We start from the raw sequence: 66,350 nt of genomic DNA on the forward strand, positions 1-66,350 counted from the left end.
AAGAAAGTTATGACATTTTAAAGTTTCGCTTATTTCCACAAAACAGTTAAATGCACATCCCGGTCGGTATGCAAATGAGGGGACTGATGATGTCACACACTCACTATTTCTTTTATTCTACTCTAAATATGAAATATTCTGATTTTCTCCCCCTTGTCATGTGAAATCGAGTTTTATTCCTCCCTGAACATTTGGAATTAACATTGTTTAACATTATGTGATTCAGTCAAATTTTACATTATTGTCAATTCTGTAAAATTTGAAATATTGTATAATTCAAAATAAACAAAAGAAACAGTGAGTGATGGACATCATCAACTCTCATTTGCATATTACTGAGTTGTGCATATAACTGTTTTGTGAAAAATAAGCGAAACTTTAAAATGTCATAACTTTCTCACTTTACATCCGATTTTGATGAAATTTTCAGCGTTGTGTTTCTTTGATTTTTCTCTATTGATTCCAATCAACATTTTTCTGGGGTGGACTTGACCTTTGATAATATAATTTGTATTGTGAGTAGCATAAATCCTATTGTGCTCACTGATAGTTGTTTTCACTCACATGAGATCAGATACATTAAATAGTTGCACTTTGTAATATTAGAATTATTATTTGATAAGATAAGATGATTTCTGAAGTTTCTAATTTGAGGGGAGTTGAACCATAACCTCTTCATGGAAATGATAACATGCTATTCAAATATAGACCAGAATATATTTTAATGGTTACAAATAGATAAAACTAAATATGGTGTACACTTACATAATTCTGTGAATTTGAAGAATTGTGATTACTGTGAAACAGAAGTGCCTGTTTGATGAATAAAATAATATTAATAATCATATTCTTCTCGCTTTACAAAAATTTAAAGGGTCGCTCAAAACTCTGTGTGCTCAGACACCAATTATGTGTCTGCAATTGAATTTAAAGGGCAAGTCTGCCCCATTATCAAGTTGGTGTAAAAGAAATGAAAAATAACAGAAAATGGTACGAATTCAATTTTTATGAAGTTCTGGTAACATAGTTTGAAGTGACTCACATATATCAGTATCAATATCTTTTTCTTGCAATAACTGAAGCTGTTGGGAGTTGTAACCATCTGTAGTGTATTCTAGATCTAGCAATGGCAGCAGTCAAGAAACTGTTTAATTTTTGGTAGGGAAGGATCACCAAACACCAATATGGTTGATTTTTTTGTGTAAACCAATAGTGAGTGAAGCTTAGTAGTTAATAAGAAAAGGCGTTGTGGCTCAGTGGATAAGTCTCCAGACTTTGAAACACAAGGTCTGGGGTACAAATCTCACCATGACACCCGCGTCCTTTGGCAAGATGTCTATCTATATTTGCCACTCTGCACCCAGGTTTAGTAATTGGGTACCCAGTAGAAAGAAATTCCTTGAATGCCCCAGCACCTGATCAGGGTAACCAGGGTACTAGTATGCAGCGCTTAAAAACATTTTATTTAGCGCTATATTAATGTTGCATGAACATTACGAAGAAAGCTCAAATCACTTAAAGTTTTTTATTTTGTGTCATTACATTTACAGATAACTGCTGTTACATGGTCCCCGCCATTTGAAGGACCCCTCTTTGTACCCGAGGTAAATGAAACTGACATTTTGAATTAAGATGGGGGAATATGAGTTTGTAACTTTTTTTTTTATTCTGTTGTAGACATAAAGTCTTATGGTATAATCACTGGTCTGGAGAAAACATATAATCATGGAAAAATATATTTTAGAATATAATAATAAGGATCTGCACTCTTATTGCCATGCATAAAATGATAAAACAAGCCTATATAATCTTTCATATAATATTGTAAGGATTTTGCCTTTGTAACCATTGTATTAGGATTATCGTTGTTATTTCCACCAACATTTTTAAGTTTACATTGCTTTTGGTTGACACAAAATCAAGCTTATGTTATATTATCTCTGTTCATTCAACCTACATGAGTCTTTCCTGTGCGTGAACAGTCTTCCACTACTCATGGAATATTGATCTTGTACTTTATCTAAATTTAATCATGTGTTGGAAAGGATTTAGCATTCATTATTTGCAGTGTTTCTGCCCCATTGCTTTAGATGTGATTATGTATTGAGCCACTAAGTGCACTTTCAGAGTATATTTCTTTTAACACCTTTATATGTTGTAATTTGTTTCAAATAAGTAGGCTGTCATAGATCCGCTGTCATTTTTATAATGAAAGCCTACATCTATTGCTATATGATAGGCTGTTCATATTTCAAAATTGTTAAATTTAAGTATTTTAACAAACATAGCAAAATTTAATTCTGAAAACACCCAAAAGGTTAACTTCAAGAAAATGAATTTACATCAGACCAATAATGATGTTATGATGTTTGTCTCATTGACAGAAGTCTTTAATGGCACATATATCGTCAATGACCAACACTCATGGCTTACGTTTTGCCTCTACACTGGGTATTGATAATTTCATATTCACAGGCTATTAGGATGAATATTTAAATCAAATCTTTTCAAAATACTTAATTTTTCTCCTCACATATTTCTTCGACTTTGTACATGATTATAGAGCTTAATTGTAGATCTATGCCATATAATTCATTGACCATAGATTTGCAAATTACATGCAAAGACAACTCAGATTCTGTGCACAATCTGCAAATTCCTGTGAAGATTTCTTTTATAACTTACAGGAAGATGTAGAGCCATACTATGAGGCATATCGAGAATTTAGTACTCAATTAGAGACTTCAGATAAAGTGGTAAGTTTGCCTGTGCTATTTTTGTGTCCTCATTATACAATGGAGATTGTCAGAGTGTGCTTCTTCTAAAACAGAATTAGGTTATGCAAGACCCGTTTTATCAAATATGCTGGGTTCTCTGTTGCCATGACAAATAATGGCAGTAAATCAAGTTAAAAATTTGCAGAGCAAACTACTTCCTCAGTTTTCACCCATTGTTGACAAGACTTGGTATACACACTGGTGTTGAAATGCATATGTGCAGTACGCATATTTTAATGTGTCAGATGATCATTAGTTTTTAATTTTGGAAAGCCTTTTATTTGACTCATATCAAGATATGTAAGAAAAGATTTTTCAGAAATCGACTTTGAATGTTAAAGTTATTTTATTGAGTGAAGGTTAATGTTTGTGTCTATATCAGTGAATAAACAGGGTCAATAATTGTATCTCTTCATTGATACCATACACACTCATAGTTATCAAAAGGAAATAGATTTGTACCCATTTTCAGTATACTTTCTTGAACTGGTTTCCCTTAAACCAGTTTAGGAAACCAGGTAAGAAGATTGCTTTGCTAGCCTTCTCATCACCATTTCCTGAACTGATTTTCAGAACCACTTCACGTTAAGCGTTCTTGTTGCTATGGGAACACTCTAAGTGGGTTACATGTTTCAGGCAAAATTGGAAACCACAGTGTAGGCTTAGTGTGTAGAGTAGCGCGCACAACAGAACAGTTGTGTCCTCACCTACGCATAAACTAGATTAAAGGAGAATGAAATCCTTGAAACCAGCTGAATCCATATCAAAGAGAAAAATCTAAGAAACATATTGTTGAAAATTTGAGGAAGATTGAATGAATAATAAGAAAGTTATGAGCATTTGAATATTGAGATCACTAATGCCATGTAGATCCTCCCATTGGCAATGCGACCAAGATCTGTGATGTCACACACGTACAACTCCCTCATTACTTTAGTACTTATTTCACTTATATTCACACTTTTATAGAGTCTATCACAAGGTGAGGTGTTCTCTTTATGAGAGGACAAGTACAGAGGTTTCACAACATTATATCATTGATGAATCATTTTGTCATATGATTAGAATGAGCAAAAAGAGATGTTTTGGGGTATATTTTCAGTGTCCAAAAGGGGAGAGTTGTTCATCTGTGACATCATAGATCTTGGTCGCATTGCCAAAAGGAGGATCTCCATAGCATTAGTGATCTCGACATTCAAATGCTCATAACTCTTCTATTGCTAGTCCTATTTTACTCAAAACTTTTGTTGATCTTATTCTTTGATTTTTCTGCTTTCACAAAAGCTAACTTGCTCCAAGAGTTTCATTCTCCTTTAATGAGGAAAGCAGTCTTGAAAACCACATCACCAGATGGTTTTCCAAACTTGTTTGGAAGATCGCCTCCAAGACTGCTCCAAGCATTCCCATTACATGTTAAACTAGTTTCCACTATTCACTAAACTAGTTTAGGACTGTAATGAGAACAGTGGCTTGGTATGAATAGAAGGGGGAATACCCATGTGTCTGTACAGACAGGTATCTTTGTTTACCTGGGATATTATCCCTTTTCCTGTGAAAGGAGATTATATAATTATTGCAGAAGAGCAGAATCAATAAATTTGGGTTTCCTCATTCAGTTTTCATAATATTAATGTAAAAGATGAGAATGTCGTTGGTAAGGATATATTTATTAGTGTTTGGTATTATAAACCCTCATTTCAGAAGTCTACTCTATGCATACGTCTTGTTACCCAAACATGATTTGGATTGTTTGGCATGACCTTGATACATACATATGCACTCACATCAAAGCCAAAGCTAAAGTTTAGAGCTAAATAACCAGTGATATATATTTGACCAAACTACAATTTGTTGAGTGGAATAGATGAGTAAAATAGAATTGATATATTTTTGTAATTTCACAAAACTATCCCAGGGGCCTAAATCGGAGGTAGTTAGCTACTACTTGCATTTCATGAATTCATCTTTGCCAAGTTCAGGGTCAACAACCTGACTGCATATTTATCATGACGAAAAACTTCCATTTGAGAACACTATACCCCAGTTTCCCTTCTCATCAATTCTCTCCTCCAAGTACGACAAACCCTAACTGCCCCAAGCAAGCAATTTAAGTATCAAAACACCTGTTTCTTGACGTCGGTCCGAAGATAACACAACAGCCCGGCATATACAGTCACAGCAGGGGGCCACACACGATGGGATGCATGCGCAGCGCTGAGCGCGGTCCCTGCAAAACATGCCGTCATTTTTATTCGCTTACTTTCCTTATTTCGAGGTCGATTTTCTTCGTTCGAAATTGAAAATGGACTAACATTGGATTACTGAATACAATATGCCTTTGAAAACGTGATTAAATATCGAATACAATAATTTCATTCCGAAGGTCCTACTACAGGCAGAGAAGTCTTACGTAATAGCACAGCTGTTGTTTATCTTTTCGTCCTTTGCTCAACGCTCATATACTGGCCTGTGGAGGTGAAATTGAGACAGCGGGGATTACCCCTGGATTACCTGGCCAAGCGCGGTTGATAAGGGCTTGGAAATGATTTTTGGGAGATCCAAATGGAAAATGGGGTATTACACCGCAGTTTGCAATCTGAACTGCGGTCTTTCTCCAAACGGGGGTTTGACGTAATGTGACATCTCCAACCATATTTTTTTTTCATAATGACCACCAAATTGTTTGTAGACTCTGACATGCAAGGGGGGCTTGAATTATTGAAAAATCTAATATTATGTAATCAATCATCAAAGTCAAAATTAACATTACAAATTAAGGGGAATGAAACTTATCAATACTGCTATGCACAAAACCTTTAAAGAGTTTGGTACAAATTTGTTTAAAAATTCCTTTGAAAACAATATACAGTGCGTCCCACAAAAAACGAAACCGAGATTTATCGATGATTTATCATAACTTAATCACAAATACAATAGACAAATGACCTACCATTTTAAAGCTTAGAATCTCCTCTTTCATCTGGTATTACTTAGATAATTCCTCATTCACGCATGAGTGAGCAAAAACAATTTGAAGAAAGGATACCAAAAACTCATTTGGCGGGCCGTATCTGGGTTTTAAAAAGAAAACCACATGACTAAAAAGTTCAATATCTGCTCTTTAATTTGATACCTCAATTACAGAAAGTGGTCAAGAAATAACATATCTGGTTATTTGAAATAAGGCTTGAATTTCAATAATTTCATAAAATGAAGAGGTTTTACAGGCTAGCGTTCAAACTCTCTCGACATTCCGTTTTGTTGACGATCAGCCATGCATTAAGTCTTTTGTTACCGTGCGATAGCTTCTGTGGGAAGCCAGTGAAAACACGTTTATTTAATGAAATTATGGAAATACAAGCATTGTTTCGAGGGATCATAACTTTTTTACTTCTTGACCATTTTCTGTGATTAAGGTATCAAATAAAAGAGCAGATATTGAACTTTTCAGTCATGTGATTTTCTCTTTGAAATTCAGATACACCCCGCCAAATGAGTTTTTGGTATCCTTTCTTCAAATTGTTTTTGCTCACTCATGCGTGAATGAGGAATTATCTAAGTAATATCAGATGAAAGAAGAGATTCTAAGCTTTACATTGGTAGGTCATTTGTCTATTTTATTTATGATTAAGTTATGATAAATCATCGCTAAATCTCGGTTTCGTTTTTTCTGGGACGCACTGTATAGAATGATTGAATCAACAAGAAATCTGTCACTTCAGGCCATCCATGAGCAGATACATATTCTTGAGTTTTAGACCCTTGTCAATATTACAAAATTCTATCTCCACTTTTGTACATGCATACATAATTTGTTAAATCATATGTTTTGATGTTTAAATGGTTAAATCATTTTCATTTTCATAATTTGATAATGTTAGGATTGCTTATCAGAGCTTACATAAGTTATTATTTTATTTTGAAAAACCGCTTTAGTTTTACTTTTGTGAACTATGAAACTACTCCAGTCTTCATGATTTGGGTAGGTATGATGCACGCTTTGTCTCTGCAATTAAAAGACAAGTCCACCCCAACAAAAAGTTGATTTGAATAAAAAGTGAAAAATCCAGCAAGCATAACGCTAAAAATTTCATCAAATTCAGATGTAAAATAAGAAAGTTATGACAGTTTAAAATTTTGATTAATTTCACAAAACAGTTATATGCACATCCTGGTCGGTATGCAAATGAGACTAATGACACCATCCACTCACTATTTCTTTTGTTTTGTATTATAAGAAATATGAAATATTCTAATTTTCTCCTCATTGTCAAGTGAAACAATGATCAATACCTCCATGAACATGTGAAATTACAATTGTTTAATACTATATGGTTCAGTCAAGTTGGTCCTTATTGTCAAATATGTTAGAAATGAAATATTGTATAAAAAACAATAAAATTAAAAAACAAAAGAAATAGTGAGTGAAGGACATCATCAACTGTCTCATTTGCTTGTCACTGAATTGTGCATATCACTGTTTTGTGAAAAATAAGCAAAACTTGAAAATGTCATAACTTTCTTATTTTCAGCATCATGCTAGTTTAATTTTTCTCTATTTATTCAAATTAAAAATTTTCTGGGGTGGGCTTGACCTTTAAAGACAAATCTTTAAAATAATTGTAGTTTATCATGTTTTTCTTTATTTGCTGTATAAAGCAAAAAAAGAAGAAGACAGGTTTTATTGGTTTTGTAATTGGATTGCAGGTGTCATATAGGTTACAGGAAGGTGACTGTGTTATATTCAACAACAGAAGAATCCTCCATGGAAGAACACAGTTTCAGCAAAATGGTGGAGTTCGACACTTACGGGTAAGGGACATGAAAAAAATGAATCTTTAAAGATGGGGTTCATGAGTAACCCAAGTACAGCAAACTCTATCAAGTTGAGTATCATTACACAACTTTCAAATCATAATGTACTTTATATAGGTAGCAGTTTATTTTGGGAAATCGCCACTTACCGGTATCTTTTATGACATCTTTCAGTAAATAAAAAGTGCCTTTTTTATCGTATTGGGATGGTAAATTTTGTATATTTTTATTCATCAAAGTCATCATTTTTGTCTCACCTGCATAGCAGAGTGAGACTATAGGCGCCGCTTTTCCGACAGCGGCGGCGTCAACACCAAATCTTAAACCGAAGGTTAAGTTTTTGAAATGACAGCATAACTTAGAAAGTATATGGACCTAGTTAATGAAACTTGGCCATAAGGTTAATCAAGTATTACTGAACATCCTGCCTGAGTTTTAGGTCACATGACCAAGGTCAAAGGTCATTTAGGGTCAATGAACTTTGGCCAAATTGGGGGTATCTGTTGAATTACCATCATAACTTTGAAAGTTTATGGATCTGATTCATGAAACTTAGACATAAGAGTAATTAAGTATCACTGAACATCCTGTGCAAGTTTCAGGTCACATGATTAAGGTCAAAGGTCATTTAGGGCCAATGAACTTTGGCCAAATTTGGGGTATTTGTTGAATTACCATCATAACTTTGAAAGTTTTTTGGTCTAGTTCATAAAACTGGGACATAAGAGTAATCAAGTATCACTGAACATCCTGTGCGCATTTCAGGTCACATGACCAAGGTCAGAGGTCAATGAACTTTGACCATAATGGGGGTATTTGTTGAATTACCATCATAACTTTGAAAGTTTATGGATCGGATTCATGAAACTTAAACATAAGAATAATCAAGTATCTTTTAACATCCCGTCCGAGTTTCAGGTCACATGACCAAGGTCAAAGGTTATTTAAGGTCAACGAACTTTGGCCATGTTGGGGGTAATTGTTGAATTACCATCATATCTCTGTAAGTGTATTGGTCTAGTACATACAACGTAGACATAAGAGGAACCAAGTATCACTTAACATCTTGTGCGAGTTTCAGGTCACATGACCAAGGTCAAAGGTCAATGAACTTTGGCCGTGTTGGGGGTATTTGTTGAATTACCATCATAACTCTGTAAGTACATTTGTCTAGTTCATAAAACTTGGACATAAGATTCATCAAGTATCACTGAACATCTCATGCGAGTTTCAGGTCACATGACCGAAGTCAAAGGTCATTTAAGGTCATTGAACTTCGGCCATTTTAGAGGTAATTATTAGATTGCTGTCATAACTTTCAAAGTTTAAAGATATAGTGTATGAAATGTGGATATAGGGGTAATCAAGTATCACTGACAAGTTTTAGGTCACATGATCTGATGATCAAGGTCAAATGTCAATGAACGTAGTATTGTATCATATGAATGGTGTTTTTTGTGAATAATTATTAGGTGATCTGTCAATCGACAGATCAACTCTTGATTTCGTACGAATTTTCTTTTTTATTTATTTATTATTTCTTATTTATTTTTATTTTCCGCCCTTTTCTTGTTAGCACAGAATCTCCAAATCTACACCATCAATTATCTTCAAAATATCATCAGATATGAGGACTTATCATGTGATGTGTATAAAACAAGTTCAAGGTCAAAAGGTCATCATGACGTCATCTAGACGCCATTTTGTAAAATCATGTTATCAATCATATCTTCATTATCAATTATCAAAAGTTAACAATATTTACATCACATTAACTTCAGGTCAAGGGTCAACTGTCTATGTCATCAAAGGTCATGTAAAGGTCACGAAGTGCGCGTACGCGCGCGTCAAAATTTTAAAATGCTCAAAATCACTTTTTGACCAAAGTAGAGTACGAATCAGGTCATTTTAAGCATTTCAAAAAATTGCGCACGTTCTCGCGCGTAACGGCACTATGCAACATAGGATCGCCATTTTTTTTCATATCAATGCACCGATAATATAATTCTGAACAATTTGATACCTTGATCAACCTTCTACGACAAGTAATAACGGAATTAGCCTCCATCAAAGTTTACAGCACGCGCGCGCGCGCACACTAACCATTGACAATATATGTGCAAAAACATGCCTATACAAAACTCATTATAGCTCTTCAGATTGTCCGTTGACCCCCAATTTTTTTTTCATATTCGAATAGAGTATGGATGGGAGATATGATTTCATGTCACATTTGACCCGAAATTTTATCATGACGTCATATAAATGGCGTCGGAACTCAAAATTCCCATTTTGCTACTTATGACGTCATCATAAATATGCAAATTTGACTCTTAACTCAATAAATATTGGTCAATTTTCGCTCATTTTTTCTTTATGTTGTAGCTGAGGACATACTCTTTCTAATGTCATGGCTATATTCACATTTAAAGGAATGGATCATCCTGAAAAATGGCAAGTTATAGAGGCATGCTCATTTTGTGTGCAATCTCTATGGGAAATGACTTTTTCTCAAAACTGGATTTTACATTCTTCTATTTCGCGAGCTATATCTCCATTTCTTTGTGTTGGTTTTCTTTGAGCTTGGAGTATGTTATAGCTGAGATTGTAAGCTATCGGAAGTGTGGTCTCTATTTTCCGATCAGATGCCGGGATCATGCCCGTATTTCACTTGCAAAATTGGATTTGAGATCCTCTCAATTTGCTATGTGTAAAGTCTATGGGAAATAGTGCTTATGTGTATTAGTCTATGGGAAATAGTGTAGCTCAATGGGTAAGGCATGAGACTTGCAATCCTATGGTCGAGGGTTGGAACCTCGGGGTGAACATTTTTTTTTTTTTTTTTTTTTTCTTTTCAACATTTCACAAATGGTCCTTCATGACCATTACAAGGTATATAAGTTAAAACATTGCACAATAAAATAGTTAAAAAAATCCTTTTAATATAACATGTACATGTACCATGTGTATCATTTACACCTATTTTCCAAAGTTTCTAATTTCTTTCTTTTCAAGAGTATTCAACACGTTCTTTTTGTAATAGAAGTTCAGTTTTCAATATGATGATCATATTGATGTCAATAAACATGCTGATTGTCTTCCTGATCATGAAATCAGAGACAGATCACCTAATTCGTCCTCATGACGAATTAAAATTCTAGTTTTATAGTAGTTTTCAAAATCAGCACTGCTGCTATATTGAATTGCGTGATGCAGGTGAGACCGCCAGAGGCATTCCACTTGTATAATATGATTGCTGTTATTTTGGCAATGAAATTTAACTTGATAAGTTTTATTTTATATTAATCTCTAAATTGGAACCATAAATCTGTAGTAGTGAGTGGTAATGATATGAGATTAAGAGCCTTTGCCTTTTAAACATTCTTTCATTAAAAAAAAAGAAATACCCATGACTAAAGCATCAGTGAAATAGCAAAATCATTTATATTGTTGCATTTTGCATGAATGATCAGAAGCCACTCGACAAGAAAGGGCTATTGTGAAATTGACACTTAAAATTTGCTTTGTGGTTTTTGAGGCTTAGCTTTTTTTGCACATCAATGTCAGGTCATTTTAAAGGGGAAATTCACCCTGGTTTCGAATTATTTTTTGAAAAAGCAGAAAAAGACAAGAAAAGTATGTGAAGATTTGGTGAAAGTCCATCAAAGATCAATAAAGTTTTGATTTTTGTGATTTCAAAATTTTCCTTTTGAAGCCCTCCATCAATTTTTCTAGTCGTATAATACCCACTTTCAAAAATGGGAATGATTTGATTTTTTACGCAATCATTATGTCATCATCCACAGACCCACTTCTATAGATATTTATACATTTATCTAGAATATTTTAAATCTTTGTCAATAATTGAACACTGGGAATTTACAGCCGTTATATTACAAAAGCTGTGAGCACCAGAATAGGTATACTAGCTGAGCCGGGGTAATATAGGGGTGCCTTTTGCACCTAACAAGGGAGATACATGTGATGTATAAATGTTCTTTGTTATTTGAGTTAAACTGCTTTTCATTATAAACTTTGGCATGGGGAAACCCCTTTGCAAACCATGCAGTCTCCCACCTGTCCATTGAGCATTGATCTATAGAATAATATTTACCTTTCTACATCTCATGATCTGAAGTCCTTTAAAAGTGTATGAATGGCATTTGCGTTAGGTGTTAGAAATGAAAACGTATTTTTAAGATCATTTGTGTTACAACTTGCAACTTTATGCTTTTCCTGTTGCACCTATTACAGTAAATCAGCAAAAATAAATCAATGGCTCAATCAAACAGGTCTTTATATATATGTATATATATATATATATATATATATATAAACATAATAGATAAGCACCCAACCAGAAGCTAGCTTAGATCAAGAAGCATGATTTCTCTTCACACTGGCTTCAACTTTAACTTCCAAATAAATTATTGAGTAAATTATCTAAGTTTGGTCATGATGAAGAAAATGCATGAAAATAAGTTACCTATCTGAAATTCTTTATTACATTTGTTTTCTTGGCCCCATGATATATTGTAAGAGATGAATGATGTGCTGAGCTCATTGCAGCTGCCATAGGTCGTGGTCTTTACCTCTAGATGAACCCGAACAATAGATTAGACTATTTCAAAATACCAGTCTATAATAAAAAGCAGTCAATTTCAGGATATCAATGATGGGGTATTATTCTTAGGCTGCTCAGCCCCTCCAAGATATTTATTTTACTTTTGTACTTTAAATTCAGTATTTTCTCCAGAGATTGTTCCTCCCTCCTCTCCTCCTCCTCCTCTTTCTCCTTCTATTTCTCTTCTTTCTTCTCCTCCTCCTCTCCTCCTCCTCTTTCTCCTTCTATTTCTATTCTTTCTTCTCCTCCTTCCCTCTTCCTTGTTTTCCTTTTTTTCCTTCTCTTCTTTCCCCATTTCCTTCTCCTTCTCCATTACCTTGCCCTTCTCTTTTTTTATTATGATTTCATGCCATCCATCTTAGGAGTCTGTGATGAGGGTGGCCCCAAGAGCCCAGGTTCCCACCTAGATCTACCACTGCTTTGAAATATGAACCCAATTTTGTATTCATTATTCATTCTAATTCATATACTTACATCTATATATTATTTTAGTTTCCATTCACTCCTCTATCAAATGAAATAAACATTATATATATTTGTGTTTCATGTATTCTTTTGATGATTCAGTTTCTAAAGATGAGGGATTATATATTGATAACTTTCCTTTCATCAGAAATCTTGGGTTTTTACTCACACCACATTTTCTTTCCTCCGATCCAGGGATGTTACGTGAACATCGATGACTTCCGATGCAAAGTTCAGTATCTACACGAGAAGCAAGGCCTTGGACAACTTGCCAAGCGGGTTGGAAACCAGTGTATGTTCTAAACTTGAGCTAATTATATAAGAGGAAAACAGCTAAAGCCTTTAACCGTCAGCTTGATGCTGAGATTCAGAGAGATGATATATTTTCTTGGCAAGACCGACAGGAAAGTGATGAAATTGCTTGCGATGTGATATATGATAATGGGCTGTTTGTATTTTTTGGATAAGATTTTTTTTTGCAGTACTATTTTACATAAATCTTTGCCAAGAATTTGCTGAGTGATTGTTATTTTTTCTATATATAAATCTTTATAATATAAAAAAAAAATCATATATTTTTAACAATATTGTAGTCATATTTCAAATAGCTTCCAGTGGGATTGTATCATCTTGCCCCTCCCCCCCCCCCCCCCTCTCTGTGCCAAGAAAGAAATCTCTTTGCTAGCATGCCATATATGTAGATTCTCTTTCTCTTTGTATTTGATGAACAGTTTCAGATATGGTTAGTATGGGTCAGCAGATGGAAAGTCATAAATGCATTCTTCAAGAAACAAAAACTGGTGGCATTTTTTCAGTATTTATTCAGAGAACTTTTAAACTAATAAAACAATATATTTACATTTGCTTATATGTTAGGTAATAATAATATCAGACATTAGAAATTGAGATTCTTTTCGTGCTCTGAAAAGTGTTGGAAGTCTGATTATTTAGCCGACCTGTAGTAAATTCTTACATTGTTGAAGCAAGCGAAAAGTTATGAAATCACGGACGCTTGCTGAAATTACAGCATGCTGAAAATTGTCAGTGCAAATACAACCTGTCTACTGTTTATTATTGAGCATTTCCTCATTTTCTGCTAGAATCAATTGGCACATGATACTTATTCATTAAAACAAAAACAAAAAAAAATTTGTGGGATTATACATTCGAGATTCTAGTTCAAATATTGAAAAGAATACATATTTTGCAGGTCAATTTTGACCACTTTAGGGGTTTTCCTTAAACTGATGACGAATTGCAGTACCAGTAATAGTAAAAAATAAATAAATAAAAAATTTGTTGGTAAAGATCAGTTGACAGGACCGATGAAGGATCTGAACTTATACTTCATTTGATGTCATTGATATTCATTTTTATGTCATCATATCATAAGAGGTATGAATACTTATCACTTATTATTTTGAATTTGATGATTTGACACTTGCACGCGTTGTGGTGCCCGCATTGCCCTACATTGCCAGTGTGGAACATTTTATGACACGACTTGCCTGTATGAGGGCATACATTGTCCCAACACATTCACGGCATTGTTGCGACATGTTTCTGCATTGCTTGCGCATAGTTCACACAACATTCGAGGATTGTCCCAAGATGCTTTCAGCAAAAATTCCTGTCACCCTATTCTGTCGTGCCCAAGTTTTCAATGTGTTGACAAATTTGCACCCATTTCATGCACTGCCACGCCCCTCCCATTCCTTTCAACATGCGTGATCCCTGCATCTGCACGAAATAAGTTTGTACCCCTGCGCAAACTATGTGGGAACGATAATGCTTGCAAGTATTAATGGGGCTTTGGATGATTCATAAGAGAAAAATTAAACACCCTTTTAAGAAGCTTTTTCCTTGTTTGGTCACTTTGAATGCAAATGAAATCACATAATAGAGCCTATACTTATAGTGTACACCCGTAGATTAGTGTTTATATTGTTTTTTATGTTGCTGTTATTTTTGATAAAAGAAAGTGTAGCTAAAATAAATAAGTAAATCTTAGAAATCAAATATTATTTCATGCCAACAGTATGTCAAAGGAAAGGGGAAACTGGATTTCATTTTTAAAAATTATATCCTTGTAATATGTTTGGGAAGTTCATGCAAACTTTTTATGCATTATGTGTAATATGGAAATAAGTTTACTTTGCAATATATTCTATGATTATAAGTATTCTTTTGTTAAATGTCCGTTAACCTTCAGTTGAAAAACTCTAATATTTACATTTTTATCTTCATTTGCTTATCCTGTATTTTCTTTTCTCTTTTGTAATATATGATATAATTTGGTGTATAAGTCCTAGCCAGAATAAAATGTATAAAATTGTGTGAGATTTTTTTTTTAGCTACAGGAACTCCTGTTACTGAAATATATTATGTTCACAAAAGCACTTTTATCGGGATTCCCAGCCCATCAGGGAGATCAGGGAAAATTATTTTTTCCATTCAAGGAAAAAATCAGGGAATTTGATTTTTTTTTTAATACCTCAAATCAGGGAAAAATACCTCAAATCAGGGAAAATGCCTCAAATGAGGGAATAATCAGGGAATTTTGATCAGTGCAATATATTCTATGATTATAAGTATTCTTTTGTTAAATGTCCATTAACCTTCAGTTGAAAAACTCTAATATTTACATTTTTATCTTCATTTGCTTATCCTGTATTTTCTTTTCTCTTTTGTAATATATGATATAATTTGGTGTATAAGTCCTAGCCAGAATAAAATGTATAAAATTGTGTGAGTTTTTTTTTAGCTACAGGAACTCTTGTTACTGAAATATATTATGTTCACAAAAGCACTTTTATCGGGATTCCCAGCCCATCAGGGAGATCAGGGAAAATTATTTTTTCCATTCAAGGAAAAAATCAGGGAATTTGATTTTTTTTTTTAATACCTCAAATCAGGGAAAAATACCTCAAATCAGGGAAAATGCCTCAAATGAGGGAAAAATCAGGGAATTTTGATCAGCGCAAAAGTCGAAAGCACGGAGGTCAGTCAGACTCTGTTTTGTTTGTTGCATATCAAAACATCATCCATTGAACGACTGGTTATGGTGGTACTAATTAGTTTTACATTATCGTTTTTATCATGAAAATACATCTTATTCAATGCAATAACTTAGAAAACATGCAAAACTGGGAATGAGTTTGAATAATTATCAGCGAACTTTTAAACTTCATCATGAGAGTAATCAAGTATCACTGAACATCTTTTGTGAGTTTCAGGGCACATGACCAGGGTCAATGAACTTAGATCATGTTGGGGAATCAAAACGAATTCTTGACCAAGGTTAAGTTTTTGAAATGTCATAACTTTGAAAGGATATGGATCCAGTTAATGAAACTTGGACATAAGAGTAATCAAACATCAGTGAACATCCTGTGTGAGTTTGAGGTCACATGACCAAGGTCAATGAACTTTGGCTGTGTTGGGGGTATTTGTTGAATTGCCATCATAACTTTGACAGTTTATGCGTCTAATTCATGAAATGTGGACATAAGGGTTATCAAGTATCACTGATTGTCTTGCATAAGTCTTCGGTCACATGATCAAGGTCAAATGTCATTTAGGGTCAATAAACATAGTACTTGTATTTTATCATATGTTTTTTTTTGTGAATAATTATTCTGTAGCCGTTTCAAAGTCAGTACTGCTGCTATATTGAATCACATAATTCTGGCAAGACTGCCATAGGCGCTCCACTTGTTACGATATGTTAATGAATTATTAAACAACTTAATTATTATAAAACAACGGCCTTCAAATGGAGTTTGAGGGGGTATATAGGAATTAGTGTATGGTCAGTTGATCAGGTAGGTGCTTCAAACTACTTCCTCAGTTTGCCCAAATGCTCTTGAGACTTGGTACACATTGGTTGAGGAGTGAAGACATGCAAGACACATTTTTCTAGTGTGTCCGGTATTGAATCACCCATACATATGTTTTACACATTGGTCATTGTATAGTGCAGGAGTATTGATCAGATTCGGTGATATTAGATATGATTTAGAAAATGTTTGACTAAGTAAATGTGGATACTGTAAATAATAGAATTTTATGATACTATAAAATGGTGATATAACATTTCAGTTTATAGATTACTCATTATGAAATGTGGGTTATTGATATCAAATGTAATCCTGATGAATGTTGGTTAATACTGCTTGGTGATATGAAATTATGTCATTTATAGACAAAGCATTTATATGATTTCTAAGAAATAAATCATGTTTATTGACGATTCAGTTAAATTATTGTCATTTTCATTGTGAAAATGTGGGGCTCAGTTTGTCTTGTGTATATGATATGGCTATATCACCCGTGGGGGGGGGGGGGGCCACTTCCATTGACGAGTGGATACCATGCGTGACCAAAAAAAAACACGTAAAAAGTATCTGCTTTTCAAGATAGGGTACGTAACGTAATAAGGGTGTCAAAAAAAATAATGAAAAAAGGGTATATATTTCGCTAGGAAAATTACGTGTTTATGGTCCAATTTGCGAGGGTATAAAAATACCAAAATATCATTTTGCCCCAACAGACGTGTTTAGGGTCCGATTTGAGCGAGGTATGTGGGGTGGTTCTATATAAACCAATGAAAGTTAAGGTAAAGCCGACGTTCGTGATGTAACAATTAAGATGTCTGTTTGTGGGGTCAATTCAGGGAATACTTGTCAAGGGATGCATTTTCAGAACACGGAAAATGATTGTAGTGTGCTTTTCGAAACTCCATGGTCACGCATGGTATCCACTCATCAATGGAAGTGCCCCCCCCCCGGGCTATATCACCCATTCTCTGTAATGTGTATACTAGAGAGAGAGAGTCTGAAAAGACAACTGTTGAACAGTTATCCTTTCAGACTCTCTCTCTTCCCTTATCTTGACAATTCCCCTCCCTCTCACTCTCTTTGTGTCCTTATATCTTATCAGCCCCACAGGGGAGGGGAGTAAGGGTGACAACCCCTATTTCTTCTGAAGAAAAAAATGAGAGGGGAGGAAGAAAAAAAAGTGCAAAAGTAGAGGTATGGATTTTTGTATAATCTCTGCTATTCAAATAATAATAATATAGGTATATTTACCCAGGGTAGCCACTTCAGTTTCGAAAACTGTTCTACCAGCGGGCCCTGCTATTATTATTATTAAATGAGAGGGACAAACATCAATTTAATGCCCCATAACATATATACCCCATCAAACTACCAAAAAGTGCTATGTCAGGTCAAATTACCTCAGCTTGCAATTTGCGCTTACATTGTTTGATTATTGGGGAGATTTGTATAATCAATGAGTCATTGCAAAATGTCTCATTTCGGGTCAGTGTATTAAAAATTTCAGCGGGTAATCTGGATGCAAAGACTGATTGGCAGCTCGCTTTTCTCACTCACAGCACCCCCCCCCCCCCCACAATCAATGACGCGACAACAATGGCGACGATTCCCGAGGCTCAAAAAGACCACTGAGATGAAGACTACGTTCATGAATATCAGTTATTTATTATTCATTTGGGGGATTCCCCAAGCTTGTTGGTACGCGCCGGAGTTGAGGGCACGCGATACTGCGTATGGAATCTGGCTTACGGCCATTGTAACGTCGTAGGTACGAAGGTTAGGATAGGAGCAAGGCAAATTCGAGAGATGCAGGCAGTGTGACCCCCCCCCCCCCGGCCTGCGAAGAAAAACGAAACAACGAGAGAGATCGAGGGGAAGAGAGAGAGAGAGAGAGGGGGGGGGGGGAGTGATTGACACGTGATGGTCAAAGACTCGAACCATCTCCCCTCCTCACTTATATCCCAACCATCCTTAGGAACCTTTAAGTCAGCACTCCAAAAAGCCCTAAAACCGTACACGACACACCTCCAGTTTAAACACCTTTATGGCGTCTTTTGAAGGATTCCTACCAAGTACCAAGATTATAGTACCAAAATCAATCAAGATGCATGGGCCTTCCTGGTGACATAATGCGCACCGCTGGTCGTTATACCAACTAAACCTACATCACAAGCGACAAGTATATAGTTCGATGTTATAACATCTCTTCTCAACATATGGAGTATAACCGTCTTTTCTGATGAAATATAATTATCTGGGAAATCCCACGATACTGGAGGATTCCTAGAACTATGAATGATATATAAATCATTTTTTCCAATATGTATACAAATAACAACTTGGTAAATTCTGATTTGCTATTCTTTTGGTTTTAAAACAAATCTCTATCCGGCTAGCTATAACTTGTCTAAATTTATACGGTAGGTATACAGATATAGGCCTTTTTAGGTCTGTGAGTTCAAATAAAAATACACTTATATTTTCAGTGAGCTGATGTCGCACCGTGCTAGTTTAGAATTGTTTGTGGGAATCCCCAACCGATCTTGGTGGCCCTTTCAGTCAGTCATCTTCATATTGATGTTATTCGGGTCTGTTTCATACGTTCGAGAAAGCCTGCCACTGAGCTTAGTCGCTTTTCACAGCATTGCACAACGTTTTTATTTGATCTTTCTGATTGAGTCATCTTTGCCAATATACAATAGACTGGAAATACTTAAATCGGAATATACACCATGCATATCGCGCAGTATACCGGTATCATGCTTTGTTGTTGGTGTTTTTATCTGGTGAGTAATTCTGCACTCAACGGCCATCCCCTCTCCCGTATTACTTTTCATTTCATCAGAGTGCCCCCCCCCCGCCATCCTTATACGGCCCCACCGTCTCATTCTCCAACTATTTGAAGTTTATTACACTAAGAATGCTGGAACATATATATCACAGGCCTGTGACAGAACTCTATTAATGAGGTTGTATATAATTATTTCGATGGTGAATTAATCATTTCACTTTATGTTAATTGTTATAAGCATCATTCTGACCATTTTTATTTTTTTCATTTCATTTTACTTATTAGTGAGGAACCCATTCCAAGATCATTGAAATGTTTCACAAACGTTGCTTATTAGTCACATTTAAAAAAAGGATTCACATATAATATATTACAGAGGATCACAATCATGAAATTGCGAAAAGGATGATTGATAAGGTTTCTGGCACTTCCTAATTTTCAGATAACGATTTTCAACTCTCAATATTTTGTAGTTTTCTGAATAATTGCTTGCAAGACTCTTTTCACCGTGTACATATCATATTGCATGAACCCCGTTGATCATGAGTATTTTTTTCCCTTCTAATTGTTATATTATGTCTCTACCAAAAAAAATATATTTACATTCAGTGCCCTCTGATGAACAAGAATGTTCATGTCTTTAGCTGAAGCTGCCTATTTACATCTACGATGAAATAACATATCTATATGGGCCTATTGAATAATCCCACATAATATATTATATTCATACGAGCAAATTATTCACTTAAATTTATCGAATATATGCAGTGTATATTCAAATGCTCATGCGCAGATGATAATAGTATTGACATGTACATGCGTGCTATAAGAGGACGTCACATAATATTGGGCGTGGTTATTGCTTTGGGAATCCCCTGTATTTTTTAATCAATTATTTGAAGAAAATAAGTCTTAATGAGATGGCGCTATTCTTTTGCACTGTAATTTCCCTATTGAACATTTATTTGTTCAAACTGTTCCATGATGGTGATATAAAAGGGTGTTTTTAAGACACCATTTCATTTTCATCAAACAAATTTCTGAAGTAATTTTAAAGTTGGCATAATTCCATAACATACATGCACAGATACTCTGCTTTTTATATATGTTTTTTTGTATATTGGATTTGTGGTTGAAACTTTTGATATACTGAACTTACAAATAAAGGAGGATTTTAAGGCCCACTTATCAGTGGCGTAATGAGCCAACAATTTCAAGGGGCGAGTATATATCGCGCAAAAATTACGAGTGAGTGAAGCAAGCGAGCAAAATTTTTGAAATTTCATTATATTGTGATAGATTTTGACATAGGCCTAGTATTCAGAAAATAATATAACATTTCACTCTTCTCTCTTTCCTTTTCTCTTTTTTAGGGGGTAATGTTTTTTGGGTGACAATTAAGCGCCCCCAAGCCCCCTTCCCCCATCTGTACGCCAAGGTTACTTATGCCTATCATGAAAAGGGCATCGTTGAAGAAAGAGCTGCAATCAAAAGTAACTTTAAAATCATATGCAACTTCATTTTAATCCAATCAAAGGCGTGCATTAGGGATTCTTTCTGCCACAGACATTGAGGCCTCAGGATATATTTTACTATTAAAAATAGTGAAAGATCGAAGCGCGAGCAGAAATACTTGAATTAATTTGAAAACGGATATTTCAAACACCGTTTAATTCCATTGAATGTGATGCGATTACGAAGAGCAAGTGGTAGTTTTGTTTTTAAAAAGTGATCTGAAAGTTTTTTTTAATTTCCAATATTTCCCCTCCCGTTATTATTTTCACCCGGTATTTTCATTAACTCTTTCGTCGTTTTTATTTTTGTTTTTCTCATTGTTAGGGCCGCCTTTAAAGGACCAAAGCCTATTTGCCCCCCCCCCCCCCCCGATTCTCCTATGTTGAGACCGAGCTTCAATTTTTGTCTCGCCTGCATAGCAGAGCGAAACTATAGGCGCCGCTTTTCCGACGGCGGCGGCGGCGGCGGCGTCAATATCAAATCTTAACCTAAGGTTAAGTTTTTGAAATGACATCATAACTTAGAAAGTGTATGGACCTAGTTCATGAAACTTACTGAACATCCTGCCTGAGTTTCAGGTCACATGACTAAGGTCAAAGGTCATTTAGGGTCAATAAACTTTGACCATGTTGGGAGAATTATTTTCAAGATCTTAACCGAAGGTTAAGTTTTTGAAATGACATCATAACTTAGAAAGTATATGGACCTAGTTCATGAAACTTGAGTATAAGGTTAATCAAGTATTAGTGAACATCCTGCTCGAGTTTCAGGTCACATGACCAAGGTCAAAGGTCATTTAGGGTCAATGAACTTTGGTCAAGTTGGGGGTATTTGTTGAATTACCTTCATAACTTTGAAAATTTATGGATCTAGTTCATGAAACTTGGACATTATGTTAATCAAGTACCACTGAATATCCTGTGCGAGTTTCAGGTACCATGGTCAACGGTCATTTAAGGTCAATGAACTTTGGCCGTGTTGGGGTTATTTGTTAAATTACCATCCTAACTCTGAAGGTTTATGGATCTAGTTCATAAAACTTGGACATAAGAGTAATCGAGTATCACTGAATATCCTGTACGAGTTTCAGGTCACATGACCATGGTGAAAGGTCATTTAAGGTCAATGAACTTTGGCCGTGTTGGGGGTATTTGTTGAATTACCATCCTAACTCTGAGGTTTATGGATCTATTTCATAAAACTTGGGATATAAGAGTAATCAAGTATCACTGAACATCCCCTGTGAGTTTCAGGTCACAAAACCAAGTCAAATGTCAGTTAAGGTCAATAAACTTAGGCCATGTTGGGGGTATTTGTTAAATTACCATCCTAACTCTGAAGGTTTATGGATCTTGTTCATAAAACTTGTACATAAGAGTAATCGAGTATCACTGAACATCCTGTACGAGTTTCAGGTCACATGACCATGGTGAAAGGTAATTTAAGGTCAATAAACTTAGGCCATGTTGGGGTAATTGTTGAATTGCCATCATAACTTTGAAAGTTTATGGATAGAGTGAATGAAATGTGGACATGGGTGTAGTTGACAAGTCTTAAGTCACCGTTCAAATGTCATCTATGGTCAATGAACGTGGTATTATGTCATTATATGAATGGTGTTTTTGTGAATGATTATTTTATAGTAGTTTTCAAAGTTAGCACTGCTGCTATATTAAATAGCGTAATGCAGGCGAGACTGCCAGAGGCGTTCCACTTGTTCTTATAGGCCCTACTTCGTGCCAATTTTATTTTATTACACTACAAATGGGTTCTGTGAGCAAGGAATAGAGCCAAACGTGTTTAGGGTATGTTTTTGGTTTTTCCACCAAGCCTTTTCCCCGGGGTCATATTCTGGCGCCAAATGTGTAAATGAAGCCCGCGAAAAACTTGTGTAGGGGGTTATTTTGCACACAGAGAAAAACTCGTTTAGGGTGTGTTTGTAAATAATTTGGTCACGCGTGGGTACAGCAATACATTTTGACTGCCCCCCCCCCCCCCGGGGGGAGGGGGGTAAATCCCGGGAGATGGGAGACATAATGGGCCTATTTCCCCGCCCCACTTTTCGGAGGGGGGGTAGCGTGTACAATCACCCCCCCCCCCCTTCAAGACAGATACGATATTTTTTATCATCAAATGATTAATACTGCTATTAATGCGTGGATTCATCTTTAAATGCTGTCAAAGTGCTTAAATCGGCCCAATTTTGCGTTCTAAAAGTGCAAAATTTTCTCGCACGGGCGCTCAATCTAACCTTACAAGATTTTGGCCAAGACAAATCCCTATACGTTTAGCTCATTGCAAAATTTATATCCGCTGCATCATTAGAGAAGGATTATTATGAGTTGTATGATACCAATGAATATGGTTAAGTTAACTTTATCAAAAACCAATCAAAACATTCTTAGAATGTTGGGAGGGGGGGGGGGGGGTATCCTTGCATCAATATTGATGCGGTGGATGTACACTGATAGGCATGCCCGACTAATTACATTTTTTTTAAAACCAAATCAATGAAACGTAAAGGCAAGATAGGACAGCAATATTTTCCACACACTTTACAATCTCATCCGTTCACAGGAGACCTAAAATCACATTAATTCCACAAAATTCTCATAAATATTTCAAATATGAAATTTGCTCAAAATTTTGAATGTTCCATCATCTCCCAATATTAAAGATAATTCAAATTTTGTCCTATACGCTACACCTGGTCCCTTTTAAATTCTTTGCTCATTACGCCACTATTTAGTCCAGAAAAATCATGATCCCATTTTTTTCTTTCCCGGGGTTCTTTCTCATCTCACCTTTAACCAGTGAGCAGTTTTATTGAACGAAATCTAGACTGTTTAATCCTTATTTGCTCGTTATATTTCCTTGTTATATTTCCTTTCCTTTTATTCTTCTAGTTTAAGTTATTTATAATTTACCCTCATCCTAATGCATTTAATTTAAAACAACTGAAGCAACTTTTTGGAGACTTGCACACGACGCTCACTTCGCAGCATTTCTACATTAATTATACGTACCCCTTGAAAGACGATTTTGATAATATCATCGATCTTCCAGCTATTGAAAATTTGCAATTTATTTGATATTAGCTGTAATTCATTACTTAATATCACAACAAATCCATTGCAATTTCTTGCGGTAAATGGTATAGGCCATTGGTGATGGTTTAGCAGGGGCGGATCCAGCCTTCGCCAATAGGGGGGGGGGGGATTTTTTTTAGCCGCATTCTCCCTGATTGGCCGCTCGAAGTTGATTTTTGCTTGTTTCTTTGAAGGGGTAGTCCTAATAGTCACGTCTATGCTTTATTCTTATAAATCAACATAAATATATACTAGTCTCATAAGCCTTATTTAAATATGAAGCACGAGCTTTTTTATTTCATGTATTTTGTCCTAAAATTTAAACATTCTGGGCAATGTTTGTGATCATAAACGAGATGTGTATCCAACTAAATAATTACTGTGAGCGCGAAGCGCGAGCAGAAATTGTTGATAGGTTTTAATCTGATCAAAAAAGGATCTAGTAACGGCTGCTTGTTAGCCATGAAGACGTTACATATTCAACTATCAAATAATGCGAGCGCGAAGCGCGAGCTAGAATTTTTGACATTTCTACTTAAAGAATAGAAATTCTAAGCAATTTTTGTAATCGTGAAAAGGATAAGTATAGCGAGGCGCGAGCGGAAAAAATCGAGATTTACACCTAAGAATGGGACACTCTATTCATGTTTTGTAAATCATAAAAAGGATGAGTAATTGGAAATCTTTCTACATTAATAATGCGAGCGCAAAGCGCGAGTAGATTTTTTTTATTTTTGATATACGTTTTGATCTGATCAAAAAGGGATCTGTTAACGGCTGCCTGATAGCCATGAAGACGTTACATATTTCACTATCAAATAATGCGAGCGCGAAGCGCGAGCTGAAAATTTTGAACTTTTACTTAAAGAATGGAAATTTTAAGCACGTTTTTTAATCGTAAAAAGAATAAGTATATAACTAAACAAAATTGATGCGAGCTTGAAGCGCGAGCGGACAAATTTGATATTTATACCCTAAAAATGGGACACTCTATTCATGTTTTGTAAATCATGAAAAGGAATAGTAATTGGAAATCTTTCTACATTAATAATGCGAGCGCAAAGCGCGAGCAGAAAATTTTTGATAGTTTGTGATCTGAAACTGGATAATGATTTAAATAAAGAACAAGCTCCGTATCTGATTTCGACCTAGAGTTTGGGTATTCTAGATAGCTTTTTAATCATGAAAATCAATAAAGCGAGCGTAAAGCGCGGGCTTAAAATATTTGATATACCGATCTACAAAAGGGTCGATTTAAGCTCTGTATTTCAAGCACTTTGTAGGAAAATTGTGAGGTGGATATGGATCAAAGTTAAAAAAAGAGCTGATATGTTTCATTATTATTACTTTGAGTTTTGACATAGGACCGGGACATTCTATAAGGACATTATGTCATCATATGAAAATGATGACTATCTTCCTATTTTTCTTCCTAAGCGCGAGATTAAACTTGTCGATATTCCATTCTGAAAAGGGACAATTTGATTATTAAATTAACATCTTATTTATTATCTAATAAGCCTAATGAGAGCGCGAAATCTGTTAATACTATGGCCTGAAAACTGGACGTTTAAAGCACTTGAGTTAATTTCTTTTCAACAATCAATGCGAGCGCAAATTGCGAGCCGAAATTTTTGATGAATTTTCATGAAATGGGGTTTTTAAGTAGTTTGATTTAGAATTGATATTAAGATATACACAACTCACCAATCAAAATGCGAGCGTGCAGCTCTAGCTGATACACTTGACAATCTGACCTGAATAGGTATATTTTGAGAACTTTATGGAATACAGGAAAATAATAGGTACCTGACAAATCCAATTTTGCGAGCGCGCAGCCCGAGCACAAAATTTTGATATTCAGACCATAAAACAGAAATTTTTACAGAGCACTTTTTAAAAATCAATTTGTAAACCAAACAAAATAATGAAAGTTCGATTTCAGAGCTGAAATATGTTTTGTATATTGACTTCAAAATTTTAATATTTGAAGCTCCATATTGAGCAAGATATTCCAGATATCTGGAATAATCATCGAATAAAAATAAATCACAAACCAGTCTATTTCAGGTCTTGGGATTTACGAGGAATACATTTTGTTAATGACATTCTTAGAACAGATGGTACCTTCTTTCCATACTTTGAATTCCAACGTGCCGAACCTTGTTTTTTTATATATACAATGTTTTTTATGGTTTCTTGTCAATTCGAGGGTGCTGATTCCGAATCTGAATGATGCCACTCGTGTAACCTTGAGCATTTTCTGCAAATTGGCAAAATCCAATATGGCCGCCAAAATATTCAAATTACCCATGAAAATCATAAAATTGTCCACACATTGGCTTTAAAGTACATGCAATTGTGCTGCCGGAGTGAAATGATATCTGAAAAAATGATTTTTGTCAAAATATTTATTTTCTTGATATCAAAATGGCCGCCATCATAGACCCCTGTACAATATGAATGGGGAAAATTAATTTTTACAAAATTGAGCACTGAAATGCAAGTAATTATGATCTATGAGTGAAGCAATGTCTGTAAACATGATTGCTAACGATATATATCATTTGTTATGTCAGTTATGTGATAAATCCTGTATTTTGATTTTCAAAATGGCCTTCAAAAGCCCTAACACTATTATGTACAATGTGAATGGTGACACAAAAAAATCACAAGAGTGAGCACTAAAATGCATTTTGTTGAGATAAACGAGTGGAATACTGACTAAAAACATTATTGTTAACGAAATTTATTATTTAACATGCCATGTATGTGATAAACCCAGTATTTTGATATTTAATATGACCGCCAAAGGCCCTAAAATTATTTATTTATTTATTTATTCAGTTTTATTTAAAAACAGGGTAGTCCTTTCAGAGCCCAAAGGCCTGCTTTACAAAAGAGCCCTGTAGACATAGAAAGATTTACAAAATAAATGAAATACAAATTATGATCTACGATGTGAGAGAGGACAAAAACAATCACAAGGTGAGCACTAAAACATATTTTTTTGTGGTAAATTAGTGGAATACTGTCTTCAAATATAATTTGCAACGAAATATATTATTCGGGTTTCATATTTGTGTTAAATATTGTATTTTGACTTTCAAAATGGCCGCCAAAAGACATTGACTGTATTATGTACAATCGATCTGGGAAACCAATTTTCACATGAGTCAGCACCATAACATGCATATAATTGTGATTTAAGAGTAAAATATTGTCTGAAAACATAATTCCTAACAAGATATATCATTCATTCTGCCAGGTAGGTGATAAATAATGTATTTTGAAAGTCAAAATGGCCGCTACAGGCCCTAACGGTAGGCCTATTATGTACTTTGTGAATGGGAACATATAATTTTAACAGAATTTAATTGGCTTTGCTTGACTATATGGTGTTGCATGTATGAGTGAAATATCGTCTGAAAATATGATTTTGTAACCAAATAGATCATTTCTTATGTTATTTAGGTGATAAATGCTATATTTAAATTTCAAAATGGCTGCAATATGTTTCTTTGTGGAAATTATCTTTCCCCATTCAAATTTTACATATTAAGATAAGGGACTATGGCGGCCATTTTTCATTTTTAAAAGGCTGCATTCATCACCCTTATGACACAAGCTATGATATATTTCGTTAGAAATCATTGGGTTTAGACAATACTTAACACTTACATCAAAATTAAGCCATTTTCATAGTAAAAATTTTGTCAAAATTATCTGTCCCCAGTTACAATGTACATACTACTTTGGGCTATGGCAGCAATTTTGAATTTCAAAGTAAGGCCTTTATTACCTTCTCAACCATTATGTGATGTATTTAGTCAGAAATCATGTTCAAGACCAAATTTTACCTATACATCACATAGTTACGTGCGTTTTTGGTTCTCATTCTGGTGATGATTAGTTTCCCTATACGCATGTTACAGAATTTGTAGGGGCTTGTGCGGCAGTTTTGAAAGTCAAAATACAGTAATTATCACCTATGGGAGAGGAAATGTTATATTTCATTAAAAAAATCACGTTTTCAAACAATATTTTCCTTATACAACAGAATTATATGGATTTCATAGTCAGGCAAATCCTAATTCTTTCAAAAGTATTTGTCCCCATTTACATTGTAGATAATACTGTAAGGGCCCATAGGGGCCATTTTGAATTTTACAATACAGCATTTATCTCATGCATGAAAAATGAAATGATATGTTTCGCCAGAAATCATGTGTTTAGACAATATTTCACTCGTATAGATTACAATTACATTCATTTTATTGTTTTTACTCTTGTGAAAATTAGTTTCTTCATTCGCTTTGTTCATAATACAGATAGGACCTATGGCAGCCATTTTGAATGTCAACATGCAGCATAATTACCGAAATTGCAAGGGAAATGATATGTTTCGTTAGAAATCCTTGTTGTCAGACAGTGTTACACCAATATTTCGCAGTTATTGGCATTTTAAAGTCAAACAAATTCAAAGGTTGTGAAAATTATTTGTCCCCTTTTATATATTGTACACAGTATAAGGGGTCTATGACAGCCATTTTGAATATCATAATACAGCATTTATCACATTAAATAGTATACAAATGACATAGTTTTGTTAATAGTCATGTTTTCAGACAGTAGTCCACTCGCAGGTCACAATCACATGCAATAATAGTGCTCTTGTTTGAAAAAATATTTTCCCCATTCATATTCTACATAATAAAGTATACAGGGGTTATGGCGGCCATTTTGAATATCAATAAAATAAATATTTTGTCAAATATCGCTTTTCCAATTGGTATTTCACTTCTGCACAACAACTACATGCATTTTATAGCTAATGTGTTGGCAATTTTATGATTTTCATGGGTAATTTGCATATTTTGGCGGCCATATTGGATTTTGCCAATTTGCGGAAAATGCTCAAGGTTACAAGAGTGGCATCATTCAGATTCGGAATCAGCACCCTCGAATTGACAAGAAACCATCAAAAAACATTGTATATCTAAAAAAACAAGGTTCGACCCCTTGTCTATGGGGCCTATCCTGGACTATGAAGCTCTGCACCTTGTTGTGAAAACACGTGTAGGTTGCTCAAATATATATCGCTCTTTTTTTAACTTCAGCTGGAAAGATCTGTTAGGTTTTCGAGATGACATTTGGGTTGCTTTTTGTTTGATTCTATTTCATGCAACAATGGAAATAACCTTAAGATGGTTTCAAATTAAAATTTTAAACAAAATATTGTATATGAAGGATTCTCTGTTGAAATTTGGTATAGTAACAAATATGAAATGTACTTTTTGTATTGATAATGATGAAACATTTATTATGCATATATTTTGCCTTTGTACTCACTCTTATGTAATATGGTCGAGAATAGAATCATGGATATTTCAAAATACTCGAGAGGTGGTCGTATTAACGAATGAAAACAAATTGTTTGGATTTTGTGGTACAAATAATAATGCTCTTAACTGTGTCATGATGATCGTAAGAAAAGAGATATACTTAGCCAAATTGAAAAAAATAGTTACCTTCATTTACCTCAATTATGTCGGCTTTAAAACTTTATTATGAAATGGAAAAATATATTTATGAAACAAATTTCAGAGCAAATAAGTTCAGAAAGAAATGGTTTCATTTCAGAAACTTTTTCGAACAAGCTGGCAATCTGTCACATTAACACAATTATTACCAGTGTTTATTTCTCAGTTATATGTATCAGACCCCTTTTTTCTTGCCAAATTAGCTTTGGCTGTGACAACTTGATTGTACAATAAGTCAGTTTGACTACATGTCTATATATTATTATTATGAATTATGTATATACCATGTTTATTTAATGTTTGTCGTAAAAATTGTAAATGTTTATACCATGTAAATATGCCTTTTTGAAAATAAAGAACCCTGTGGAAGGGAAAAAAAAATATGTAAATCACCTAAAAGGCAATGCTAGCGCGAAGCGCAAGCGAAAATTTCATATAGTGGCATGAAATGTTTTTCTTTATATTATTTAATTAGTCTTCCCCTCATCTCATTTTATTCACTCGTCTTCCTCCTCCTATGTTTCCATTTTTTTCTCCTCTCTTTTCCCTTCTTTTCTTCTTTTCTTTCTTTCCCCTTTTTCCCTTTTTTTGCTCCGCCAATAGGGGGGGGGGCGGGCTCTTCGGGCCCCCCCCTGGATCCGCCTATGCTTTAGCACGTTAGAAAATGATCACCAGTTGTTCTTATAAATAAAGTCGCTCTTAACTTACGAACAGCACACGAAACGACCCCTGCATGGTTTCTCAGCTACAGCCTGATGCGCATGCGTAGCCTGAGCCCCCATCCCACCAGTCAAGGCATGCACTTGTGATATATGTTGACAATATTAATGATCTCCTTCATCCGAGTTTCGAAATATATCAAAATTAGTACGAAATGGTCATAGGTTTAAGACAATGCAAACGGTCTGAGTCGTGTGCAGTTATCGTGCATAATTACAAATATAAACACATATGTATCAATACATATATATATATTTTATCAAAAGCCATCAAACATAGGCCTTTATAGTTATGTACATACATGCATGGGTCAAAATACAACATTCAATTATTTCAATTAACAATATGTTAAATGACTCGGATAAACATTATATTATATGAATCTTTGGGTCCGAGTTCTTAAGAAGGAATGTTACCAAAACTTTTGATGTGAGCTAATACTCTGCTGAAATGAGTCTCTTTATATCTAATTCACTTTGATTTATTTCAAGCATGAAGCTATTTCATATAGCTCCATTGTTCAAGTGAGAGCTTTTCCTTTCTTTTAAATATTTCATGAGATAGTGGAGAGTTGTTTCCGGCACAGCACAGAATGAGCATAGGGCATAGACCTGTTTCATGATTGTTAGTCTGCGTACATTTGAATGTTTTGAGACTGATTTTTTAATGTTCTTCAGAGGGGATACTGTTTCATCCCAGATTCTTTGCCATATTTGTGTAAAGTACATTTTAAGAATGCAGTTTGATTCAAGCTCAAAGGACAAGTCCACCCCAACAAAAAAATTGATTTGAATAAAAAGAGAAAATCCAACAAGCATAACACTGAAAATTTCATCAAAATCGGATGTAAAATAAGAAAAATACGACATTTTTAAAGTTTCGCTTAATTTCTCAAAACAGTTTATGCACATCCTGGTTGGTATGCAAATGAGGAGACTGATGGCATCATCCACTCACTATTTCATTTGTATTTAATTATATGAAGATGAATTATTCTAATTTTCTCCTCATTGTCAAGTGAAACGGTGATTAATTCCTCCCTGAACATGTGGAATTAGCATTGTTTAATACTATATGATTCAGTCAAGTCGGTCCCTATGATCAAATCTGTAAAAAATGAAATAATGTATAATTCAAACAATAGAAAACAAAAGAAATAGTGAGTGATGGACATCATCGACTGTCTCATTTGCATGTCACTGAGTTGTGCATATCACTGTTTTGTGAAAAATAAGCGAAACTTTAAAATGCCATAACTTTCTTATTTTAAATCCGATTTTGATGAAATTTTCAGTGTTATGCTAGTTTGATTTTTCTCTATTTATTCAAATCAACATTTTGCTGGGGTGGACTTGACCTTTAATAATTTTGTTATTTACATCAATTTTGCTGGGCCGTACGTACCTTATTTTGACTGCAATTCTCATCACCTCATTGCCCCCCCCCCCGGGGGGGGGGGGGTACTCACGAAATAAGTCATACGGGCATGTGCCGCTGTCCAGAATGGGTCGCTTTTTTGAAGAAATTCCTTAACATGGGGTATGGTTTTATGCTGGAAAATCCCTATAAACAATATGCCCCCAATTTTTAGATACATGGCCTTTAACATGGGTCCATGGCCCAAATGGGTTCATACTCTCCTCCAATTTTGGGTGATAACTTTTTTTGGTCAAATTTTGATAGATCCCTAATCATGGGTACCTTTTTAGCCAAAATGACCCGTAAATATGGGTATGGGTTTTGAATCTTCAGCCGTACGTACACCCCCGTCCAAACCAAATCTATAAGTACCCCCCTCCGGATCGTTCCTAACATCACAATAACCTGGGATCCATTAAAATACACTGTTATTCCTTTATTATACAATTGTATATACATGATTAGCAAAATTTCATTTACGAAAGTTGGTTTTTTCTTTGTTTTTTCTTTTTTTTAATAATAGTTTTGAATTTGATAATCCCTCTGCGCTGATGAGTGAGTCGCATAATTCAACTCCATGTAACTCTATATGTAGCTTGTAATATAGACGCATGGTAGTGAGCAAATGTCAAATCTAGTGGATTTTTTTAAATCATATGATGATTACAGATATATCTTTCGTAGATTTGATATTTGTTTATATTTTTGACTATTTAATCCCAAATTCTACATAATTGGTAGTTTGCAAACTTTTTTTGTCATCTCTAATTCTACATAATTTTATGTTACAATATGTAACGCCTGGCATTAGACTAAAAATCTTTGGAAATCCCCGTTTCTATTCATAGCACACGATCACGACACACGAGTAGTATACCGCGAGAGAATATATGCATTGCATTGAATTGGGCATTGTAACAGAAGATACTCTAGCATGTCACGGCAAATATTTCAGTACTAATCTACTTTTCATCATCATCATTATAATTTATATGTACAGCAACGGGTAAAACTATTTTGTGTAGAAAGTTTCATATTATTTTGGTAAGTTTAGACTACTAAATCAACATATTTAGACACGAAACACGGTTCTTGCAAAGACCCTTTCGTGCAATCGGCCCCTTTTACAACTAGTTTTAGCTCTGCAACTGTGCAACTGTGCAATCTGAATCTGATCATGATTCATGGCTTCATGCTGGTTCATTATTTTTAGCGGCTCTATAAACGTAACGATAACGTAAGCCTGTGATCCTAACATTTTTTTGACATAGGCTAGTCCTAGACAGCTGGCAGCCGTCTGTTTCGAGGAGTTTAAAAAAAAAAAATAATTTTTTAATTTCTCCTCGTACACAGACGGCTCGCTATCGTGCAGCTACCATTAGGGGACTTACAATGCAAAATCCCCCCCGTCAGGGCTCTTCAATTTTTGTCTTTAATGAATCAAACTTTTGAAAATTAACACGTCTGAAATGCAAATTAATATTCCCTCTTGGCATTAATTGCCAAAAAACAGGGAAAAATCAAGTTAAAACCAAAGGAACAAAAACAGTGACTTACCTCGGGTGTCGCGCAACTTCACCTCCCTGTTTTATCCGAACTTATATACATTATGGCCATTGAGTCCCCTGTACAGATCGCGCTAGAACTTCGGTCTCTGTATTTGGTGAGTGAAGCCAACGGAGTTCAGCTAAACCAACATAACAGAGACCGAAGCTTTTGGTCTAGGCTAGTCCTAGAGTGCTAGACTGTTGTGATTCTGGCAAAATTTGGCTCATGACTAACCCAGAGAGCTCCCGCCCGCACAGCGGGCAGGAGCCCAGAAGCTTACCGTGTATTTGACCATATTCAGCGGACTAGGGTGATTTATGGTCTAAATATTTCTCCAAATGAATTGTGAAAACAGAAAGTATACAATTACCACGATTATATGGATGAAGGTCTAACGAGTGGCAGTTTCCTGACATCTGGGCACAGACTGGAACCTAAAAAAACCGAAAAGTTCTGTCCTCTACCCCAGTCTCGATCGGCCATTTTGTTACGATTTTTAACAAAAATGGCCGATCGAAACGGGGGTAGAAGGAGAGAACTTTTCGTTTTTTTGAGGTTCCAGTCTGTGCCCAGATGTCAGGAAACTGCCACTTGTTAGACCTTCATCCATATAATCGTGGTAATTCATTGTATACTTTCTGTTTTCACAATTCATTTGGAGAAATATTTAGACCATAAATCACCCTAGTCCGCTGAATATGGTCAAATACACGGTAAGCTTCTGAGCTCCCGCCCGCGCAGCGGGCGGGAGCTCTCTGGGTTAGCTCATGACATGTTTTGCCATGTTTGCAGTCTGTTGTGTTGTACTGTTAGTCATTAATCATGTTAATAATACTGCATGATGTAACTTAACTATATGTAGCTTTATTTGCAAACACAAGACAAGCAGGGCATTTCAAGGTCAAGGACGGGTTAGCAAATAAGATCTAGAATCTAGATCAGAGGCAGTGTCTAGGCATAGGAACAATAAGAATTGATTTTACCAGAGAAAAAATGGGATAACAAAGAAATTAAGTAAGATTTATCAAAGTTTTATTGACCAGACCCAAATTCCGTACACCGCTGTGAAACCTCATTCGTAGGATGAGTGGTTCATACCAAGAAATTGGATAGGAAACCCGCTTCAGAACAAATTTCCGCCGTCAAATCGTGCCCGAGCTCGCAGTGGAAGTAGTGAGACAATCTTATGCATGGTGACATAGAACTGATTTGGAAGAGTCAAAATATTTTGCCAGCGCGACAAGAATCGGCCATAAAATTAGTGTATGTAGCGGGTGGTCAGTCCTAAAAGAAGGGTGCGAGTGCGAATGAGTAAATGTGAAATTGTCGCATTTGTTGGTCGCAGATATATAAACGCATAGAATCTGAGTCGTCGATCTAAACATGGTATTCTGATCTGCTCAATTTTTTGCACAAATGAGACGAAAACAAGGTACTGAATAAATATTTTCGTAGATATGATGCTAAGAAAATTAGGTGGTCGATAAGGGGTAGGTCCAACCAAACGGATTAGAGACTCACCATTTAGAGATGAGTCTCTCCATATTGGGAATGAGGAGACTGATTTTCTTTCCTTACATTTGTTCGAAAGCCCAATGGTTTACCCTAGGGTGGTTTATGGAAATTTGATTTGATTTTAAAGCAGATTCTTGAAATATTACTTCCTCATTCATTACAAAAATTTGATCATATTCCACACAAAATAATTTGCTTTTAATATTGAGATTTGGGGGGAAATTACCTTGATAGTTGGTATTTCAGAAAGCCAGTATTTCTTTTATCCCCTTGCAAATCAAGTCTTTCATGTTGGAAAAAAAGTCTCTAAATACCAGCTGTGTGAAGGTGGGCCTCCTGTTATTTCTCGGTCGACTGAATAAATGAAAACAAAAGTTTTTCAAAACCAGATTGAGAATTATGTTACCAGAGAGTATTAAAATGAGCCACTTATTTTATTTGCCAAATAGTGGGCAAATTAGGATGTTGGATTTTTCTGTTCATCAAATTTTTCTGTAGTTGAAATTAAAGTCAACAGAAGGTCTAACATCTCCAAAATTATGAGGGAAGATAATAAGAGATCCATGAAGAATAATTCAATATACTGATCGTTTTAACTCAATGTTTCACTTTTTGTTGTCTGATTCATACAGTATAACAACAATGAATTTTGAATGCTTACTAAATTTTCCTTTGTTTTCCTATTTTTCCAGTTTATATAATGTGTTTCCCTATTTCTTGTGTCTTTTCTCAAAACCAGTAATGTTGGACATAAATATCTTCCTGGACTGCCACCTGGATTATCCAAGGACGGTTCTAGTAGCAAGAAACATCAATATTATAAGAGAAAATGCAATTTAAAGATGGAGCGACTCCAATAGACATTAAACCTATACATTTTGAATGTTTAATTATCAACTTAACAATTCTGACTTTCATAATCCCAAGTGCATTCAATCTAAAGTCACACTTAAATCATCAAGTTCAACCTAAACGCACTTCTACATTTCATTTCAAAATCAATAAGTCAAGACAGGGATTTTTATCAAGCAGCATGGCAGAGAAGGGAAGCGAGGTTATCCCCAGCATCAAAAGCTTGCAGAGTGACACCGGAGAATCAGAAGCTCAACCTGGTTCAGTTGGATCGTTTCAAGGGGCATCACCACCTCCATCATATCTGGAATTGCCAGGATACCCCCGAACTATCTTTAAAAATGCCCCATCAGACAATTATCTTTGTGGAATTTGCAACCAGGTAGCACGGTGGCCAGTACAGACAGACTGTGCATGTGGATTATTTTGTCATGGATGTTTACAAAGATATATAGGGTGAGTGGATTTTAATGTTAAGTGTGTCTTGGTACTTCTGTTTCTTCAGGTTTCAAAGATGTCTGCTTAAAGGGATGCTCCGGGCTGAAGATATTTGTATCTCAATAAATAGAGTGAAATTGACAGAGCAAAATGTTGAAAATTTGATCAAAATTGGATAACAAATAACAAAGTTATTGAATTTTTAAAGATTTGCATTATTCCGGTGAAACTGTTCTAGGCAAGTCTTCATAAATATTCATTAGGTGGGCAGTGGGCTGATGATGTCATATCCCCACTGGATCTTTTGTATTTTTATTATATGAAATAAGATTTATTAAAAAAAAATTACCAAGAACTAAAACAATTGGATTGACAGCTGATTAAGTGCATTAGTTATTTCTTGCTGCAACTTATTTCATCATAATGGAGACACATTTACACATTTATGAAAAAATGAAACAATTATGATTTCATGTAAGAACATAAAAAAAAGGAAAGTAGGGGTGTGATATCAGCCCACCTAATGAATATTCATGAAAATATGCCTAAAACTGTTTTACGGGAATAATGCAAATCTTTAAAATTGAATAAATTCGTTATTTGATATCCGATTTTGATGAAATTTTCAGCATTTTGTTCTTTGTTAATCTATTTATTTAGATATAAATATCTTCAGCCTGGAGTATCCCTTTAACAAAACATCCTTTTTTATCAGTAAATATTGGGATTGTTGCAGTTTTATCAACACTGTTGTCTTTAGGTGAACTTAAAACAAAGTATGTTCAATAAGATATTGAAAATCTGCTGAGAAAAAAAAAATGAAAAATTGTACCCCCAAATTAAAATGCACTTTATCATACACCAAACTACTCTAGGTATGAACAAAAAGGATTTTCCATTCCTTCTCTCAAAAGATAAAAAAAGCTTAATTTGAAAATGTCATGGAATTTGTGTATAAGTATTGTACAGCATCTTAATGAAGAATAATAATTAAGGATGTTTTTGTCACCCCATTTTTGTTTGTTTTTCAGTGATGAAACAGGAACACTCGAGTGTCCCAGATGTCAAGAGACATTTCCAGTTAATGAGATACAGAGAGACAAAGTTGCCCATAAAAAATTACTGAAGTTAGATATAGAATGCCCTCATGGGTGTGGAACGGAGATGCTATTAAGAGACTTGGACAAGCATGAAGAAGAATGTCAATTTGTGATAATAGAGTGCATTAATAAACAACAAGGATGCAAAGCACTTATTAAGAGGATTGATCTAGTAAACCACCTAGAAAAGCAATGTGACTTTCGGAAAGTATCTTGTCAACACTGTAGGAATCAGTTTCTCGCTCGAGAGTTAGAGGTGAGTGCATGGAGTCTACCCTACATTTATTTTCTTATTAGCAAATGATCGTTATGCTTGGCAGTTTTTTGTTGTTATTGCAGCAGGGTTTGTCAAATCATTTATTTCAGTCAGCATTTTATATGTACCTCTTTGGTTGCTGAGTCATGGGTCAAGATGATGCTCCCTGCTTCCACTTTCTGCCTTGAGTATCCTCCTCATTCAGATCAACCTTACCACTTTCCTTCTTCACCATATCTTTCCATGTAATCTTTGGTCTGACTTCCCTTTCCTTTTCCTCCTATGTCATCCACTTCCAGATCCCATGCTCGTTTTACAGGTTCATCAATCATCATGCTTCCTCCTCAAGGGTTTGTTGAAATCATGTTGATTTAAATTACCTTGATTTTGAGCTCATCCGGCCCTTATGCCGTGGCGTGGCGTCCGTCGTCCGTCCACAATTTCAAAATGATTCTTCTTCGCCGTTTCAAGTCCGATTTCAATTCTGTTTGCTTTATATGATAGCACTAGGTGGGGGATTCAAAACTTCTACACAGAATTTTGAAATTCATTAAATATGCTAATATATGCGCATTTTTCAAAATTCACAAAAAATGCTTCTTTATTTGTTGACCAATTTTGAATTTTTTGCTTCCATCTGGGAGAGCTTCATGAGGTTTACCAAACTTCTACACAGAATTTTGAAATTTTGACTAGAACAATTTTTATGCTAATTTATGTGAAATTAATTTATGCATATTCTAAAAAATTCACATAAAATGCTTCTTCTGTATTTGTTGACTGATTTTGATTTTTACTTCCATCTGGTAGAGCTTCATAAGGTTCACCAAACTTCCACACACAATTTTTAAATTTGTAGTAGAAAATTATTTATGCTAATTTGTGCGAAATTCATAAATCACAGAAAATGCCTCTTCTTTATTTGTTGACTGAATTTCAAAATGCTTCTTCTTCGTCACTTCAAGTCTGATTTCAATTCTGTTTGCTTTATATGATAGCATTAGGTGGGGGATTCAAAATTTCTACACATAATTTTGAAACTCATTAAATATGCTAATTTATGCATATTTTTAAAAATTCACATAAAATGCTTCTTTAATTGTTGACCGTTTTTGATTTTTTTTCTTCCATCTGGTAGAACTTCATGAGGTTCACCAAACTTTTACACAGAATTTGGAAATTTTCAGTAGAAAATTATTTATGCTAATTTATGCGAAATTTATTCATAAATCACAAAAAATGCCTCTTCTTCTTTATTTGTTGACCAATTTTGATTTTTTTTCTTCCATCTGGTAGAGCTGCATGAGGTTCACCAAACTTGTACACAAAATTTTGAAATTTTGTCTAGAAAATTATTTATGCTAATTATGCAAAATTTATTCATAAATCACAAAAAAAAAGTTTGTCTTCTTCATTTGTTGATCAATTTCAATTTTGTTTGCTTTATATGATAGCATTAGGTGGGGGATTAAAAATTTCTACACAGAATTTTGAAACTCATTAAATATGCTAATTTATGCATATTTTTAATGCTTCTTCTTTAATTGTTGACCGTTTTTTTTTTTTTTCTTCCATCTGGTAGAACTTCACGAGGTTCACCAAACTTTTACACAGAATTTTGAAATTTTCAGTAGAAAATTATTTATGCTTAATTTATATGAAATTTATTCATAGATCACAAAAAATGCTTCTATGTTATTTTTTCATTAATTTCGATTCTATATCCTCAATTTATGTCACCAATATAATTCACTACAGTGTCAACTGGGCTGAAATTAAAATTGTGTTAAATTTCGTTGCGAGATGCCGGATGAGCTCCACATCATTGATGTGCTAGTTTAAGGATAAAGAAGTTCTTAATACACTAGTGTTTGTGCATCTACAGCATTTTCAGTTATTCAAATCCACTAAAAAACATCTGAAAAAAAAACTGTAAGTTAAATATCAGGGTTTTTGTCTCGCCTGCATAGCAGAGCGAGACTATACATGTAGGCGCCACTTTTCCGACGGCGGCGGTGTCGTTAACATCAAATCTTAACCGAAGGTTGAGTTTTTGAAATGTCATCATAACTTACAAAGTATATGGGCCTAGTTCATGAAACTTGTACATAATGATTATCAAGTATTACTGAACATTCTGTAATAGTTTGATGTCACATGACCAAGGTCAAAGGTCAATTAGGGTCAATGAACTTGACCATGTTGTGGTAATCAATATCAAAATCTTAACCAAAGGTTAAGTTTTTGAAATGTCATTACTTACAAAGTATGTGGGCCTAGTTCATGAAACTTGGACATAATGGCCCGTATTCTGAAGTCGGGTTTAAGTTAAACTCAGGTTTAAAGTTGTGGTTTAAGTATGGGAAGCCAAAAGTATCAAATTTGTTATTAAGTTGTATGTTTCATATGTTTACTGTGCTCTTTCCTGATTCATCGATGGTGAAGCCAATAATATTTTTATACTTCCTAGACAATTATGAATGATTTGAGAGCCAAATGAGCTGAATTATGATATCTCTATTGTTAGTGATTTATGTAACAATTGGCTCGCCATACTTAAACCACAACTTTAAACCTGAGTTTAAGTTACACCCGACTTTAGAATACGGGCCATTGGTTATAAAGTATTACTGAACACTCTGCCCGAGTTTTAGGTCACATGACCAAGGTCAAAGGTCATTTAGTGTCAATGAACTTTGGCCAAATTGGGGGTATTTGTTAATTTCCATCATAACTTAAAAGTTTATGGATCTGGTTCATGAAACTTTGACGTACTTTGTAAGGGTAATCAAGTATTACGGAAATCCTGCCTGAGTTTAGGTCACATGACCAAGGTCAAAGGTCATTTAGGGTCAATGAACTTAGACCATGTTGGGGGACCCAATATAAAAATCTTAACCAAGGTTAAGTTTTTGAAATGTCATCATAACTTAGAAGGTATATGGACCTAGTTCATAAAACTTAGACATAAGGGTAATAGTGTATCACTGAAGGTCCTGCCTGAGTTTCAGGTCACATGATTAAGGTCAAAGGTCACATACGGTCAATGAACTTTGGCCATGTTGGGGTTATTTGAGGAATCGTCATCATAACTTTAAAAAAAGTTTGTGGATCTAGTTCATGAAACTTGGACATGAGAGCAACCATGTATCCCTGAATATCATGTGCGAGTTTCGGGTCACATGACCAAGGTCAAATGTCATTTAGAGTCAACAAACTGGTAATGTTGGGGGTATTTGTGGAATTGTCATCATACATCAAGTTTATGGATCTAGTTCATGAAACTTGAACATAAGAGCAGCAATGTGTCCCTTAATACCCTGTGCATGTTTTAGGAACATGGCCAAGATCAAAGGTCATTTAAAGGTCAATGAACTCTGGCCGTGTTGGGAGTATGTGTTGAATTGGCATCATAACTTAAAAAGTTTATGGATAGAAGTACATGTACTGTATGTAGCTCATAAGGGTAATCAAGTATGAATGATTGTTTTGCACATGTCTTGGGTCACATAATCATGGTCAATGGTCATTTTGGGTCTATGGACATAATATTTTATCATCATATTAGTGTTTTCTTCTGTGAATATTTATTCATTAGCTGTTTTCAAAGGCAGCACTGCTGCTATATCGAATTGCATATTGCAGATGAGACTGCCAGAGGTGTTTCACTTGTTTAATTATCATACTTGTAACTCTGAAAGTATATGGATATAGTTCATGAAACCTGGACATAAGAGTAATCAAGCATCAGTGAATATTCTGCGTGAGTTTCAGGTTACATGACCAAGGTCAATGAGCTTTGGCCTTGTTGGGGGGTATTTGTTAAATTGCCATCATAACTTCAAAATTTTATGATCTAGTTCATGAAATGTGGACATAAGGGTAATCAAGTATCACTGATCATCTTGCACAAGTCTTTGGTCACATGATCAAGGTCAAATGTCATTTAGGATCATTGAACATGGTATTTTTTTCATCATATGAATGGTGTTTTTGTGAATGATTATTCTATAGTCGTTTTCAAAGTCAGCACTGCTGCTATATTGAATTGCGTAATGCAGGCGAGACTGCCAGAGGCACTCCACTTGTTTTTAATTAAAGGTTATCTGTAGTATAGCTACAGTAAATTATCTGTTTGTGGCTGCCCGCCTGGTGGTCTATCATATTCCTATTAAGTGATAATTTGATAGGCCCAGAGTTCATGTAAGTAGGTGAAATTTGACGACTGGTTCATTCTGCTGAATGGAGCAGTGTAAATATACACGAGCAATGTTCGTGACCAAGGTCTACATGTATGTTCATTGAACTACAGCAATTTAGTTGAATGTGCTTGCACTGTGCATGCATCGACACAAAAAGAAGTGCATTGGCTTAATTGTTCTTTGAGGATGTTTGTTTGTATGGTCCAGTGATTGTGCTCAATTACACTTCCAAAGACTGTACATGTAATTAGTCAAAGTATGTCTTCATTTTGGTAGCCTTTGGCCAATTTCATTTGTAAAACAGCGAATTGGTTCACATGATAAGCTGCACTTCATTTTTATTTGCTCTTTGAGGTCAACTCTTTGAAAACTCTCCTCAGCTTGTCTGATCCAGTTTGGGGCATTGTTAAATCACATCTGACAGCGTATTCTGTCATAGGGGATTCCCCCTTACACGTCCATGCGTGACTACACATTTGGAACTCTGTACATGTATGGCTTGTAGTTGCTGTATTTATGATGAAACGAGAGCCTGATGAATGCAATGACTGATTGGTTTAAATATGCATATTTGGTCATTAATAAGAATAGAATGTGATATATAAGCACACTAATTTTTGTTGTAGATTTCTGTCTAGCCTGTCAGTGAACAATGAGCATTTATATTAGGCAGACTGTTGAGAGAAGTGGGAAATTGGGAATATAATTTCTTTTAAAAGTTTTCCATTTGCAAAATATGAATTTATATGTCTTTGTAAACAAATTCTAAAACATTGTTCATCCCTTTTCCCCTTCATATAATGTATAAATAGTGATTTTTTTTTACTATGGTCCTAATTAAGAATAATTAGAGTAACCACCGTTTGTACGTAGACAAAATGATTTCTACAATGTATCCTTTTTAGATTGATGGAACTGGATATGCCTAGTTAGAATAAATATTTGAGAACTGCCACCCCAAAACCAACAATAAGTCAACCAAAATGAATATTGAGATTTTCATTGAGCTTGAAAATTCATTCCCTAAGCTTTAAAATGATGATATGTTAAAATTGACCAACAATAACCATACTTGATTGAATGCAGAGGAAATTCAGCAAGAGCTTTAAAAAAAATAAGGAGAAAACAAGGTTTGAAGTTTGGGGTTCACTCAAGCATGAAATGTGCTTACTGTGTAATCTCAGTGAAACTTCCAAGCAGTCCGAAAAAGTAATGTCCAAGAAACTCTTGTATCTTTTTTTAAATTCAATTCACGACTTCAAAATTTCACATTATGAAGAAGAAGAATTGTTCTTCAGATAAGCTATTTTTTTTGGGGGGGGGGGGGGGTTTGGAGACTAAATGACTATTTTGGCTATTTACAGAGAACCTTACCTGGAGACTTATTGGTGGTTTTGGGGTGGTAGGTCACATTTTAAATTCCTTTATCAAAATTTATGAATCCGTCTGCTGCAGTATATAAATGGGAATATCATTTTCAGGTTGTATTCTCATTTCTCAATATTGTTTTTTATAGATCTGAAAAGGACGTAAAGAAAGAAAAAAAAGTTTTCTGATTTTGTAATACAGCAATTGCTAGAACAACATCAGAACATGGATCTGAATAAAATCAGGGGTTAAAAGGACTGACTAAAGTTAACCTTCCCTGAAGGGTCAATAATACGAATTATACTTAAGTATCATTTAACATTCAAAGATTACAAAAAGGTTAGTGGTCATTGGATTTTTTTTTTTCAGCCACTAGAAATTAAATTTGGCATCTTGCGCTCTCTCTCGGTAATGTTCTTATTCTTATCATTTTATTATTATGAGGAATGGATTAATATTTGTTGACCCCAGACTTCTTGAAAACTAAAAAAAGCATTGAAAAATATGGAAAAGAGACATTCTTATGGGGAAAGCAAACTTGGTGTATCAGTGAGAAATACATTACCCAATCCAGCTTAGCCTCAAGCAACTGTCAGGACAGGGGGGAAATATCTAGATAATGATAAGACAATTTCTAGTTGTATTAAATGACGTATGCTGGTAAATAATCTTGTATTCTCTTATTTGTATCTCAATGCTGTCATATTTCCCCTGAAAACAGATGATATTAATGTTCCAAAACCAATTTATCTGGAGGTAGAACTTTTCCTTTAAAGAAGAAGAAGCAAAAAGAAACCCAAACAAGTTTGTATGAATGAATGAATGAATATCTTTCTGACTTCATACAGACCCATACAGACTGTGCACTCAAATGCAGAATTCATCAGGGATATGATACATGTATGCTCTGATCATAAGCTTTCGTTTTCATTCAGCATGGGAAGTACAAATATTGCACAGCATTGTAATACAGCATTGATTGATCTCCTTTCATTCTTATACATGTAGATTAAAATTCATCATAAATATACATTCTCCATCGAACACCGGAGGTGATGACGTACATGTACAATCACTAGCGTACCTACGGGGGGGGGGGGGGGGGGGGGGGGCACTCTGCCCCCCCCTGACGAGCCACAACCCATACAAAATACATATCACTGCCCCCCCTGACCAGCTTGAAAGACCTTTTATGCCCCCCTGACGAGCTTGAAGACCTTTTTTTTTTTTTTTTGCTTGTCAATTTTTTTTCTGGTATAATAATCTTTATTTTTGATTGAAGACCTTTTTTTTTTTTTTTTTTTTTTTTGCTTGTCAATTTTTTTGGCGGCCGATTTTGCCCCCCCCCTGTGGAAAATCCTAGGTACGCCACTGTGTACAATAGAATTTGCAATGAGAGGTACATGTATAATACATAGTCACAAAATATACAGTAAATCTAAAAGTATTTTAGACAGAATTATTCAAGAAATTTGGAATGGAATTTTGATTTGTATGTTATCTTCCAACATTAAAGGACTACTCATGGCTGAAAATGATATGATTTGAACAGATAAAGCTTACAAAATATTAAAAATTAATTAAAATAGCACAAGGACTATTCAAGTTGTGAAATTAAAAAAATTTTGCATTATTTCAGTGAAACAGGTCTATGCGAGTTTTCATCAATATGTAAATATCAAGCGGATGATGTCATATCCCCTAAATTCAAATTTTGTCAACCAAGATTTTTTTTTAAACGGAGTGACAATAAGTTAAAGATGTAAGATAATAATTGCTGCAACATATTTTGTTATTTAAAGGGAAACATTTTATACACACATGAAGACATGAACTACATGTAATTAGAATTTATGATGTCATGTATTTACATATAAATTAAAAGAAAAATGAAAGTTGGGACATAACATCTTCAGCCCATCTATTGAATATTCATGATGGTATGTATGTAACTGTTTTCAATTTCATAAAATATTTCTAAACATTAAATAACAATGATGTTTGTTTTTATGAAACTTTCAGCATTTTGTTATAAAGTGAATATTACTCTATCATTTAATAATTTGGATACAATTTTGAACCCAGATATTACCTTTTAGTTACGGGTATATATTCAGTAACAAGGAAATTCACTTTAAAATAATGTTTTCATATTTTGAAGATGTGGTTTTGTGGTTATGCATGTATAGCCAGCAATATGGATCAGTATTATGTTTGCCTACCATTCCTCTTCCCATTTCATTTCCCTTTAATTTTGGTTTATTTCTTCCTCTTTTCATTTTCCTTATTGCTCTTTTTTCTTGTCTTCTATCTCTTTTTACTTTGTTTTATTTCTTTGGTTCTCTTTTTTTAAACTTTATTAACCATGATTTTTTTCATGAAAATTTTGAAACATCCATCCAATGTAATTATTGTAATAACAAGAAAAAATCTAATTTTTCATAAAGATTCTATCAAACGTAATTCAATTTCAAAATCTATATTTCCTTGTGTATTCAAATACAAATGCCCTTCACTTATAAGGTCATCACAATGTGGCTGTGCTGCAAATATGTCATTTTTATCATTGAATAAATGGGTGTTTACTAAATCAGCTATTGGAATAATAGGTAGAAAAAAAATAGAGCGTGGAAATGATGGGATTCACTAAAAGCAATGCTTGTTAATTGTGCATGCATCCCCCTTGAAAATATAAAAATAATTGGGTACAACATACGATACATGCGTATATAATTAGACAGAAAAAAGAGGAAGAAATTAAAATGGAGATCGGACTGAGGTTCAGCCACGCAAGGTCGTATTTTGAAACATAGATTATTGGGGGAATTTCCCTGAAAGGGGACACAGAATGGGTGTGATGAGTACACACAGGAATTGTGAATGCAAGCACATTCATGTGATTTGATATAATAAGACATTGCGATAGAACAAGAAGGTATTGCGTATGTATTACTATTCTATGAATACAGGATACATATAGTGGTATCTTTTAGTCTGAAACCTTTATGAACATAAACTTGGTTATGGATTCCAAGATTAATTGATTGAAATTGGCTAACCTTATTAAAGGTTAGCGTTGGTATTCAGTGTAGGGAAGTAGGCCTATATTTGTAAAATATTACAGAAAAGAGTGGTATTTCCAAGGTAGTAGATATTCATATGATTCTTGAAGATAACTCTCACTGCAAAAATTGCCATTCAGTTATCATTTGCAACATTTTTTTTTAAATTTTCGAATTATTTCAAAAATTTCAATGCATGTCTTAATACAAGACATAGTTTTGAACTGATGGTATATTTCATAAATTTGTTGTACAAGTTTAATCCTTTTCTCCATTTTTGAGAAAACAAATTACATGTAGGCCTATCCACTTTCTGGTTAAGTCTGATATCATATTGGAAGAGTGCAGTATATTGATCAACTTCCTCACTAAAGGGAGATTCCCTAAGTTCAGTGATCAAAAGTTTTGTGTACATGTAGCTTCCTTTAATATGGGGGGGGGGGGGGGGGGTCGGTGTTCTCTTTGGAATGTGGCCTTGCAAATGGAGTATACTGTAATAGCCAAAATGAAATACAACTTTACCCATTACACTTAGTTATGAATAATGCACAATATAAAATGGTCTATTTTTATGTGAATTTCCATGAGGAAAATCCTAAATTTTATGCTGGAATGTGCTCTATATTAAAGAGCCAGTATTATTGTTCTTGTTCTTTCTGCATACAGTGTAGGTATTACATGTGCAATTATGTAAACAGTACATTGTATGTCATGAATATTTTTGTCTGAAGGAAAGTCTTTATATATATACAGTGCGTATAAAAAAAAGTTTACACTTAGAAAAAATCCTGTAAAATTATACATTTGTAATATCCTGAAGATATTTCCACATTTCAACATTGGTACAGATCCATTTAAGCAAATGACAATATAACTGTCAAAAAATATTTCCGCTTGAGCGAGCACCACTTACTTTTGAAAAGTTAGTGAAAAATGATTTGCGCAGAACTTTGAAATAGTTATGCGAATAAAAGTAGACCTTAATCATGAAGAACACGTTTAATTTAGCTAGTAAATTGATTTGAAGACATCTTTTACCTTTTTAACCTGTTTCCTTGCCCAAAACACTTCGAAGAGTGCACTGTGCCCCATCCCACTCCCCCACACACTGAGGCCATCGTGACGATATTTGCTTTACACTGAGCTGTGATTTACATGAAATGGCTTAGGCTTGATTTTCATTTTGTTAATCATTGTCAAGCTTGGGAAAAGTGTGGAGAAACAAGTATTAAATGAAAAATGAAATGTAAACCCACTTTAAATGAAAAAATGGTGGAGATGTCTGATATAAACTTATGTTCAGATTCAGTTATGTCCTCAGATCCAGGTGGCACAAAAAGGTAAAGGTTGTGCTTACGAAGTGTTGAAATTTCAATATGGATGGCAAAATTGTTGCAAAATGCTTGAATGTATCTGTTTTATTTCAATTGACTAAAAGTGCAAGGGAAATGTATGAGAAATGTTTCGCAGGGTAAGTTTGATTTCGCCCTTTCCCCTTGACACAGCGTGAAAACGAGCATTTCTGCGCAAAAATGGACAGTGCTCACTCAAGTTTAACATTCTGTCAAAACTTTTACTTTCATTTGATAGATAAGACCCAAACCCAAGATTATATGTGAAAAATTACCCACATGTTGTATATTTTTTAATTCCCAGGGCTTTTTCAAAGTGTAAACTTTTTTTTGATACGCACTGTATCTATATATATATATATATATATATATACACATGTATATCTGAACGAATGAAGATATATATAGCAAAGTATGCGACTATATGCCATATGGCTGGTACTTGCTCCATCGTTCATCATACGACAGGCCTCTTGGAGAATGAAGAGGGTACCTGCATATTATCCCATAAGAGTGGTACATTAAAAGTAGTGACAAGAATTTATTCAGCATCACACACGTCTAGCTTAAAAAGAAATTGTAGTACAGTTATAATTCTATGTTTAAAAAATTATGAGTAATTCAATCTTAAAGTTAAGAAAATTTTGATCAGGGCCTGGATTGAAGGTTCATTTAAAATATATATCTTGAAGACACGCTCTTTAACTTCGTTTGTGTGGCGCTGTATACATTTATAAGCAAAATGATTTCTAAGTCATGCGGAGATCTGGTTGATCAAGTGGTTCAGATGACCCTTTAGAAGGAGATATTGTGTTTCATTTCTAAAATTGAAAGCAAAATTTCTTATTCAACTTTTAGTATGATCTTGCCATATTTATTAGCTTTTTGTTATACTGCATAAAAAGTCACAGTAATAAATTAAGATCATTATGATAAAAATTACACTGTACCTCTTTTCACCTTGCAGGAACATGAAAAGGATTGTGCATTTACAGAGTCTGTAACAAAAGTATTAATGGTAAGTGTAATCAGTCTGTTACACTAAATTTTTTTTTTACCAGCATATTATTTAGGACAGGGGCGGATCCAGGATTTTCCAAGGGGGGGGTGCACATTTTTCAGAGGAAAAATTTGACAAAAAAAAAAAAAGGTTTTTAACCAAAAATTAAAAATTAAGAGGATTTCGTCCCATAAAAATTTAAACAAGCAAAAAAAAAAGAAAGAATAAAATTCATCACTTTAATAAGGGGTGCACACTTCTGTTTCAATGGCAGTTTTACATTACAAGTTTTCATTTTGCTTCTCAAAAGGAGGGGGCATGAACCGGCTGTGCCCCCCCCCCCCCCTGGATCCGCCAGTGATTTAGAATTGTATATAAGCCTACAAAACGTTGGTTTCTAGCCATCCAAGGAATCCAAGACCCAAGGAGAGAAGTATGAATCGATTTGCAAGTTGAAATCAATTGCAAATAAAGTTTCCTGCAATACCCCCTGAGAGCATTCTGATTTTGGGTTTAATTCAAACTGGTCTCTAAAGTGGCTTAACAACAAATAAGCAATGGTAAGAATTAATTTAACACTATTCATAACCGTCTGGGAGTATAATAGTTTTTTCCCCATTAAATGATATTATATTGTGAGGATAGAGCACAGTAACGTATATGATAACAACAGAAATGTTAATAAATGCGCACGTATCCACCTCGATAGGTGCTTGGGGTTGCTCCTCTTTTACCATGTCTAAGCTCTGCTACTGATTTCAGTGCTCACAGCTTTTGTGAGGAATTACTTCCTTCAGGTACCCATTTACCTCACCTGGGTTGAGTGCAACACATTGTGGATAGATTTCTTGCTGTAGGAAATCATGACATGGCTGGGATTCAAACCCGCAACCCTTTGTTTCAAAGTCCGAAGATTAATCCACTGGGCTTTTCATAATTTTAGAACAGAGATAGACCATGGGCTTAGTGGACTTAAGATTACAGCTTCTTTCGTTTCAAACATATTGAATATCATCTATTTAATACCACCTAGATAGTGCTAGGTTAGATATAAAGATGATTAGACTGTGGTATTACTTAATTTGAAATCATTTTAAAACTGATTCCAACTGCTCCATTTAATGTGAACCCTTTTGAGTTTGGTCACACTGATTCTCATGGCCTCTTATGCTCTCCAGGACAAAGGCGCAGATGAAGAAACGGAAGCCGCAACAGGAAAACTAGTCACTCATGACCTTATGAAGACAGTGGCAATCAAACTTGAAGCCAAGATTGCTGAAGTCAGGAGAATGATGACTGAAATTGAGAATCAGGGAAAAGTCCTCAAGAGTTTGTTTGAGGATAGTAGGGTGTCCATTAATAGGAACCAGGATGCATTAGTTGATGTTGATAAGTCCGTTAAGCAACTACAGGTACGTATGTCTATACATTATTATTCTGCACTGTAAAAATGCTGCTTAAATTTGTTAGCATGTTGTTTAAATCCGTCACTCTAACAAGTATTATTGAAACTTTAAAGTCTTAAACAAGTTGTTTAAAAAGTTTGTATAATTTCAAAAAGGTGTCAACAAATTGTTTAAAACTATTAACAATTACACTGACGGGCTTAAACAATATGCTAAAAATTTAAACAGCAATTTTACATTGTGTAGTAATCAGATTTTTCTCCTGATATTGATTGATTGGAATATTTATAAGATTCAGCATATGCATTCTTCTTTAGTCTATTTAAACAATTCAATGTTTTGCTATTGCCTAACATAATGCCGTATCTTCCTCAAATCTAGTCCTAGCACTTTGATGAAATAAAGTTTAGAATCATATGTCATTTACGGTGTCAATTTTTAGATAGCATCATGTTATCATATTGTACTTGTTTATGGTAGTGGTGTTTTTTATGTTATTGTTTTTAACATCATTACCATTGTCTTCATCATTACTAACAATTTCATCAATATCATCACCACCACCACCATCATAATCATCATCATCATCAACAACAACAATAATGCAATGCAATGTCATAATTGCAATGTCATCATCATCATCATCATAATCAACAGCAATGTCATCATCGTCATCATCATTCTCCTCATTCTCATCACCAACAGTGTTATCATCATCATCATTGTCAAGAATATTTCTTTATCTCCTCCTCCTCCTCCTCAACTTTCTCCTAGAAAATGGTGCTAACAAAATTAAGCAAACTGCCAGACATGGAGCGGAGCATTGGGGCCAGTTTATCTCGGACAGAGTTTGAGACCCACAAAGATTCTATCCATGAGATGAGAGATGATGTAGATCGTCAAAATACCAGACTCAGCACACTGGAAGAACAAAGTAAAAGTGGAGTGCTTGGATCCACTGAGGGAATACCTAAACATCTCAAGGATAAAATAGGTTTGTTATTACTTCATGTTGTCAGGAAGAAAGTATGTTTTCTTCAATGTTCAAAGCTCGGTCACCAGCAATTGTGTTTTGTTTTATAGGAAATCAATGTTTCAAAGTCCCATAACACAAAGGTTAGCGATTGATCGTACGCTTGATTTTCAGGATTGATTGTACATTGTAGTCAATGGAATCAATCATAGAAAAATGTTCTACGATCATTGCTAAGCTTTATGTTACCGGCCCTGTATCTAATACCCCATTTTCAGTATACTTTTTTAAACTGGTTACCCTTAAACCAGTTTAAGAAGCCAGTTTGGAAGATCACTTTGCTAGCGTTCGCTTCACCATCTCCTAAAATGGTTTTCAGAAACACTTCATGTAGAGCAGTCTACAGGAATGCTCCCCATGGGGTCAAATGTTTTTCATGAAATTTGAAATCACAGGCATTCCCCACACACTGAGGAGTAGCGTGCTCAAAATGTTTGAAGTTCGCTTCCCGAATCAAGGTTGTTTCCTCATCCATACTTCAACTAGTTAAACAAGGCAAAGCAATCTTGAAAACCACATTGTGGGATGGTTTTCCAAACTGGGTTGGAAGATAGCTTCCAAGACCGCTTTAAGCGTTCCCATTACACGTTAAACTAGTTTCCACTAATCTGGTTGCCAGTAAATTAGTTTTAGGACTGTAATGAGAACGGGGCCTAAGAATGTTTAAACTGGACCGTATCAGATAAATTGATTGTTTTTATGTAAACTGTATAAAACTGATAAGATTTGCCTATACACCAAGTTATCTTTTTTGTTTTCCCCCCTTTCAATGAATACAACAGCTACCAGGATGATCGTATCCTAAAGATACGGTATTATGATATGAACATTTTATTGTGAAATGTATACTTGTGTTTTTTATTATTATTTTTATTAGTTTTTTTGTTTATCAACTGGAATATGTGAAGAATGTGATAAATACTTTTTATTTATCTTTTTTTTAAATGCCATTTATTATTATATCTTATACCAGTTTTCAGGCTTTTCAAGCTGTATAATACTGCACAAAACATATGCAGCTTTTAATGCACTTTGTTTGGCCTTTTCTCATTCATGCCCAGTGAGTAAAATTGACTGGCATCCCTGGATCTACAAGAACTAGTTATCATATCCCTTTCCCAATCTCTTTCAGCAAATAATACAGATAGGGTGCAGTACTTTGATGAACAGATCAGCATGTACTCGATGCGTCTTGCCGAGCATGAGCTCCGGTTTCAGTTCCAGGAGACTGCTAGCTACGACGGCACACTCATCTGGAAGATCAAGGAGTTTGCCCGTCGGAAACGGGATGCTGACAATGGAAAGACCCTAAGCCTATACAGCCAGCCCTTCTACACCAGTCGCTTTGGATACAAGATGTGTGCCAGGATATATTTAAATGGTGACGGTATTGGGAAGGGTACCCATGTATCTCTCTTCTTTGTTGTTATGAAGGGTGACTATGATGCTTTGATACCCTGGCCGTTTAGTCAGAAGGTGAGTCTCTACAAAAACCAAGGGATGGAACTCTTAAATGCACTTATCTTACTCGTTTAAACATAATGGCCCGTATTCTGAAGTCTTGTTTAACCTAAGCCATGGTTTAACACCGTTAAACTCATGGGAAGCCAAACATGTCAAAAATTTAATTGACATTTATTTCATCTTTATTGGCTCTTTCCTCTTGTTTTAATAATGGAGAGAACTATTTCAGAGTAGTTATTCCCAGTCAGTTCAGAATAATTTGAGTGTGAAATAAGTTGACAAAATGAACTTGTACTGTTAGAGATACCTGTCAAAATTTGCTATCCGCAGTTAAACCACAACTTTAGAACAGAGTTTGAATCAGACCTGAGTTCAGAATACAGGCCAACATGTTTATTCCATGGGATCTGCTGGTGTGATTTACCAACTTTTAAAGGAACCCTGATATTATAAAGACAAGTTGTCTTCCTTTTCAGTTGTTAAAAGAATTAAGAGTAACTAATGCATTTGTCATAAAAAAGCTGCCCTAGAGATATTATTGTCCATCTTATTCTGGGGCAATTGTAGCTTTAGAGAATATCCAAGAATGAGACAATTACTTTACCATATATGAGGAAACAGCTTGTGCCATCCAATCGGGTTATCACATCTGGGTCCTGTAACACAAAGGTTAGCGATTGATCGTACGCTTGACCTTTACGATTGATTGTACATTGTAGTCAATGGAATCAATCATAGAAAAATGTTCTACGATCATTGTTAAGTTTTGTGTTACAGGCCCCTGGTTGGGCAATCGCGTAACCTGACCATTTGAGAAAAGGGTCCTTAAACCCGACCATTCCAGAATTTGGCTATAACTTTCACAAAACATCGGGTAAATTGGACCCGACCTTTCGGGAATTTATGGGGCCCTATTCTCGATTGGTTTTGTGATTGCCCCACCCGACGCGATAACCCGATGTTATGTTACAAGCCGAGGAAACTTGTGAATTATTCAGTACATTTCGTAACATTTGTTTTTTTTTTAACATTTTCCCACCATGGGTTTATAAACGGTATCAAACTTCCTGTGAAAGCAGATGAAGATGTCAGTTTCAATATCTGCAGACAGTGACCCATATTCTGAAGTTCAGGGGAACATTTCATAAAATTCCTTTTTATCCTGCAGTTTCCATAGTAACAGTACTTCTTAGCCAATCAAAATCAATGAAAGTTGCCAGATCTGACAACTTGTCAGATTGCAAATGTTGATAAAATGCTCCTCAGTATAAGTTAGACCATGGTCTTACTCTGTGTTAAAAATATGGGGAGACTATTAAAAATGTATAAAAAAAATTGTAAACATTGTATGATTACTGTACCTTTTCCTCATGCTTTAATGAAGAGAAAAACTGTATAAGCTATTATTTCCATGCAATTATGAATAGTTTGAGTGATAAATGAACGTATGAATCGACCAATTTTGTTAAGAGATTTGTTTTGCAACTAACTATCAATAGTTCAACCACAATTTTAGACCAGAGTTTAGCTTAAACTCACGTTCAGAATATGGGCCAGTTTGTCTAGCATGCTTATATTATGCTTATATTAATACATCTCTATGAACTACACTTTACATGTATATCAGTGTATATCAGTGATGGCTGTCACAGGCAATCATTTACCACCAAAAAGAATGAAGGCAGTTTAGTTGAATCATGTTGATGATTCTCTTTCTCAGGTGACATTAATGCTGTTAGACCAAGAGACCGGTAGGCGTCATCTATCTGATTCCTTCAGACCGGACCCAACGTCGACAAGCTTCCAACGTCCCTCTACCAACATGAATATTGCCTCAGGATGTCCCTTATTCGTCTCTCAATCGGTCCTCAAAGATCCAGCCTATGTCAAGGAGGATACCATTTTCATCAAGGTTGTCGTGGATACAACTGATCTCTACGGCCCTTAAACGCTCCTCCCGGCATGGACCCACCACCGACCTCTATTTAAAGACCCCTTCACACTTGGAGCAACGAAGCTCAGCCAGCAAATTCAACAGTGTTTAGTCTTCAAGCGTAATGTAGTATGACGCATCATGTTATGACTTGTGGCATCATGATAAAATGACTATGTTGACTTGAATTCGTAAGTGCGATCTTGGGGTAATTATACGAATGAAAATGTGTGTCATGCATATTTCTTCCTGCAAGTCTGGTGAAGTCTCTCACCATGTCTGACCACAATGAAACAGAATATCTGCTGAGGCTTTGTTGCTTGTGAATATCCCTTAGAGTCTTCTAGTTACTGCTCATAGTACTGCTCACAGTCATGCGACATGACGAATACATCAAATGATGAAAGCAAAGTAAATGCAGTGTAAAGAAAATCAAGGCAAGGCAATACGTATAGCTTAGAAAGTGATAGAACCGAAGTGCTAGAAAAAAAAACTGCATCAGTGAGCCCCTAGCCTGGAATCCACATAGGACTAGGGATTTGTGACAACTTTTCAGTTAGATATTCTTGCTATGTGTAAAAGACAAGAGATAATCAGCTAGAGTGAATAATTTGTGGCCCACTGCCATACTGCCTGCACACGTACTTAAAGACATCAATGAAGTGTTTACATTTGTAAAATGTATATTTAGTAGATGTATGATGGATGTCTTCACATCAGCCGTAAAAATATTTCTACCGTACTTGAGATCTCTGGATCACTAGAAGAGATGTTTTATCCCCCCTGGTCTAAATTTGCGGATATGAATAAGAAATGCAGGTAAGAAAGTAAAGTTAAATATACATGTATATGTCCACAGTTTGAGCTAGAATAAAATGATTGTTTAATTCACCATAGAATTGCACCTACAATCGTTGAAAATTGAAAAACTCTCTCTAGTTAAGCAAGGGTGCCACAGCCACTGGCTGTAAGTATACGGTCACCATAAAATTACTGTCAGTTACCATGGCATTTCTTTAAATTTGCCACTCTCTACCCATATATAAAATGGTTACTCTTGGGAAAGAAATCCTTTGCCTATCAGAGCGGAGTTGATGTAGGAGCATTAGTATTTTGCTTGGTGAGTTATTAGAAATAAATATAACATTTTTAACTAGCAGAAAGTGCAGATCTATAATAATGTTAATATATTCATAGTGAGGCGGTTTATATAAGCTATTTCATTTCCCCCTTATTTCTGGAAAGTCACAATCTAGTGATGAATGAAATTAACATTTTAACACATGTAACTACTAATCTCTAGTATTTTATTTTTGAAGAAGGTAAAGTATCTTTTTTTGTAGATATTATGAATGAATTTATGGGTAATAATGAGACAGACTTGGGATGAGAGATCAGATGTATATTGGTTCCCTGCAACTCAATAAGGAAAATAAACACTGACAAAGATTTTGAAAATCACAACATCCAGCGGCAGTTGATAGTAATTGAATTTACGAAGAAATTTAAAAGAAATATTTCCTTTAAGCTTTGCCATCCAGATCAGACTTTATATAGACAAAGACAAAAGCTGCAACCTCCTCCTAGATTATAGGCTACTCCCATTATACAAATAGCGAATAGGCATGAGTGCGATGGTGCGAGATTTCGCATGAGGTGAAAGAAAGATGCTCTATTCAACGAGGCGAGAGCCGAGTTGAATAGAGCGTCTCTTTCTTTCACTGAATGCGAAATCTCGCACCATTGCACGAATAAGAATATTCGCTATTTGTGTTGTACAACGCCTCGGAATTTAGCGAAAATATTTTTAAAAAACAAGAGTATTCCCTGCAGTAATCTACGAAAAGGGAGCAAAAATATTGAAAGCGAAAAGTGAAATCCCACAAGCGCACATATCCTTGGGCAGCATTGCGCATTTAGCCAGCAGGCTTATACGCGTATTTCACCTTCATTTTTACTGAGCGCAATTAATTAAATCGTATTGTGATGTCACCTCCTAAGGCCGTGCAACGGTACATTTTGGATGGTACGTCTTGTGTGCAACGGTACGAATGTTTGACATTCAGCCTCCCATTTGCTCGCGTACAACAAGCTAAGTAGGCGTTGTACAATAATGATTATTGAACAATGTTAACATACCTTCAGCCAAGACCAACAAATAAATCTGGTGCAATGGAGATTGACTAGCCTTTACCAGAGACCTTGGTTAATTAGATAATGGTGATGGGGATAATGTTTTCTTTTATTACCCTTTCTTTATATTAAGCCAATAACTTCTATGAGAGCTCATATACCATCAACCCAATGTTGCCTATTCTTTGAAGTTTTAATATCTTGATATTCCAGCATTATTTTTATTTCATGCCTCCATACATACATAGATTGAAAATCTCTAAAATAATGTCGACAATGAGATGGATGTCTGCCTTGTTTGATATAATGATTTGCTCTTGATGTGCAATGTATTATATATTTTTTTGCATTTACTTATCAGCTTTGGTTTAGTATTTTTACATCCTGCCTTGCAAAGTCTTCCAATGTAAACCAAAACGCTTCAGCATTTCAAAAATAGAAAAGTGAATATAATTTTTTTTCTTATTTTGATGACCTAATCCCCTGACTTAACAAATTACACTTTGCATAAATTTGCTTTAAAAATTCCCACGACTTTTCAACAAAATTATGATGCACTTACATTGCATTGATTATATCTTTGAGTGGCTCCCCCCCCCCCCCCAAATGATCTATCAAAATAGCCTGGCCAGGTAGTTGCTTTGATACCACCGTCGTCTAGCTTTCCTGGATTGTTTAAACTGATTTATTATTTGTTTGAACTTTGGAGTAGTTTGTAGGGTTGATTATTTAGATAAAGATGTCAAAAGTATAAAAGAGGGCATGTCACCAGAAGAGTAATGTAAAACTATTTGAAGGTAAAACAAAAGGTTTTTAAAAACAAATATAAAAATGTGTATTATTGAACTTTTCTAGATGAGCAAATGAAACTCCTTTTGTTCTATTGCAGTGTTTCTAGCTGTACAGCAAATGGTATTTCACCAATGAAAGGAAACAGAGAAATAGAATTATGAATGATGTTTTATGTTTGAATTCAGATACTATTTCTGCAACTCTATAGAAAATATCAGGTCATGATTAAGTATAGTCGTGCATTTCAAGGAATTGGAAATTGGTTTCAGATTTGGCAAATCCCCTCAAAAGTGAATGTCACTATTCCAAATTATTACTACCAAAGTTTATGCCCTTTTAAAGGCAGTTATGATATGGAGGATATCAGGTAAAATTTGGCATTTTACATGGAAACTTATTTTGACTGAGTGTCTGATCAAGATGACAAATCTGAGTGTGGTTTACTTTAAGATATAAAGACACTTTTCAAGCAAGGAATTGTCTAAAGATTTCCAGATACAATCTTTGTAGCTTTCTGATATGCAATTACTCGATTCATTAGATGATTGCTCTAAGGGCATTTTTAAAGAAATATAAAATCATCACCAAGAGTGGGCACTACATACCTAATAAATCTGAAATTGAATTAAAAACAAAATATAATTGTTTTAAAAAAAGTAATAAAATGCTCACTACACATTTGTACCATTTGAAAGTAAGATGGTACTCAAGTATAATTCACATTATTTACCTTTTACCGAAGACATAGATGGGCTTTAAGCTTTATCATATACTGGTAGAAGCATTTAAGCATGTAATTGTATACCTTATTTTAAATACATTTGTCCAGATAGGAGTAGACTAAGTTCATTTTATTTTATCCTTATATAACATTTCATTTTTAAATTTCTGTGTATAACTATTACTAAAATATAGTGTAATTACATTAGATTTGATTAATGAACATTAATGTTATTTGAACAGGGTGTCCCTCATACAGGAAACTTGAGTTAAATACAATTACTCTGTGAATTCCAAATCAATATTTTAACTCTTATTTCAACTTGGAATGTTCTTATATTTGTCAATTTCTCTTTCTATTCGACATGATTAGCAGATAATGCATGTCAAGTTTTTTGTGCATGTATATTATTTAATGAAATTGTTACACATGATTATTTTTGAAAATGTACGTCAATTGATCGTTCTATGGAAGGAGAATGTATAACCAGACAAGCTTGTCTTGTCATTTTTAAAGAAAATTTATGAAAATTTGTTTGATCAGTTCTAAATTGTGTTGTGAAATTTGTCCAGGGTTGGCCGAAATGGGAAATACTGGTGGTAGATAGCGGTGAATACTGCCTCTATAATTTCTTTCTGGAAAATTGAAAAATATTTGGAAATGCAAGGCAGTACTTTGAAATATACCTCTAAGAATATGTTCAGGTATTGCCCATGTGTTTCTCAAGTATATTTTAGCATTTTCCTGTACATCTTAAGGCCACTGCACACCTTGCGACCCGACTGGTCTGCGACTGAGTGAAGGGAAATGTGATGTCACAGCTCTTGTCAGCTTGAGAGTCGCAGACCGGTCAAAGACAAATCGCAAGGGAAATCGTAAGGATTTGACATGTCGAATCCTTCCAACTGGATCGCAAGCTCAATCCAACTTCCAGCCAATCAGACAGCAGAGTCCCGACGTGTACATGATATGCAACGCACATACGCAGTAGTAAGCATAATTTTCTCAGTTGCTGTGGCAAAAAGCGCATGCGTGAGTCGCAGACCGCATGGTAGTCGGATCACAAGGTGTGCGTTGTCGAGGCTTATGACTACCTTGTGTTTCATCTCCACTCACTCAATCGCAGACCAGTCGTAGACCATTCGGGTCGTAAGGTGTGCGGTGGCCTTTAAGTACTTCCCAGAATTTACAAGTTTTCCCAGTATTTCCCACCTGGACAGGAAGTACAGAAATTTCCAGGAAAATTGCCAACCTTTGCCACATCTGATCATTCTACATTGATTATGGTTTCATATTTCAGATGAATGATGTACATGTATATTTCCAATGATGAATCCAAATGAGCTTAATCGTCGGGTCAATATATGGGTTAACCCCAAACAAATTGCAACGAAAGGTTTTTCATCTGTTTCTGGTATTATTGACCTCAGGAATAACATACTAAAAATCTACTGAAATCCGCATCCGGGAAAGTGGTTATTTTCAAGATGATGTCCAAGATGGCCGCTATTTGCTGAAAATGGACATAACTCCCTCGTTTTCCACCCTAGACATCCTATTTCAATGCATACTCCATGGTCTAGGTGGTAAAATATTTATTAATATAGGTTTTAGAGTAAACATAAGCACTCCAGGGTACCTGGAAAATCCAAGATGGCGTCGAAAATGACCGCTTTAGCATAAAATTCCACAATTCATCTATTACTTATTTAAGTGGCCTTAATTTTGTTTCTATTCAATGATTCTATGGGTCAAGTAGTAAATTGGGACAAGTTACTAGGGCAGTCTGTTGTCTGGTATCTCCAAAGATCCAAGATGGCTTCTAAAAATAGAGTCTAAAATGGCCGTTGATACTTACAAATGGAAATAGCTCATTTCATATCTGCCTTGGACCACTGACTAACCAAATTAAAGCCACTTAAGTAAGTAATAGATGAAGTGTGGGTTTTTAGCCTACGGCAGCCATTTTTGACGCCATCTTGGATTTTCCAGGTACCCTGGAGTGCTTATGTCACTCTTACCTGTATTAAAATATCTTTTTACCCCCTAGACCACAGAATAAGCCCTAAAATAAGATGTCTAGGGTGGATAATAACTGAATGACAGCCACATTGGATGCCATGTTGAAAATAACCACTTTCCAGGATGTGGATTTTGGTAGATTGTTAATATGTTGTTCCTAAGGTCAAATAGTACTAAAAACTGTTGAAAAACCTTTTGTTGCAATTTGTTTGGGGTAGAGGTATTTTTGGTTGTATATTGACCCGTCTATAATAAATGTACAGGAATTATTGGCTGTTATCCGCTGATTCAGTATCTTCCTAGATGAAGAAAAATTCACTGTAAGTTTTTCCAAGACTTTATACCAGAAATTATTTCAATCCATTGTAGATAAAAAGCATCTTCACATCAGGCTTTTTCGAATTGGAAATGTATCTTATATTGATGACAATTTCTACACATGTTTAAGACCAATCTATAAAGTGATTTGTACTGGGTTTTTAGGGACGCCCTGTTGAAAAAAAAAATCATTATATTGTTTTTCTGTTTGATTTGTAACAAAGAGTATACCTGAAATATGTATTCCTTGGGCATTATGTTGTATATATACTTCTATACCATACACTTTGCATTGAGATTATAGATTTATTAGGAATAATTGTGTGTTAAATAGATATGAAATTAAGTAATATTTAACAAAAAAAGCTTAAAAATAACATATTTAAAAAAAGAAAACTGTTTCTTGTTAAAAAGGGTGTTAAATATAGTAAATAATAGCAAGGGAAAAAGAACACCAAACATTGTGTGTATATTGTTAACTCCCCTTTTATCATTAATGTAAATATTTTGATTTTTTGAGAGACATTCTTATCCTAGGTTATTTTTGTTTTGTTTTGTTTTCCCCCAAGTCATATTGAACACATTGAATATTATATATATATATATATATATAATATTCAATGTGTTCAATATGAACATATATATATATATATATAGTTATATATATATTCAAACATGATGATGAAATTGACTTTGGCAAAATGTAAGGTATGAAAGAATAGAGGACAGAGATCCTGTAAAAGTCAGATCTTGCAGAAATACTGTAACACAAATTCAGTATTGATGCCTGGTGCCACAAGCAACAAGTGAAAATCGGCATATCGATACTTGTGAATAATCAGTTGCAAGTGAGTTTGGGTTGCTTGACTAAGACTTGCTCCTGCTTTTACCAAATGCAAAGGAATGATAGCACAAGAGTTCAATGCTGTGCACCAGGTATGAACTTCTAAATTGTGGCGGGGAAAAAATCTGCACCTGGCGAAAACACTATAATTGCACATTTACCAGTTTTTGACACTTGGAGCTTGCACTAAAAAAAAAATCACCCCTTTCAAAATTTAGCACCTGTGATTTCTTTGGTTGCTCATCAAACTACTCTGTCTTATCCTATTTTTGCTTCCTTTTATCTCTCCCATCTATCTTCACTTTCCCTTTTCCCTTTCCTGCACCCACTTAAAAGGGCCCCTGGGTCACTTGCTGCCCTCCTTCGCTTGCCTAGATACGCCACCCTGGTAAAAGTATATTAAAGCCGTCAAATAATTGCTCATGTATTCCTGAGGAGAGATTCCATGTTAATGAAAATCCTGTCATAAACAAAGAGATTCCGTATCCCCAAAAGATTATTTTATCCAAATAATTTATGTGATTAATTTATATGCTTTGATTATTAAAAAGTTTTCCTTTTTTTTTTGCTGTGATGTAAAAGTCCATTTGTGTAAATGTATAGTACCACTGCAATGAATGAATCCAGATGTCTATAAAGTTGTAACCTTACAAGAGTTGCAGTAAAATTCATGAATTTCAATGCCAAGAGCTGTCCAATAAATATTCGGGTATAAATTCACATGTTAGTTTAATTTAAAAGGTATCATGCAATGAATGTTATTTCAACTCATGGAGGATATAACAGCCATATGATATAATATATATTGGAGGTTTAACTTGTGTGACTGACTTTGTGAAAATCTAGCCTTAAGGTGTTTGTTTTCAAAAAAGAAAATGAAATAAAAGTATCATATATGTAGAACGAGATCTCGGCGGGAATTTCATAAAGCTTTTTGTATTTAAAAAGTAACAAGCGACTTTACGAACGAATGGTGAACCTTTCTTAGGAACTAAATCAAAACTTCCTTTTACAAGCCTTCTGAACATGTTTCATTTTGAAAATTTGAAATTATTTTTGATTAAAATAAAATCAAATTCATGATAATAGGGTTGTGTAAGTGACAATTTTGCTTCTGGTGGTGCTCACTGAAGCATGACAGAATATTTCTGTAATATTCACTAAGAGGGTAGCTTATATATATAAGTACCTACTTGTGAATTTTGAAAAAAATTTGAATACAGGTCAGTGTTTCCACTCTTCTGGAAATTTCTGGTAATTTTGACTTTTTCCAGGAAAGGTTCGGGAAATGAAATAATTTTAGGAAATCAAAAATTACATTTAAATAACAATTAAACGTAGCAAAAATTGTTTACCTCCATATGTAGCTCAAAATTTTACGCTTGCGCTCCGCGCTCGCATTTTGTTCCCATTTTTGAAGAATGGGTGAACAAAAAAATGCTAAATATCTTGATTTTGGACACCTGGACAAAATTTAGGCTCGCTGTATTATTGCCCGATTAAAAAAAAATCAAACTTGAAAATCCAGGAAATATCTATGAATTTCAGGAAAATTGGGATTCAGTTTTGGGAAATTCATTCTGGATCTTTTGAAACACTGACACAGGTTCAGAAATTATGAATGTTTGTTTAGGGGTATCTTACTTTTTTGTTGAGTATATATCGCATTGTAACATTACAAAATTAAAACTTAACAAAGAATCAAGAACTCAATATGGTATTTTGTCAGATGTGTTTTTTATGTTCTATATAAATCCAAATTTACATAACGGTGAATTTCTCCTTTAATCTCCATAAATATTACCAGGCATATTCTGTATATCAGATTTATGTAGAAAGTGGATTGTATTGTAACCATAGTATGTATAAATGTTATGGACAAAGTTGTATTGTTCAAAGAAGTTTGGTCTTTCTCTTACAAAACTTTATTAATTGCACAGAAAATACCATGATTCTATATAATACCATGTGCAGAGGTTTTTTTGTGAATTATATATTATTGCTGTATACATGGAAATTCATTCAAAAGAAAAGCAAATCAATAGAGACACTTGCTTGCGTCATGTACCAAACTATTTAAAAATTGTAACATGAATTCTCTGTTTCGTTCGTTATCAATGAGCTTATGAAGAGAGTGTTCACATGTTTTGAAAATGAGAAAACTGATCATTATTAAAGGACAAGTCCACCCCAACAAAATGTTGATTTGAGAAAAAGGAAAAAAATCCAACAAGCAAAACACTGAAAATTTCATCAAAATTGGATGTAAAATAAGACAGTTATGACATTTTAAAGTTTCGCTTAATTTCACAAAACAGTTATATGCACATCCTGGTCGGTATGCAAATTGGCAGACTGATGACGTCAACCTCTCACTATTTCTTTTGTATTTTATTATATGAAATATCAAATATTCTAATTTTCTCCTCCTCATCAAATGAAACAAAGTTTTATTTCTCCCTGAACATGTGGAATTACCATTAATTTAACATTTTATGGTTAAATTAAGTTGATCCTTATTGTCAAATCTGTAAAAATTGAAATATTGTATTATTCAAACAATAAAAAACAAAAGAAATAGTGAGTGATGGACATCATCGACTCTCTCATTTGCATATCGCTGAGTTGTGCATTGAACTGTTTTGTGAAAAATAAGCGAAACTCCAAAAATGTCATAACTTTCTTATTTTACATCCGATTTCGATGAAATTTGCAGCGTTATTTTTGTTAGATTTTTCTCTATCAATTCAAATCAACAATTTTCTGGGGTGGACTTGACCTTTAAACACTTGCAAACATGCATCCTACAATCAAGGTTTTGTGAGATTTGTTTTTTTTTGTTCAAGCAGCATTATTGAAAATAGAATAATTTTTTTATGTTAAATGGTGATTTTTTTTTAATTTCAATTTCACAATCAATACTTTCAAATTCTTTGTGCATGACTAGTGCACATTCATTACACTGAATTCAGCAAAATTTGGAAATTAGTTTGAGCAAGCTTGTATCCGAGCACTCTCTGATAAATGTTTCAATCAACCTACCGGGTTAGTTAACACAGGTTTATCAACTTTTGGTTAAGAAAAATATCCATAACTAGTATGCAATTTCCTTTAAACCAACAGTTGGCAGGTTATTATGCTAACCAACCTAATATTTTTTTCTCAGAGCGTAGCTATACAGATGACTATGTATAATTAATGACTAAAGAAATCATTGTAATTAGTCTTTAGTGGGACAGGAAAGCAGGATTCAAATAAAAATGCCAAAAGAAAGACAAAATTGTCTTTTCTTCCTTGAAAGAAGTTTTGACTGTTGAAATTACATTTGAGAGGATGGGCTAGTGATTAAATTCTCTTGAAAACAATGTCTACTTTAATTATGGAAAAGAAAAAAAAAACATCTCCCCGTGGCCCGGGGGGGGGGGGGGGGCACTCAAGGTAGACAATGCATGCTCATACACAAAAGCAAGTAAAAGGCTTGTTTTTCATGTCTGGTGATGAAAAAGACAGCAAAAAGGGTGTAAAATACTAGCAGCCAAAATCATGCACAGAAAATGTGTATATTTATTTGTCAACCCTCAAAGTTCATCCTATCATGAAAATAAAATATTTAAGGCTTTTGGGTTGGGAAAGTCCAAGTAGGAGTATATTTTCCACTTTGCCTGCTCTAAATTGTCTTCATTGTGATAGTGAAAGGGAGGAGACTAAGAAAGAGAGACTGAGTTAAAGTGTGAATGAGAAAGGAGGAGGGAGATGGGTGAGGGGAAAGATAGGGATGGAGGGAGGGAGAAAAAGGACAGGGGGTATGTGAGCCTAGAATCTAGGCGGAGGCTGCAGTTATTGTCTTTTATGCTGAACACAATTAGAGATACGTCTGATCTGGCGAAGACTACGCATTTGTGGATACGAACACAAGAGATACGTCTGATCTGGCGAAGACTACGCATTTGTGGATACGAACGCAAGAGATACGTCTGATCTGGCGAAGACTACGCATTAGTGGATGCTTTGAATGCCTAGATTCTAGGCTAGGGGTATGTAGGTTTACATCAAATTATTATTTTGAGTTTGATACTCATTCCATGAGAAAACTTAAAGATGCCCTGTAAAAAAAAAAACATGACAAGTCAAGTGTGGTATGTGGAATTATGTTTTTCAGTTTTTAAAGTACACCTATACATTTCTACAGGTACTAGTAGTTATAGAACATATTATTATCCAAATAAATTTTTGTCTACTGTGATTGCTATTTTTTTAAAGATGAATATTGACTATGGTTATGCGAATTTGAATTCTTTAAATACTTATAGTTTGTTTTATCTAAGTGAAAGCTTATTACACTCAAAACACAGTTTTGGCTATTCATGATTGATTGTATCTGCTAAAGTAAGTGTGATTTTTTTGTGTGTGTTGTCTGCAAATAATACAGATGATAAACAAAGGCTTTAGAGTAGTCAAATCTTTAATAGGCCTATATTAGGAAAAGCAGTTGCGATAGACTCAAATAAACTCTAATTGTGAAATGTTCAAAATGAACTCAAATTGCGATTGATCAAAATTTGTGAAGTGAATCAAAATTTGATTTTGATTTGCATCTCTTAGTAGACCAGAGAGTTATATTTTATTTTACGTTATTATGCATGCACAGTATTATATCTCTTTATGTTGTAGACAAGATTTCTTCTTGAACTTAAACTTAAACTTTATTGAAAGAACACCTTTTTGGCCCTGTTGGGGCAAATAAAGGCTTAAACATATTACATGTACATGTATAAAGGTTTAACAATAACATATTTAAAATTATTATACAGGATATAACATATATACTGGTGCCATCATTGCGAGGGCAATGATTTACAAAATCTGTAACACTGTATTGTTTCCAACAATAGATGGCGCTCAACTATTTTTTTGACCGTTCGCGTTTTGATAACCAAAAAAGGAAATGTCTTTTGAACGCCGCTCTTCAATGTAGTGATGATATTGATCCAAATGCAGTGGTGTATCTCGGGGCAAGGGGGGCACGTGCAACGTGCGCCACTTTCAGGGGGCGCAAAAAGGGGGAAAGGGACGCAATTAAAGAAAGGGAGTGAAGAAAAATGGCAAAAGAATAAGGGTTTATTTAGAAAAGGAATACTACTAAGGCCTTTGCTCGGGCCTTTGCTATTACCCTGGAAATAAAGTTTCCTTATAATAATATAGGTATATTTACCCAGGGAAGCCGCTTCAGATCTGAAAACTGTTCTCCCAGCAGGCCCTGCTATTATTATTACCCCGGCTTTAGCTGGGCTGCCTAGGCGCTCAAAGCATTCAATGAATTTCTTCCTACCGGGTACCCATTGACCTCACCTGGGTTGAGTGCAGCACAGTGTGGATAAATTTCTTGCTGAAGGA

General features: G+C 34.8%; 1 protein-coding gene and 2 long non-coding RNA genes across 3 annotated transcripts; all 3 read left to right on the forward strand.

The window, feature by feature from the left end:
• The first annotated feature begins 1,546 nt into the window (after nucleotides 1-1,546).
• Nucleotides 1,547-16,943, forward strand: LOC129264530 (uncharacterized). Its single transcript, XR_008584864.2, has 4 exons — nucleotides 1,547-1,604; nucleotides 2,688-2,756; nucleotides 7,485-7,589; nucleotides 12,877-16,943. It is a non-coding gene; the product is annotated as an uncharacterized LOC129264530 (long non-coding RNA).
• A 15,516-nt stretch (nucleotides 16,944-32,459) lies between these two features.
• On the forward strand, nucleotides 32,460-39,215 carry LOC129265272 (uncharacterized). The gene is made up of 3 exons (XR_010294183.1): nucleotides 32,460-32,641; nucleotides 35,400-35,968; nucleotides 36,982-39,215. It is a non-coding gene; the product is annotated as an uncharacterized LOC129265272 (long non-coding RNA).
• Nucleotides 39,216-47,721: 8,506 nt separating this feature from the next.
• On the forward strand, nucleotides 47,722-57,678 carry LOC129264539 (TNF receptor-associated factor 3-like). The gene is made up of 6 exons (XM_064101472.1): nucleotides 47,722-47,817; nucleotides 48,258-48,308; nucleotides 49,469-49,702; nucleotides 50,471-50,690; nucleotides 51,862-52,205; nucleotides 53,914-57,678. Exons 1-6 carry the CDS (start codon nucleotides 47,722-47,724, stop codon nucleotides 54,139-54,141), a joined length of 1,173 nt encoding a protein of 390 aa, XP_063957542.1. The 3' UTR covers nucleotides 54,142-57,678.
• Nucleotides 57,679-66,350: the final 8,672 nt, after the last annotated feature.

Source organism: Lytechinus pictus, chromosome 7 (genome assembly GCF_037042905.1).
Source record: "Lytechinus pictus isolate F3 Inbred chromosome 7, Lp3.0, whole genome shotgun sequence".
NCBI lineage: Eukaryota > Metazoa > Echinodermata > Echinoidea > Temnopleuroida > Toxopneustidae > Lytechinus > Lytechinus pictus.

What these genes read in the sequence shown, in the direction of transcription:
- LOC129264539 (XM_064101472.1), top strand. Translation starts at nt 47,722, where the DNA reads ATGGCTGGTACTTGCTCCATCGTTCATCATACGACAGGCCTCTTGGAG. An exon ending in AGTCCGTTAAGCAACTACAG is followed by an intron (nt 49,703 to 50,470) that starts GTACGTATGTCT and finishes ACTTTCTCCTAG; the next exon opens with AAAATGGTGCTAACAAAATT. An exon ending in CCTGGCCGTTTAGTCAGAAG is followed by an intron (nt 52,206 to 53,913) that starts GTGAGTCTCTAC and finishes TCTCTTTCTCAG; the next exon opens with GTGACATTAATGCTGTTAGA.